The sequence below is a fragment of the Setaria viridis genome, chromosome 9 (assembly GCF_005286985.2).
Source record: "Setaria viridis chromosome 9, Setaria_viridis_v4.0, whole genome shotgun sequence".
NCBI classification, from domain to species: Eukaryota; Viridiplantae; Streptophyta; class Magnoliopsida; order Poales; family Poaceae; genus Setaria; species Setaria viridis.
This window is the reverse complement of record NC_048271.2, coordinates 48,192,964-48,246,197: the sequence shown is the minus strand read 5'-3', so window position 1 is coordinate 48,246,197 and position 53,234 is coordinate 48,192,964. Positions and strand designations below refer to the sequence as shown.

The following is a 53,234-nucleotide window of genomic DNA, read 5'->3' as shown; positions in this document are numbered from 1 at the left end:
CCTCATCCAATGCAAAGTGAGATTGAAACCCCTATTTGGCATTCATTTGCACCAAATTACATAAAGTGAAACAAGCTTGTAGATTTCTCACATGGAAATAAGATTAGTAGAAATGTAGAACTGTCAGCTTCCGAGTGAAATCTACCAGCAGTTTTAAATATATCCCGTGCTCATCTAGTTTCTACTCTCAAAATGCGTATCCGTGTCCATAAACTTACTAAATGTACCACCCCAGGTCCAAATAATCCTAATTAGTGCGAACTCACGTGCATGGTGGGGCCATGGGCTGTTAGCCAGCATGCCACACATGGGAGTTAGCACTAATTAGGATGATTTGAACCTCCAGGGATACATTCAGTTGCATTAGGAACACATGTCTACATTTTTAGAGTTTGGCAACCTGGATGAGAATGCTGAATGTGGGACAAATTTAGGAACCATTGGTAGATTCAGTCATTTTTTGGGGGGTTATTTTCTATGAGCCTTAGGTGTGCAGTTGAGACTACATCAACACAAAGATTTCCAAAAACAAGATGTTTAAATTGTGTGGATTTTCTTTCCCTGGAAAATGGATGACATTGTGAACACGATTCTGGAGCATTTGAGTGAAGTCAATTTAGGAAGTCATTAATCTTGACCATTCGTTCCGTGAACTTAAGCTCAGGCAACCAGAGAAAAGCAGAAGGTTGAGGAGTCATACTATTCAAGTAATGCACCAATGCTAGTGACATCCTTTAACTTTAACCCTATTGAAGTTGAACTTTGACATGCCCTGTCAGGTAGGTGTGTGGGCTTTTGCATAACTAATAACATGTTCAACTTAGCTGAAAATTACCTTCACATCGTCGGAAAGCAGGTTTCTGTTGATTGCACATGGGCAATTGCCATTTTGATCAGAGCAAAGAAACCATTCCATATCTAGTTACCAAGGTTTGTTTCTATATTAGTATCTCACGCATATTAATTCAGCGAATATTAGTTTTCAATTTAGGATGCCCAACTATAACACAAACTTAACACTTTTAGGGATTTGTGGTTCACTTAAGAATTTATCTCTAGTTCTTAACTGGTATGATGCCAGGGAAGGCTGCTACAAAATCACTAACATACATTTTGTTATAAAGGGATTTGCAAGTCCAGGAAAAAAATCCTAAGATGTTCTATTTTGTGTATATGTGCTGATATGGTTGAATCATTGACCAGAGAAATGTAGGGTTGAATTGAAGCTCTCGATGCACCATGTTGAGTGAGTGAAGATTTTCTTTAGGGATCTCCACTCTGTGGTTATATTCAAATCAAACTGAGTTTAGAACTCTCTAGGATTAGAAGTCTGCGGAATTAGAATATAAATACCCTATAAGGGTACAGCTTGGCCTGTTATTTTGTCTTTTGCATTTTCCCCTTTACTTTTGTAGTTAGAGGCATTTGTATTTACATGTTACTATGGGGGTGTTTGATACCAGCTAAAGATCAGCACATGTCACATCGGATATTTGGATACTAATTAGGAGTATTAAATATAGGCTAATTATAAAACTAATTGCACAAATGGAGTCTAATTCGCGAGACGAATCTATTAAGCCTAATTAGTCCATGATTTAACAATGTGGTGCTACAGTAACCATTTGCTAATGATGGATTAATTAGGCTTAATAGATTCATCTCGCGAATTAGCCCAGGGTTCTGCAATTAGTTTTATAATTAGCTCATGTTTAGTCCTTTTAATTAGCGTTTTCGATGTGACACTGCTAAAGTTTAGCACCTAGTATCCAAACAACACCTACAACCCCTATGTTGAAACCCTGCCGTTTGCTTATTCCAGTCTGAATTTGTTTCATGCTGATTTTTCCGGGTTTTCTTCGTTTGATCATGTAGGTAAACAATGTGGGGGACAAACATAAGGAAACCAACTATCCATCCTTGATCCTGGTTCATTGTACCATTCAATCAGAACCACGTGAAGAAGGTTGTGGTTACATTCGATTTGTGCGCTGCCTTTTCTTCCAGTTAACTTCATCTGCGATCGGTTCTAGACGTTCAGTGTTTTCATCGCTTTCATGTGCATGTCCTCAAGCAATGGCTGAACCATTTGAGCTGGTGACCCGGGTTAAATGCTTTGTGTGTGAGCTGTCCCGAGCCCTCGAGGACAACGGCAGGTGAGAAACCTGAAGGCAGCGTCCAACACTTGGCACCCCTAACGCTGCTCAGACAGCTGTTGGTGAGCAGAAACTTGCAAAATGGTTGCCACCCCGACAACTCAGCATGAAGCCATGAACGTCGAGATGCTGCGCGGCTACCCCTCCCACTGTCCCGGGCCTCCCGGCCATGCAGATCTCATCCGGGAAAGCGAAACGGAAGAAATCGACGTGCAAGCTCATTGAAAAAGCTTTTTTCTTCACCTGTTTTGTGCGAGAGAAGAAAGAAAAGTGCGCCCAAGGAAAGAAGAAAAATCTCGTGCGCGAATCCGAGGACCCAGCAGCGCGATCTCCGTGACAGCGAAGGTCGCGGCCCGGTGGGCGCCGAACCGAACACGTCGCGCGGCGCTCCCGGCCCGCGCCGGCGACACCTCCTCCGGTGCGCGATCGCGGCGCGGATCCTCCCTGAGCCCCCCGAGGACGCGCGACGCGATCGGGGGCGGGGATGCGATGCGTTATTGTGCTGGCGCGTGGTGTCGCCGTCGTGCCGGCTTTACGTGGCGAGCGGCCGCGCGTCGGGCACCGGCAGGCCCTCGGGTGTCGTGGTCCCAAAGCAATCCGAACCAAGCGAAGGGAAGCCAGGCAGGCCGCCCTGCTTGCCGGCTGTCAGCTGTGCGCGGACGCTGACAGATGGAACGGGTTGCGTCGTGAACATTGCTTGGCGCCTTGCACGACGACCCCGAAACCTGATAAAGAAAGAAACGAGACGACTCTATGATCGCTCGCGTGATTCGACGGATGCATCTGAAAGAAAGATGTATTGCCGTATCGATGCTCTGGAGAAAGGTGGCGATCATCACAATAGGAAAAAAGAAAGTTGAGGTTCTGCGACGAACCTGTCGCGTTTTTATTTTTATTTTTCTGCCTCACGATGATTTCTATCTTGACTCATCGTTATCAAATGTATTCCTCTGCTTTTCAGGCCATCAAAACGGGTGATTGACGAGCTGCTGAGTTTACGAAACCGATCCCCACAGATCTCAGCACAAAAAAGTTGCTGACGCAAGTGATGGACACAGAAAACAGAAACTTACTGCTATCATAGAGGCAGGATAATATGGCAGGCATCCTAGAAGATCTCAGTAGCGTCCATTACTCTACATGCGGTCCTGCCCCCGTGTCAGCTAGGCGGCGCCTCATTCAACCATGGCAAGTAAACAAAAGCATTATGAAACAAACAAAGGAAGCGTGAAGATCCACAAACCAACGTGTAAGCTCGCATCGCGGCCAATCACCCAGGAGGAAAATATCTCGCCTGGGAAACGGACCAGATGGCTGGCTGGCGTTGCGACTCGCAAAGCTGCCGCTGCCAGGCCCGTTGCGCAAGGCAACGAGAGCCATTGAACCCTGCGAGCTGCGCGCTGACGTGCCGCTGCGTCCGGCCAGAGCTAGATTCTAGAGCAACGATCGCGCCCCTAGGTAGGGCTAGCCTACGAAAACGTGGCTCGTGTCAGTAGGGACCCCCCCGACGTGGGGGGTCTAGCCGCAATCGGGAGCGAAAGGAAAGATCCAGCGCTCGCTCGCTCGCGCACCATCGGATCCCGCACAGTGCAGTGTACTTGCCCGCCGGTTCAGAGTGACTGCGAGATTCGGTTCAGTTCATCGACAAAAGATCGAGCGCTGTAAACCCCTGCTTTCTCGCACACGGGTTGCCGTATGCCCGTACCAGTATGGCACACCACACCTGCAAATCGACGGTGTCGTACAGCTGTGTCGCAAACTTGAAACTTGGCATGAGTAATGCGTATGTGGATCGCTCAACAGCGGCCGGCTTCAGCCTCAAGGCAACACAGGATACGGTCTTGATTTCGGATGTACAACTAGTGGAGTAGCACGTACAAGCCATTCGTGTATCGCCGTTCAATATCTCTGGTAATAAAAGCGCCTCTAGTTCCTGCAGTCAGTAGTATCTAGCTGTCCTGTCATTGTCGAAAAAATCTAGCTCCCCCGTTCATCAAGCGAATGCGTCGGCTCGACACGTGTCCCGTGGCGCGATTACGACCAACTGCCTTCTTTGTTGTTGGCTCTAATGTGCGTTTAAAGTCCGTGCTCGGATTTTAGCACACATGGCGTGATGGCACTGTCACCGGACAAGGACTTGTTCGTGGAGCTACGGTCGATATATGGAAAAGAAATTGCGAATCTACATATGATCCGCGTGCAGAGACGATGGTGTTTAGAATACGGGCATACGGCACGGGGTTAGCAGCACTCCACTTGGCAAACGCTTACGAGTAGGCTTTTTAGACAAGTATAAATAAAGTTTGGTTCGTTCACCACAGATCCGAACGTCCGTACATGAGTGCAATTAAGAATTCTCACAACGACAGGGTCTACTCGATATGGATTAGGAATAAATGAAACCTTTACAAAAATCTTATCCATCTTTTCTTTCTTTTTCTTCATATACTAAAAAAGAATTCAAAACGGGAAAATTTTCGTCATGTCACGAAGAATTCTACCTCCCGCATAGGAATGACAAAACATCTGGGAATAAACGATTGATTTCTATCAATAAACGTGCTAAAGCCCCAAACCATAGAGCGCTTGGCACGGGTGCTACAGAGAGATATTTTTTTATATCCCGCATTGAAAATCCTCCTTCCGTATTGGAATACATACATGATCAGATACTCTTGCCAAAGATCCTTTGTATTTCTTTTGTTTAGGTCAAATTCCTAACTAAAAAGATTCTATTCTTATGCGTTAATGCTCAATATCCAAGTGGACTTACAAATTTGATCGTGATCAATTGCTTTGTGGATTGTCTCTTGATTAGTTGGTGTTTATCCTCTCAATATCGCGAAGAAGATAGAAATGAAATTTCTAATTCAGATTAGAAAAAAAAGAATGAATATCAAGCGTTATAGTATGATTTTGAATACTCTAAAAAAGGAAGGAGGGAGGCAGAAATCGAGGCTTTTTTCTAACTTGATGGTAAGAAATCCCAGGATCTAGAAATTCATTTCGTACAATTGAAAAAAAAAGATTTTTCATCGGAAAGAGATCTACGAAGACTTTAGGGAAAATGTCAACATTTGCTGGCTTATTTGGCAAAGACAAATAGAGTACTTTATAAGAAATTAATCAGTCAGTTGGATATTCGGGAGAAGTAATTTAATCGTTCAAAATTTTCTTCTTATTTTATTTGTAGTCTTTATTTTATTAGTAGTCCTATAGTAGTATTAGATTTTGCATTTTGATGAGCCTCGTTTTGAGGAATTTATGGAATAATCCATTTCCATGAAAAAAAGAATAAGAACAAGGATATGAGTTTACCGCTTACAAGAAAATATCTCATGACATAATTTTTTATTTTTCTTGATCAGAAAAATACATGAAAAAGAAAGGAGGTAGAATTTTTTTATTATGGTTAAAGAAGAAAAATAAGAAAATAGGGGTTCCGTTGAATTTCAAGTATTCAGTTTCACCAATAAGATACCGAGACTTGTGAATTATTCAGCGGCCGTGGTTATTAGCAAGAACTTATTGAATCTATTGTTTGGGCTCACAACAAATTAAAAGTTGGTCAAAGTATCATAATTACCTTATCCCACACAAATTGTTTACCTATAGGTGGGGGTGCAAAGAAAGCCAGGAGTTTTGCCTAGAAGCAGCCACCCTTTAAAGAGTGCGTAATAGCTCATTGATCGAGCGCCCTTGTGTTGAAGATGAACGGCGCTAAGCAATCTGCCGAAGCTATGGGATGTCAAAATACATTGGTAGGGAAGCGTTCCGCCTTTCCCTTGCAAATACAGCTCTCTTAATCATTTCTTCGCAAGTACCTGCAGTCGCATTCAAGTAATTGTTGACGGCAGTTAGCACGTCAATTCGTGAACCGGAAGCGCACGGATCACTTGTAGCTTTTCCCTTAGAGTATTCCCTCAAGGTTTATCAATCCGTGGAACAAGTGGATTACTTGCTCTCACTTTATACCAATCTTGCTAACGAAACTGAGTATATGTATTGTGCAGAGAGACAAACTAAACTAATAACAGAGATTGAGACAATATAGCAAAGCTTAACACAAGATAGGAGATAGAGATAGATATAAGCATTCCCTCCCTAGGATCTAGGTTCACAAGAATATGCATCTACTAAACAGATGTGTGCTTCCCTCACTAGCTATTACAGCTATCACAGCGGTTACATGCTCGTTTGGCCTTTTCCCCACTGCATACTGCGCTCACACACACTATATTGAAGCTCCTCTGGAGGTCTCTTCGACGACGAAGCTCCTGATCAAATCTAAATCCATATTTCTTCTCTTGTGGCGGCGGCGGTTAGGTCTAAACTCATCGGGATCTCCCTCCTTGTTGAATGTCTTGGGTATTTATAGTTGGAGGTGTCGGTTAGGGTACCTTCGAGGCTAGGTATCTGTAAAATAACCCTAGGAACATCGTGGGTAACCTCCTGGTGAAAGGGCACAACAAGGCCAAAAACGGGCTAGGCCGATCGGCCTGGACCCATGTAGGCGGATCGGCCTACCCTGTTTTGGCCTCCAATGCCCGAGCGCTTCATACGAAAGTTGCAGATCTCGTCGAGCTATGCAATTTTCCCTGTAAATTCGCCCCAATCGGAGTTCGCATGAGGAAGATATGGTCCGTGCAATTTTCAGCTCCTCCTGCGGGCCTGCAATTCAATGTTCGTGTTTGGGCTTTCCAATATCCAAAGTCAGAGCTCAATTCCAACTTATAAAAAGACCCTTCATTTACATCGTATTTCCTGTGATTTTACAATATGATCAAAAACACAACACATATACGAATATGGGGTTATTTCAGGTGCCAAGAGGCGGGTTAGTATAAAAATATGCCTAAAAACACGAGTTACACGGTACTAAAAGTGTGTCAATAATGAGCATCAATGCCCCCTTGATATGTCTCAATTCAAATTTACTATTTCTATCTATTAATTCCACTCGGTTTCAGACTTGTACAATCCAAAATCACCGCAACCAAAAAATTATTCTGAAGGTCAAAAAAAATGACAGCGGTACGGCCACGGAGGAGCAGGTTTACAAGCTACAGGGATGCAAAAGCAAAATATCATGCTGTCGAAATTTAAAACAATGTTAATAAAAACAAATCCAACGTATACAGGCTACTACAGTACAGTACAGCGCAGACGGCAGATCCACCACGTACTGTACATGCCAAATAAACAGCCGCACGGGTCCGGGCATCAGCCAGCAGGACGACAACGAGAGGCAAACGCGAGAGCTGTAGCCCGTACACCACCCCTCGCCGCTCCGCCTCCACGTGTCCTCCCCTGCCGACCTCACGCTTATCCCCTCCACGGCCGGACGGATGCGTCAACCACGTAGACCGGGCCCCGCCCCGCATCGTACTAGCCCCCATACCCACACAACCAACGTGTCCTCCCGCGCCGAACACCAAACACCGCGGCCGCCCCGGCCGGCCGGCCCCGCTTCCTCGTGGCACGCGTCCGCGCGCCCCAGCTCCCGCCCGCCTGGTGGACGCGCCCCGGAGGCGACACGCGTCCACGGGGCACGTACCGGCCACGGGCGCGCGTCACGTGGGGCGTATCCGACGGCTTCGGCGCCCCCCCGCACAACTGTACCGGGGCCCGGCCCCCGCGGCCGCGTGGCGCGTGGCCTCCCCGCTTTTTATATCGCCGGGGCACCACTTGGAACCCCAACCCCTCTCGCTCTCAATCAACAAGCACTAGCGCAAGGAAAACGAGAGAAGGCAGGAGCAGCAGCAGCAGCATTTCCCCCTTCCGCTTGCTTGTTTGCTCAACGCGTGCTTGATTTGAGGAGATTATCGTGGGATTTGGATCGTTGTTTCATGGAGGAGATCTGCTGCGAGGTGGCGGCGGGGTCGTCGTCGTCGGACAGGAAGGGGGAGGGCGTGGGCGACGCCGGCAGCCGCGCGGCGCGGCGGCGGAGGATGGAGATACGGCGGCTCAGGGTGGTGGCGGAGGAGCAGGCCGCGAAGAGGCGGAGGCTGGAGGGTGACGACGGGGAGGAGGAGGAGGACGCGGTGAGGGACCCGGCGCCGAGGTACGGCGTGACGTCGGTGTGCGGGCGGCGGAGGGACATGGAGGACGCGGTCACCGCCCGCCCGGGGTTCATCCACGGCCACCACTTCTTCGGGGTGTTCGACGGCCACGGCTGCTCGCATGTGAGTGCCCTGCCCGCTGCCGCGCTCTTGCTTCGGACAGGCGGCGCTTGTTCGGATCTGGTTTCGGCTCGCCGAGTGCTCACCGATTGGCTGCATGTGCATGCAGGTGGCGACGTCGTGCGGGGTGCGGATGCACGAGATCGTGGCCGAGGAGGCGGCCGCCGCTGCGGCGGGCTCGTCGGCGTCGGACGAGGCGGCGCGGTGGAGGGACGTCATGGAGAAGAGCTACGCGCGGATGGACGCCGAGGCCGTCGGCTCAAGGGACACTACCGGCCCGGCGCCCACCTGCCGGTGCGAGATGCAGATGCCCAAGTGCGACCACGTGGGCTCCACGGCCGTCGTCGCCGTGGTAGGGCCGCGCCACCTCGTCGTCGCCAACTGCGGCGACTCCCGCGCCGTCCTCTGCAGCGGAGGCGCCGCCATCCCGCTCTCAGCCGACCACAAGGTACTTACTGCAGACAGAGGAAAAAAAAACGCTCTGTTTCTAGTTTCTTGTCAAGTCTAGCAAACAGAGCACAGATGAACAGACTATTGATGCACGCGTTGTTCTAAACAAATCCGTGTTATTCGCTTCAGCCCGACCGTCCCGACGAGCTCGAACGGATCCACGCGGCGGGAGGGCGCGTCATCTTCTGGGACGGCGCCCGCGTCTTCGGCATGCTGGCCATGTCGCGAGCCATTGGCGACAGCTACCTGAAGCCGTTCGTGATCTCCGACCCGGAGGTGAGGGTGGTGGAGAGGAAGGACGGCGAGGACGAGTTCCTGATCCTGGCCAGCGACGGCCTGTGGGACGTGGTGAGCAACGAGGTGGCGTGCAAGGTCGTGCGCGCCTGCCTCCGGAACGGCGCGGTGCGCCGCGGGGAGCGGTCGAGCCCGACCTCCAACCTGAGCCCCAGGCAGAGCAGCGGCAGCAGCAGCGGCGACGAGGAGGCCGGGCCCAGCGACGGCGCGGCGTCCGACAGCGACGGTGAGGGCGGCGAGGACAAGGCGTGCGCCGAGGCGGCCATCCTGCTGACCAAGCTGGCGCTGGCGCGGCAGACCGCGGACAACGTCAGCGTCGTCGTCGTCAATCTCAGGCGCCGCCGGAGGTCGTGACCGGGCGGATCCACCGTACTAGCCGTTCTTGGCTAAATTCTCGGCCGTCCCCAATTCACATTCGCCTCGACAAAGCAACCATCGAACGGAATGTCAAAGCAAATATCGAACATGGACTCTTTGATCCTTAGCAGAATTGCAGATTACGGTAGGATTACTTATTTCTTTAGAATTTTTTCTTTAGATCCTAAACCCAAGAAAAGAGAAGCTCATGCCTTTTTCCGATGTTTGAAGAAAGAAACTTTATCAAGCGTCTGAGAAGTCAACTGTAATATAATCCAGTGCTCCTTTCACTAAACCGAATCCTTCCCACCTTCTCTGACTAGATCGCGTTGTCCTCCTCCGGTTACGTGTTTCATGTTTTAATTTGACCCACCATGATTGTCCAGAAACGATTTGACGCGTTCGGCGATGCTGCGTCAGCTGCCCCAATCCCCGAATACAATACTCCGCAGACGGATGTTTTCTTCGTGCCGTTTCCGAAAAAGCTCAAGTTTTTTAATGATCCAGCTCCCAGTTGAACACCCAGAGCAAACACTGAACGTGCAATACACGCAAAACGCCCACACGCTGAGTAGCGAAATCTAATGCACTGTTGTTGTGTTCTTGGTGTCTCCTCCTGTTGGTCGCTGGAAAAGCCCGGCCTTTCCCTGTGCGGCTGTGCTGGTGGGTGAGAGCCGTGCCGTGCAGCTAGTCAACCAACAAACAACCCCGCTGCCGCCGCGGCTGCCTAATCATGGCGGACACGAGGCGCGCGTCCAACAAACAACCCCGCTACGACCTGATCACTGATCAGTGATCACGACGCGACGAGAGCGAGGGCAGGAAATTAGGAAAGGGGATCACGTTTTTTCCCCCCTATCTCTGGAGGGTTTTTTTCGCGCCGCTGACACCTGTTGGTTCCCGTCGCGGCATTTGCGTCTTTGCGATCGCGTCGGAGATTCTGCCTGCTTGTTTTGATCGCGACGGCAATAATCATCTCGGGCCACGTCAGGGGGCTTGGGTCGGGGCCTTTTTCGGTTCCGTCCCTCCTTTTCGGGGACGCTGATGCTTTCCGTCCGTGGGGGGAGGAGCGCTGGTGGAAGGTAGCCGTCACGCTCGCACACCTGGCTCGCCGGAGGTTCATCGGCAGACTCTAGTAGGAATGTTAATGGCCCTAGTTTTAGTTGACGCCCTTTTCCTAATGAGTCATGTAAGCTTTTGGCATTAGAAATTTCGTACTGTCCGCCGCTGCTTTACAACGAAGCTGTAGGAGCTTCACACGTCACTGAAGACGCACTGGAAGTTACGAGTTCAGCTTTTAGAAACAACGTACTGGAATCAGGGATGCGTTCGGCAGAATGGTTTTTCGTACTGTCTCTGCGCCACATTGCTTCTCCGGCTGGAGTTTCGGAGCACGTTCCCCGTGAAACACGAGCTCTTGCGTGCCGCCTCCGGGGAACAAGGCCACCTCACTATGGAAGCTTGGAAAATTGGAATGAACCCCAGGCCCCAGCTTGCCTTTTTGGGCTTTGGCCTGTAGCCCTTGCCCACCCAACGCACGCACTGACGCAGATGCCGCCGAACGAACGGTGAGCTTACGTGCCGGCACACCCCAGCCGTTGCCCGTTGCACCCCAGCTCATCAGATGCGCGCGCTTCCCGCTTACTCATCGCTTGAGCTGCTTGCTCGACCGCGACGCGTCGCAGCAGATGGACAGATGAAGATGCCGTGCCGGTATCGTATCGCGGTGGAAGTGGAACGCATGGTTGACATCGCGGCCGGTACATGTCGCCGGAGCGGCCACGGATGTGGCTGTCCCTTGCGCAGCGAGAGAATCGGAATCCAAGACCAAAGTTCCCCTGCTTTTGGAAAGGCGTCGAAGGCTTTGGACGAAGGAAGTTACGACGGGGCATGCCCGCCTTTTCTGCCGGGAACGGGAGAACCTCGTGATGGAAAATGGCGACCGGCCGGTTACCGGGAATCGACGTTGGTGGTCGTGGAGGTGTGCGTGAGGCAGTGAGCCAGTCGCGTAATCTCCCCTTGAGATCGCAGAATAATTGGGTGGTCCACGGGTTACAACTGGTCTCATCGCTGGTGTTCAGCGGCAGCATGCCGTGCTTGTTATATTGGGCTGGAAGTGTCGATCTGAGTGAGGCCCGAGAAACTGGGCCTAGCCTCACGATTTTCGGGAGTTATTGGGCCGGTATGGACAGGTACAATTTGCCGTCCATCGATAGAGATGAACTTGGGCCAGACGTCTAGCAAAGTGGGAGACTGCGCTGTTCTATTAACAGTTGTGGCAAGCGAAGGGGGAAAAGAAAAGGTGATCTCAATCATAATCCCATTTGTGATGCTTGAACACTTTCTTCCGACAGAATGACTCTGGATTATGGAGACATGGTGAGTACCAACCGTCGAATGATGCGGTCCTCCTTTCTCTTTTGTCCTGGAAAGAGCAGCCAGAGTGCCCTTCTGGAACGGCTGGATTTGTTTGACCTGACCATACTCTTCAAGCGGATAACATAACTGTTGCCAGATGCAGAAATGCAGTGTGGACCGTGTGGCAAACTGGCAATGCTTCCACGGGAAATGTACACACACGAGGGACGGAGGGAGGGCACAAGGCCACACGGAAGGAGCCTCCAGAGTCCGCAAACGGAAAGATTCAGTGGTTCTGCCATTCGTGTGGTTCTGCCATTCGTGTGCAGGGTACCACTGCACACGGAGAGCCGGCGGTGACAGTCGTTGCCGTCTGAAACCGCGCGTTGTCCCATCGCCACCGGACCCGGGGGTGGCTGATGCACGGCAGAGCACGTTCCTAATTAGGGCTTGTTTGGATCAAAGGTTTTTCAAAGGAATTTTGGAGTTTTTCATTCCTTTGGAAAGGAATTGTGTGGCTGTGTTTGGAACAAAGGAACGTAGAATTCTATTCCAAAGGAAAGGGAACCCATGCACGTTTCAAAGGAAAAAAAGCATCCACCGGAAGCCAAGGGAAATCTTTTTCAGTCTCTTCCTCTGCTGTGTGCTGTCTCAGTCTTTTCTTCTAATATGTTGCTGTGTGCTCTCACAGATCGTTAGTGAGCTAGGCACTTGATAAATGGCAGTTGTACTGATTATGATATAGGCATCCAGATTTTTTTTAATTACAAAAGGCTAGCAGACCTAAAAACTGAGTGTGACACTCGAATGTTTTTAGTAATTAGCTTGGAAACTTAGTACAAAGCAACTCAATTAAGTGGGCATTGTGGTTATTTTGTTTAATTGGGCATGTGAAGATCAAATTTCTTTTCCTGCGATCCAAGCAGCCCAAGTTTTCCATTCCTGAATCCTATAGTTTTCTACTTTTCGCTCCATTCAATTCCTGTGTTTTTTTCCATTCCTCTCTTTTTCATTCCTGTGTTCCAAACAGCCTCTTAACGTGTGAACATAGAGGACTCTTCGCTTCCTGCATCATCGCTTATCGACCTTCCAACGTCCGGGTTGGTGATCTTTCTGAAGGTTGTGCCCGGCTTTCAAGGATTGGGGTCCGGAGACCACAGGCCCGAAACAGCATCCGCTCGTTCAGCCGAAACCCAGGCAGGTGTTGTTTATTACGAACTTATAGCTGCCCAGGCCGTGCCAACAGCAATCAGCTATGGTGACAGGTGATCCGATTGCCAGTGGTTTGGCCCTCTAGATCCACACATTAATCCAACAGTCTGATGGCATTGGGACCCTCCATTATATAAGAAAAGCAGTGCTTCCGTAGTGAGCATCTGCTCCTTTGCAAAAACTACACTGCTCTAGGTAGAGGTAGAGTGAGAGAGTTCCAATGGTGAATGAATATGCTTCCTCATTCTAAACTCTCGCAAGGTGATGGTGGGAGACAATCGAAGGAGAAACTCATAGGATCAACTACACTGTCAAAAAGGAGTAGGCCATGTAACAGCTTGCGGTTTATTTTTCTTGCATGGTCCTCTTGTAATTTATGGGTGGACTGTGCAAACAATCAGTAAACAACTAAAGAATTAAGGGGGTGTTTGGATCCTTGGCTAAATTTTAGCCGGGGTTACATCAGATGTTTGGATGCTAATTAGTAGTATTAAACATAGACTAATGATAAAAATAATTGCATAAATGAGGGTTAATTCACGAGATGAATTTATTAAGCCTAATTAATCCATGATTAGCACAAGTTTACTGTAGCATCACATGTGCTAATCATGGATTAATTAGATTTAATGGATTCATCTCATGAATTAGTCTCACTTATGCAATTATTTTTGTCATTAGCTTATGTTTAGTACTCCTAATTAGCATCAATATCCTATATAACCTGCACTAAACTTTAGCTGAAGTGAAATCCCGTACGCCTCTCCAGCGCCTACTTCCTTTGCTGCAAAGAAAAAGAATTCCTGATAAGTGTTGCTTGGATAAAAAATGAGTACTGTACAGGAGACCGTTACAGGTCAAGTTGTCACCTGCCTAAACAGGAGTGTACAGTTTGACAGATCCATTGCATAGACACATTGCCCCCATCAGGCATCAAGCGACAGCTTCCCCCCGTCCACCGACAATTGAAGGACTTTTAACCGCTGACAAATCGCCGGGAGTAAAATGACCTACGATTAACGAGTGATGCAGGTCTTTGTTCGTTCAAAAAAACTAGTGACACTAGCGTATCGGAAGTAATAAACTAGTCCCCCCAAAGTCACAGTACAAGGACACCTTTACAACATTCCGCGTGAAAATGGAACGAAACAGTGGTTACCACCGGTTCTGTGAAATCAGCAAACCAGCGGACGGTCTCCCAATTCCCTTCGACTGCATCACAGATTTCGCAGTGCTAGCTCGTAGGGCCTGTTAAGCCATGTGATCCACTATAAATGCTGCAGGGTTAAGAGGACGCAAGCATCGGATCTATCGGCGAAGCTATCGATCGTCGCCAGTCAGTAGTCCTGCATCGGATCCGCATCAAGTCCGTACCGTCGGATCGACATCAAGCGTCTAACTTCGACCGTCTTTTTTGTTTTTTAAGCTCTTTTTGCGAAAGATTCTCACAAATACGTCCCTGACGGAACCAAGGTCCATGCGCAGCTGCTGATGCGGATGCCGACGTGGCGGGGGCTTGGCGTGGTGGGGGTTTGAACTCAGGTCTTTGGATAAGAAGCCCACGTCCTAACCAGTTGAACTAGAGCCTAGTTTGTTGCACACTCCTCGAAATAATTGTACTTGTTTCGTTCGAAACGTCAAGAGGCATGGGGTAAATTGCTCGGCGTCAAGGCCTACGGCGCCAAGCTTGGCGCCAAGATCCACAGCGTCAAGGCCAAGCCCCCGCCACGTCGGCATCCGCGTCATCAGCTGCGCATGGACCTTAGCACCAGGATGGCTGGCGCCGAGATGTGTCCATTTTTGGAATTGGTTCCGCCAAAGGCGTATTTATGAGAATCTTTCGAAAAAAGTTAAAAAAAAAAAAAGTCGGACTTGGCGATTGCATTGCATCTTGCGGTTCAGAAGTCGTTGTTTAACAGTGTGCTCTACTGATTAGTAACAGTATGCACTTACGCAGGCCGAGCACATCAAGATCTAGTCCAAATCAGCGTTTCAGACTTGCCATTCTATAGTCCTGGTTAAATCTAGGGACAGCTGGTGGCTGGTGGTGAGTTCCTGAATCTTATGATCAGACTACATAAAATTGCAACAAATGGATGAAAAAATTTGTTTTCTCTTGTTGCATTTGTTTGACGATGTGTTCCAAAAATCCACTGATATTGTCATTATCAGAACGCGGTGAACTCTTCTTCCCACAATTATGGCTTTGACTTCTCGTGTTTTACGCAAATTGAGGGACTGCTACATGAAGACCATCTTATAAATCAAGGCAAAAATAAAATAGAAGTCGGATGAATCTATTTTTTATTTCACTGGCTTTACCTTCACTGATAAAGTCATTTTAGGGTAAACCTTCTCACACGACCTCCCTAACTCTTACTACCGATAGTTATTGTTTGCCTCGCTCTACCCTAGCTCGAGCTGCTGCAATCAGCACCCCTCCTCTCCCGCTCGAGCACCACTTCCACCTTTAAGACAACAAACTTTGACACTATACAACATTTGGAGTGTATCTTTCATGTTCTTCTTTTTGTCTACCACTCAAAGGGATCCACAGATCATGCTTGTGTGATTATGTGGCCAATCATTCTGTTTTCCCACTCAAAGCTCAAGGATCCGGATACAATGGTAAGTAACATTAAACTATTAATAAAGATGTACAGCAGTGTTCACAGCAATGCGAGCCATGTGTTTAACAAATCGGCTCGGTTATCCGGCTCACGTGCGAGATCGCTTCCAATGCGGTACAAGTTGAAGAAGGCATCAACCCCCCGAGTCAAACGTGATTAAGGGGGTGTTTGATAACACTCCACTCTATAAAAAATAGCTCCACTCCACCGACTTCATAAAATTGCAGCTCCACTCCATTAACTTCAGAAAAATATGGAGTTGTTGTATGTGTTTAGTTGATTGCATTGCTCCAGCTCAGAAATATGAGGACTCATTGTGAATAGTTTATTTTACCCTTTTATGAATGGACCCACATCTTAGTCTCTTCTCTTTTCCCCTCCTATCTTCCTCTCCCTTCTCTTCTCTCCCCTTCTCTTCAACAACGACCACCATTCGACGCGGCCGCGTGCGGTGGCGGCACCAGCGCCTGCTCGACGTGCTGGTCGAGGGCTCGCAGCACCAGCGGTTGTTGAGACGACCGGTGGCGAGGCGCAAGAAGGGTCGTGGCGTGCTCAGGCTGCTCCTCTCCAAGATCCTCAGCGGCGCAACGACAACGGCGCCTGCTGCTGCGGCAACCAAGAAGAAGCGGCAGCAGCGGCCGGCCTCTATTGGTTGGTGCCGCGCCGATGTCGACGTGAAGCGGACCACACCGATTCGTTCCGCGACTGTCGGTGTCCCGGCTTCCCCCAGCGCCCAGGCCCTTAAACTGGTGTCCCCCAACCTCCCATGTTCTTCTTCTTTCTGCTTCCCCATTTTAATCCACAAACAGAGCCAGGCCGTCGGCTGATTCCTTCGCACCCCGGCCATCTCCCTCCAATCGCTCGCACCCGAAGGTCCTCCACCCTCACAGCTCCAGCCTCTGCCACTTCCCATCATGCTCCGCCCACCCACCGCTGGGAATCTTGATTTCTGTGACCGCCCGTGATCCTACTGCCGCTACCTGCACCTCACCGTCGCTGGCCCAACTTCGACCCTCTCCACCCAAGCAAAGAACACAGGTGAGCACCTTAGGACCAACCGGTGCCCGCGCGACCGTCTTCCCGCCTCGACCGCCGGCGTAGCCGCTAGAGCAGCTGCCGCCACCTATCCCGTCCACCACCGCACGCCACCAGCCCACTCCAGTCGTATTCCGGCAGGGTCAGGTAGGGTTATAGATGCGCCTCGTAGTTCTGGACGTGTAGGTGCTAGCCCCGTCGTCGGAATCCTCGCTACCGGCGAGTACCCGCCGGTCAAACGGCCGGCTGCCATGGCCTTGAACTGGCCAAGGTCGGAGTCTCAGGAAAATAGAAACGAACCGGTATATTGTGTAACGAGTGGTAAAGGTGGATAAATAACCCCCAACTTCACGAGGAAGTTTGAAATTGATGTTTTTGGAGCACCCCTGTGGTATTCTAGGAAAAACGTGGATCTGACCTCTAGCTCCACATTTTTTCTGGAGCTGGAGTTTACGAAGCTGAACGTGTTTGGCAAGCAATTTTGTGAAGTTGGTAAAGTGAAACTGTTTTTTCTGAAGTGGAGTGCTGCCAAACACCCCAAGGACGCATTAGAAAAGGAGGTCAGGGTTCCTACATCGGACGGTACCCCGCTGTTCATTGACCTAGGAAATCGTGTCAGCGTCAGCCATTTGGTCCGGCTGTTGGCTACCAATGACCAGTTCGTGCTTTTGATGTACCACTACTAACGATAACAATGTCAGCGCGCCAAGTCGCGAAGACGAGCAAGAGCGATGCGTGTACCAGGTAGTAGGCTCGTGCCTTGCCTTGACGAGGTGGCGTGGCGTGCCGCCGAGAAAGACGGCAGCGAGCGAAGGACGGGCCGGGCGGGACCCGATCGGTCATCGTGTCCGCGCGCCCACCTACTAAACCATGGGCCAAACCACGCGCCAGGAAGGAAGCGGTAAAGCCAGACCAGGTCGCCGTCGTCCCGTCCTCTTCGTCCTCGGAGTATTTCTTCCGATAATTCCCCAGCCATCTGCCAAACGCGCCTAACTTTGGAGGTCGCCGCCGTTAGTAACCCCCCCAAAAAAAAACACGAGTCCAGCGCAGAGCCCGCCGGAGGCAGCAGCATATGGCCCGCACGTCATCCTCCCGCTGGACGCCTGTGCACAAGCAGTTGGGCGCCCGTTGTTTAACCTTGTGGTAGGTGGCGTGGGAAGAGCTCGGCTGCTCGGGACAGCAAATCGTTGCTGAAAAATACAAAAAGAGAGGGAGACGAAAGTTCGATGATGAATTGGCGCGGAAGCCAGTACATTAAACTACGTCAACCGCATGAACCTGCCGGCTGCTGCTGAAGAGGGGAGGGAGGAGAACCGGTATAAGAGGCGGCGTCGTTGGCACTTGGCAGCCGCGTCTTTGAGTCGCAGCCGACGCTTTTTCCTCTCCTCTTCCTGGCGGCTTCTTCTTCCTCCTCGTTGCAGCTCCCGCTGAGCCCTCCTCGGCGCCGTTGACGAAACGCCTCTTCTCCCTCCTCCTCGTCTCGGACGGCGGCCGTCGCGTCAAGGATTCAAGGTGCGTACACCATGCCTTGCAGAGTGGCATGCCAATTCTCTGCTACTTCCTGTTCTGATTTCTGTTCTCTTTCGCATCCGCATCGGTGTCTCTGTTCGCCGGTTAGGAGATTCAACCATGTCTTGTCACGACTTTGATTTGGCGGTGAGTGTTAGCGGTGGTCGATTGGCCATTGTGTCAGTAGGGAGACGCCTAGAGATTTCTTGATGGTTCGCAGGGAGGCAGCCCACAGACAAGATCATCCAGGCCAGGCCAGGACAGATCTGCACTGAGCAATCGCCACACTGTTCATTCCTTCCGTTTCCTTCCTTTCATCTCCCCTTTGCTCTGTTCCTTTTCCTTTCTACTACTGGTGACCATGCCATGCCAACATCTCCTCTCCCCTCATCATGGATCCAGCCTGTACCCATTTCGCCCCCAAAAAAGATATTGCTAGGTGATGCCGTGATGCTAGATGTACAAAGCCAAAAAAAAAAAGGAAAAGAAAAAGCCAGCTGTTGTGCAGGCTGGAGATCTATAATTGTCATCCGGTTTTTTTTTTCCGGTGGGAAGCAGCCGCTAGCATTGCAAGCACAGGGACAAGGACAAATGCGTTTTCAGCGGCAAATCGCGCACGGATAGAGCTAGATGGATCACGCATTTAGGCTTATGGTGCGAGGCGGCCCCCCCACCATTTGGTCCATTTCCTTCCACTTCTGCAGCTGCTCACCCCCGATCAGCCGATCTGCTCCAGCCTCCAGCTGCATTTGCCCTCTTCCTCGTCACGTCACCTACCCGATAAAGCCATCCGTCAGAACGTCACAGGTCAGGCCCGTCCTTATCCGCGTGCCTTCGAATCAGAGGCAACCGCGTTGGTTTCTATATATACACCAACCACGCCTGCAGCTTCCGCGGGTTCCATGGCACTGCCACCTGGGTGGGCTCTGTGCCGGGGCACATCACACATGGCGTCCGCGTAGGCAGGGGGCAGGGGGGGAGAGAAGAGGGGGTTGTCTTGGTACTCCAGTTGCTATCCGCGAACAGTACGCTCCGTGACCGCAGCGTCTGGATCCGATCGGGGTCGGGGGATTAATGGATTATTGCCTCACTGTGTTTGCTGCGTTTTTTGACAGGGTGGGGAGCTGAGCTGGGAGGAGGACTGCCGCAGCCATGAAGGCGCTCATTCTCGTCGGAGGCTTCGGCACCCGCCTGCGGCCGCTGACGCTCAGCGTGCCGAAGCCGCTCGTCGATTTCGGCAACAAGCCCATGATCCTGCACCAGGTCAGCACGAACGCGCCGTCTCTCTGATTGTTTTCAGTTCTTTAAGTTATTAATTAGGAATTGGTGCCAAGAGAGAAGTCGATTTGTGGCAAATGGCTATGATTGACCAGCCTGAGTTGTTAAAAGCTGTAGATATTGGTTTATAGCCTCCGTATCATGCTTTGATTAGGTGGATCCATGTGAGTAGTAGGATTACATCGGATGTTCGGATGCTAATTAGGAGGACTAAACATGAGCTAATTATAAAACTAATTGTACAGATGGAGTCTAGTTCGCGAGACGAATCTATTAAGCTAATTAATCCATCATTAGCAAATGGTTACTGTAGCACCACATTGTCAAATCATGGACGAATAAGGTTTAATAGATTCGTCTCGCGAATTAGACTCCATCTGTGCAATTAGTTTTGTAATTAGACTATATTTAATACTCCTAATTAGTATAAGTATCCGGTGTGACATGTGCTAAAGTTTAGCACGGGGTATCCAAACATCCCCTAAATTCCTCGTGGAAATACTGAAACAGTCGTCCACCTGTACTAGTGTTGTTGGAGGCAAATAATTGCTGAAGAGAACAATGATGGCTTTGATATGATTTGAACTTCTGAAGTAACCAAAAGACAAGCAAAATCACTTTCAGGCCTGAATTGATGCAGTATCTGGCTGCTCTTGAACTGAATTTCCTGAATGCTGTGATACACAGATCGAAGCTCTGAAGGAAGTTGGAGTTACAGAGGTCGTCCTGGCCATCAATTACCAGCCTGAGGTAACCAGTCCTGTTTCGATCGGCATGGCGAGCACATTTCGTGCATCTGTCGGACGCCCGGATCTCACTGGTGGCGTTGCTTTTGGTGAAATCGCAGGTGATGCTCAACTTTCTCAAGGACTTCGAGAGCAAGCTTGGCATCAAGATCACCTGCTCTCAGGAGACGGAACCCCTGGGGACCGCCGGCCCGCTGGCCCTGGCCCGCGACAAGCTCGTCGACGGCTCCGGCGACCCTTTCTTCGTGCTCAACAGCGACGTGATCAGCGAGTACCCGTTCGCGGAGCTCATCCAGCTCCACAAGGCCCACGGCGGCGAGGCCACGATTATGGTGACCAAGGTGGACGAGCCGTCCAAGTACGGCGTGGTGGTCATGGAGGAGGGCACCGGCAAGGTGGAGCGCTTCGTGGAGAAGCCCAAGGTGTTCGTGGGCAACAAGATCAACGCCGGCATCTACCTTCTCAACCCCTCCGTCCTCGACCGCATCGAGCTGAAGCCGACGTCCATCGAGAAGGAGGTGTTCCCGCGCATCGCGGCGGACGCCGGGCTCTTCGCCATGGTGCTCCCGGGGTTCTGGATGGACATCGGGCAGCCGCGCGACTACATCACGGGCCTGCGCCTGTACCTGGACTCCCTGCGGAAGAAGGCGCCGGCGAGGCTGGCGTCGGGCGCGCACGTCCTGGGCAACGTGCTGGTGCACGAGACGGCGGTCATCGGGGAGGGTTGCCTGATCGGGCCTGACGTGGCCGTCGGCCCCGGGTGCGTGGTGGAGGCCGGGGTGCGGCTGTCCCGGTGCACGGTGATGCGCGGCGCCCGGGTGAAGCAGCACGCCTGCGTCTCGAGCAGCATCATCGGCTGGCACTCCACCGTCGGCAAGTGGGCGCGCGTGGAGAACATGACCATCCTCGGCGAGGACGTGCACGTCTGCGACGAGATCTACAGCAACGGCGGCGTCGTGCTCCCGCACAAGGAGATCAAGTCCAGCATCCTCAAGCCCGAGATCGTCATGTGACCGCGGTGTCACGCGTCATTGTCACGGTGCGAAGCGCGCCAGAGTTACAAGTGCGTCCGATGTGCTTCATGTGTCTGCATTGTTGTTTGATTTGTTGCTCGGTTGTCTGCAAGTGTAACAAGTTTTCCCGACTCCCGATCAGTGTTTGTCGGTCGAGCTATATATCTGTATGGTTAGCTGAGTCTAATTTTTTCTCTCCGTGCTTGTAGATAGGTATCAGATTAATGGAAAGAATAAAAGTTTTCTTCGCGTCATTAGCTGAGCATCTCATCCTTCTGCTGTACACCCCTCTTTGCAGACATCATTCAGTTTCTCAGCTTTTGTTAGAAATTTTGCTGTTTACAATCGAGATACTCCCCCATTGACACATGAACCATTCTCCATGCGAAAAATTCTAGAAAACTGTTGCAGAATCAGTTCAATTTATCAAAGGAAAAAAAACATAGGGAGCTACTCTTGACTCTAGAGGCAAGACGTCAATTGTCACGCTAGTACTCTTGACCTACGTTGCTCGTCCAGTAGCTGCTTACTTCTGCTTTTCTACGTGAGTTACTGATGTGAGTTGCTGCTACTCTGTCCGCGTCTCTATCTCTGGTTCTTGCAGTGTTAGTATCTCCCCGGGTTCGTCATTGTCCTTCTTCCAAACAATCCCGTCTTAGTTTCGTTTTCCTCTGTGAATACAGGCTTCTCTAGGTGGTTAAGCAGTCATATCATGCTGTCCGTGGACCCCACATTTTTTTCTAATTGTTTTGGCGACACTGATGCTGCAGCTTCTAATCCTGGTTTCCTGATGTGGACAAAGAAGCAGACTGATGATGTTGCAGTCTACTGCTAGACTATGCTGATTGCAAGCTGTATCATAGAAACTCGCAAATCTTGTGCGGTTCGTAAAAAAAAAAAAGGTACCAGCGACAAATCTTGAGACGGAACCAGAGAAGTGGGAGGAGGCTTTTCCTTAAGCACAAACCTTAACCTAGAAAATTTCAACATGATATGGTTTAGGGTCGCCTGTACTTTGATTTCGGCAAGGACTTCTGCATCTCTCTAGAAGAATAACCTTCCGTTTAGCAGATGTCGACAAGACTTCCTTGACCAGTGGTTTGGCCTAACAAGCAAGAACTTCCTACAATCACCTCCACTTGCGTACAGCTTACCAGACACGTGGTCTCCACCTGATAATACTTCTATCGAAGTCTGAAACTGCAGACACTAAACCTTTAATAATGGGTTTGAGCCCGACCACTTCTCGAATGGATGAAAAGGACTTCGCACCTATATAAACCTTTGGGTTGACCGGGCTCTTTTCATCCCGGCCCTCACGTGAAAAGCCCACTAATTTGTATACGACCCTGCTGCTGGACGGATCCCTCTCGGCCCAAATTCTCCAGTGTGTGGCATCGCTGTGTCGTCAGAATACGAGGCCAAGATTCCCGCGGGCCCCGCGTGCGTTCGGCGGAGCTGGGCGGCGACGGGGACAGCCAACGGTGTCGGGCACCCAACGCCGTCCGCACTTGGCTGCCCTGTCGTCTCTCCTCCGGCCTTCCCTTCCCCTCCAACTGTTTCCTCAACCTATTGCCCCGCCAAGGGGCCAACCACTCAGGTAAGTTCCTCTTCTTTCCTCTCGATTCTTCTCCGTTCGTGCGCCGTCTCGAATTCAGGGTGTGTTTCGTTGGGGGCTATGGCGGTGGAACGGCACAGGGCAATCCAACTTGTACGGAACGGATTGGTTCGAGCAGGGTGCTTGGGGGGAATGGGATAGTTTGAGATTTTTGGTTGATTAATTGTAGGGGTTGACCTTAGGTGGTTTGGTTCAAGAGCCGATTAGCGCAGCCAAGCGCACGATTAGAGACGGAGAGCTCAGATCGATGTCCCAGTCAGGCGGTTCCCTGATAGATCTCTCTCCCGTGGGTCCCCTAGCGCGCGAGTCACGTTTGCATTTGGGAGGCGTCGAATTAGTTGCTCTTGGGTCTCTTGACTTTTAATCCATAGCTAGTGAACCGATTCTCTGAATGCGACAGGGATCGGCCTTGGGGTGGGGGGCGTGTATGGGCAAAGATGCTTTGCAAGATGCCGCATTGTGTTCTTCTTACTATCAATTATTATTTTTTATGCTATTCTTAGGTGATATAATCTGAGTACTAATATCGGTGTTTCTTGGACGTTGCAGCAGCAGCTAGGTGCTGGGTGGTTCTGGTGTCCATGGCGGGGAAGCAGCAGCGTGTTGCAATATTCACCACCGCGAGCCTGCCATGGATGACTGGTACTGCCGTCAACCCCCTGTTCCGTGCAGCATACCTCGCCAAGGCTGGAGACTGGGAGGTCACGCTGGTGGTACCATGGCTGTCCAAGGGGGATCAGATTCTTGTTTATCCTAACAAGATGAAGTTCAGTTCGCCCGCGGAGCAGGAAGTCTATGTGCGGCGGTGGCTTGAGGAGCGGATCGGGGTGTTACCGAGGTTCGACATAAAGTTCTATCCTGGGAAGGTAAAAGTTGAACAAATCTTGAAGATACAGTTTGAATTCTCATGTTACTATGAAAGTTATGTCTCACTGTCGGTATGGATGTGTTACTTGCTAGCATGGTTTACTGCTTGCTGCAAACCAAAACTCCCAGTTTTTATTCCTTTCTTTTCTTTTTGGAGATTCCAATTACCTCCTTTCTAACACACAAAAAGGAAAAAAAAAATCTATGCCCAGGCCCAGAGAGACTATGATGTAGTTTGTTTTTGAATAGTTTATTCATCCTGTACATTAAATGCTTGAATGGCTAGAAAATTTGTGGGGGTGGAGCGCAGAGTAGAATGCGAACTAGGGCACTGACTTGAGCTTATGAAGAGAGGAGGGAACTAAAATCACTAAGGCCTCGTTCGTTTCACCAGGATTGGATTCCAGCTAGGATTACTTCCAGGTCCGGTTTGAGTGATTCCACCCTTGTCACTCAATCCGGTCAGGATTCATTCCAGGGGTGAGGAGGTATGGTTTCAATCCGGGCCATCTAATGTAGAAGGATTCCAATCCAGGCTGGTTTTCGTTCCAGGCCAGACTAAAACGAACAACACTTTCAATGCAAGTCTGGTTTCAAACCGGGTCACTTCAAACCATCCGGAATGGACCTCATTCCGGGCCAATCCGGTGAAAACGAACGAGGCCTAATGTGAGAGTTGTTTATCTAGGAAGAGCATCAATTGAGCTGTACAGGTAATGTTCTTTATCTTGAGATAATCGATAAACTAACTTGTGATGTCCATATGCAGTTTTCAACTGAGAAAAGGAGCATTCTACCTGTTGGGGACATCAGTCAGACCATATCTGATGACAAAGCAGATATTGCAGTTCTAGAAGAGCCAGAACATCTTACATGGTACCATCATGGACGGAGGTGGAAAACCAAGTTCCAAAAAGTCATCGGTGTTGTTCATACGAACTATTTGGAATATGTGAAAAGAGAGAAAAATGGATATATCAGTGCATTTATCTTAAAACACATAAATTCGTGGGTTACAGACATCTATTGCCATAAGGTTAGTACTTTCATTTTTCTTTGTGTTTTTTTTCAGGCTCTGTGTTGATTAATATCTAGCTGGTTTTGATAGATTGGATGGACAATATTGATGTTGTCTACTGTAGCCCAATGGTAAAATATATAACCAGCATGGATACACAATTCTAAACCAAAGGCAACATTTCATATGCAACCTTCACCCTTATCACCTTCCTTAAACCTGAGCTTCTGCAACAGTCTCGAATTTTGAAAAAGAGAAACTATGATCAGTTGGCAACTCTAGTTTGACTTCTGGGGCTGTCTGCTGTTGTTTTGCAACACCCCAGGAAATATGTCAACACCACTATAAAGGCAATGTGTAGATGGCATGCCAGGTGTATATGCAGATTGCTCTATAATATGGTACACAGTGGGCTAGATATAATCAATTACGTAAAGCACAACTGCTAGGTTCTAGCAAAAGACAAACATTGTGCAATCTTAAACAAGCACACTTATAACCTACTAGTTTGTTTGTTCCACTTTGTAGTCTTCATGATCATAGGCAACACATTCTTAACTTGAATAGTATTTATTCAAACTCATGGATTCCCCTAACTGTTGTAGTTTGTTGTCAATTACCGGTCTGCCGCATACCATAACTCGATTAAATCAACAAATATGGTATGCATCAATGGAGTCGCCATTTCTCATAGCGATCAGATAAAGATCTCCTATCATTCTAGAAGGTGCGCTGCTCGTAGTTTTTTGTCTTGTTTGAGGGCAGTAGGCACCCTGCTCGTATTTTGTTCTTCTTTTTTGAGGCCAGTATCTGCCTTGCTTACTACACAACAGACAATAATGGCATCATTTGTTGTTATGATGTATTTATATATTTTCTGGAAGAGTAATCATCCATATCTGTAGTGGTTAGTCCATTGATAATTTTATATAATCATGCACTCCACATTATTAAAAGCATATTTTTTCTTTGCTATCTGCAGTTTTTCTGACTCTTTCTTCTTAATTACCCTCCTTATGTAGGTTATAAGATTGTCTGCAGCAACTCAGGATGTCCCTAGGTCTGTGATTTGTAATGTTCACGGAGTCAACCCCAAATTTATTGAAATTGGCAAATTGAAACATCAGCAGGTATGCCAAAGAGAGCAGGCATTCTTCAAGGGTGCATATTATATCGGAAAGATGGTATGGAGTAAAGGTTACATGGAGCTTCTTCAGCTGCTTCATAAGCACCAAATAGAATTGTCTGGCCTTAAAATGGAGTTGTATGGCAGTGGGGAAGATTCTGATGAAGTAAAAGCAACAGCTGGGCGACTGAGCCTAGATGTTAGAGTCTACCCAGGCCGTGATCATGGAGATTCAATATTTCACGAGTGAGTATTTAATATTTTAATAGATAGGCAGCATCCTTTTCTTTCACCCCACTTAGTGACTGCTATATGGTTTTATGTTGAGATAAAATTTATGATAAGTTCCTTATGCCATCAGTTTTTAGTCTTGACCTAACAGAATTGTACTACCTGTTGTTTGTTTCAGCTACAAGGTTTTCATAAATCCAAGCACAACAGATGTGGTATGCACAACAACTGCAGAAGCTTTGGCAATGGGGAAGATTGTGATCTGTGCAAACCATCCTTCAAATGAATTTTTCAAAAGGTTTCCTAATTGTCACATGTACAATACTGAGAAAGAGTTTGTCAGGCTAACAATGAAAGCATTGGCAGAAGAGCCAATCCCACTGTCAGATGATTTGAGGCACGAGCTTTCCTGGGAGGCAGCGACAGAAAGATTTGTTAGGGTTGCTGATATTGCACCATCCATGTCTGTCAAGCAACAAAACCCCACTTCACAGCATTTCATGCGCATCTCCCCAGAGGAACTGCAGAAGAACATGGAAGAGGCGTCAGCATTTTTCCATAACACGATCTCTGGAATTGAAACTGCCCGATGTGTGTTCGGTGCAATACCAAATACCCTGCAGCCGGATGAACAGCAATGCAAGGAACTTGGGTGGAATTTGCAGGGATAACATTAGCTTCTCTTGCGATGCTATGACTAACCAGTCCAGTTGTCGGCTGCGGAACTAACTCAGCAACACGAAAACTGTCACTCGAAAAGGAACTAAGATTGATCAGGCAGCTCTTATTGCGATTTTCTGGTGTGGCAGTACTCGATTTTTCTTGGCAAATCGGAGGCGTTCTGAAGTTCGTAATGCATATCGTGCAATTGTAAATCTAAAGCAGGTGAATGCAAATCCGTGTTATATGTTGGCTTCCTGATTGGCACATGCGTCAACATTGCTCTTATCCCACTTTAAAACTATGTGCCAGTTGATTAAACTTACCATGTTTCTTGTCGGCGCGTGGCATATGACTGTGAGATGGCCTTCAGCAGCGAGCAATAACGTTAGGCGTCGTGTTCCGTCGTGTTCCTTCAGCTTACAGTTGACCCCATTCGACGATCGACACATCATGATAGCATCCTGTCGACATCATCGAGCTCGACCAACTACACCAAAAGTTCCAATAGCACGCACGCAGCGGAGATGACACGCGAGAGCAAAATACTACTAACAAAATTTGATGTGCTATGTATAACTTCAGTAAATCAACTGAAAGAAAAAAGAACATTGTCATCTATAAGGTCCCTCATGGATGGCCTCATTGGCCATTGCTACTTGTGTTTAGAGTGTAGTTTTTTTTTCTCCTTTTGACTATCACTTATACTTCTCTTTAGGAGATTGAAACTGGAATATTCTTTCGTTATTAAAAAAAGATCCTCATAAATCTATATTCTAATATTTTAAATTTTCGGTTTAATACGAGTGTTTTTATTTCAAACAAATTATTTTTATTAGCAACAAGGGACGGTGACACTCGGAAGACGTTTACTCCGTATGTAGGTAGAGTGGAGAGTTTTTCTCTGGTCTTTCTAATCCCAAAATCTCACCGGCTCATGAGAGAATCAGGCCGATTTTCCCCCTTAGCAACCATGCAATGATGCAACACATGCTAGAACCACAAATTTTGAAAGACGTAACCGAAGAGCATGTTTTCTCCGTTCACATCATAGAAAAACATTACTATGTTGCTTTTGTGGCCGAAATAAACGGATGTATCATATTCCAACAAGGAGAATCTTGCGAAAGACGTCGGAATCTTATAATAGAAGAAGCGGATAGGGATGAGCATAGGGGGCCGGCCCCGCCGCGGGTGAACACGACCTGGCCCTGTTTCCTTCTCTCGTCTCTCGCCTTCTCTCTCTTCGCAGCAACGACACGGACACACGGTTGCTTCTCCCCGCGGCGGCATCTCTCCTGCGCGGCGGCGCCGTCCCCGCGAGAGCCGCGGCGGCGCGGTAGGCGGCTGACTTGACACGGGAGCGATGGGGGACGGCGCGAGCGGCCGTGGCGGCGGAGGCGGGGGCGGGCGGCGGGTGGGGGAGTACGAGCTGCTGCGGCCGATCGGGTCGGGGGCGTACTCGCAGGTGTGGCTGGGGCGGCACCGGGCGCGGGGCGCGGAGGTGGCGGTGAAGGAGATCGCCATGGAGCGGCTCAGCAGCAAGCTCCGCGAGAGCCTCCTCTCCGAGGTCGACATCCTCCGCCGCATCCGGCACCCCAACGTCATCGCGCTCCACGACTCCATCAAGGTACCCAACCCGCGGCTAGCCGCCTCATTTGACGCCGCTCGTGATCTCGCGTGCTATTGTTGTGGATCTGCGAGGTTTTGGTGCTGATGGGGGTCTAACAATAATCATAGGATGCATGAAATTGGGAGGTTCCTTAGCTGAATTCTGGTTTACTTTGAGCATTTTAGGTAGGCAGAGACTTCAAGCAAAGGATAACCTGTCTAACTTGATGTCCCGTTGGATGAAAATAGTTCGCAAAATATAGTATTGGATGTTCACTCATCAGTTGCTGCATTTGCTGGTAATGGGAGGTTAACCCTGATGGACATATGGTTTCATGAAATCCTACATGAACTTCAACTGGGTTAGCATGTTAGATTGATGTTTTTTGGAAGTTAGGATTTTTGGGACATTGGAACAGTACAAACTGTATTGCTTTGCTGTCTTATTTTTGTGAGTGAATTATACCATTTTAATGGCGAACTCAAGGCTCGAATTTGTCTCTGGTATTAATGTTGTTGTCTGCTTGTTGTTCAGCAAATAAAATTAGTTCTCCATGCCCAGGGACAGTAGAACAGTCTTTTTCTAATTGGTAGTCACCATACCTAACTGTTGTGTATGATTAGGATCATGGGAGGATATATCTCATATTGGAGTATTGTCGAGGTGGTGACTTACATGGATACCTTCAACGTCATAAAAGAGTTTCTGAAACAGTCGCGAAGCATTTCATCCGTCAGCTGGGCAAGTGATTCGTCAGGCCCCTTCCCCTCTCCCTCTCCTGAGCCTTTTTTCATAATTCCTCCTTTTTTTTCTTCAGCATCTGGTCTGCAAATGCTTCGTGACAATAACGTGGTTCATCGAGACCTAAAACCTCAGGTTATTTTACTTGATTTTTAGTTTAATTTCCCACAGTTGCTGAATATTTCATGGTCAAGAGTTCAAGAATAATATGGTGGTTAAATTTATCTAATTTATTGGACTCTGAATTTTGTGGTTTTGCAAACAGAACATTCTTCTTGTTGAAAATAATGAAAATTCTCTGTTGAAGATTGCCGACTTTGGATTTGCAAAGTGAGTTATTCATGTTCCATTTCTTTTATTTTTTAGATGAAATGTTAGTAGATAATTTTACAAATGTCCTGAATTTTCGAGTTTATTTACAACTGAGTTTATGCCCTCTTTTGTGACTTTCTCCTGGATTTGGATGCAATGGATATATCATCAATACTACTGACATATCGAACAAATGACCTTCCACCTTTTCCAATCCTCCCTTTCTTCATAATGGGTTCAACTGATATCAGTTTGTTTTCTATTGTTCTTTGAATTGTTTCTGGGAATGATTAGTTTATTTTAAGCCATGAAAGTGGACGATTATATTAGAAGGAAAGCAACCCACCTGTGGTTCCGGAGTTTTTACAGAGAAAAACAAAATCGATGCCTCGCCACATAAAAGCGATAAGTGGATGTTTTTAAAATAACATCTGCCACAGGCAGTATTTGAAACTGGCACATGTGGCATTTGGGAGAATGTTTACAACATTTTCGAGCTATCATGTTACCAATTTTTAGCAGCCTATATCGGTGAATCTGGATTGTATACTACAAACTCTTGTTAGTATCTCCTTTAGGATCTTTTAGGGCTACTGCCAAGTAGTGATTTTTCTGAAGTCCTCCAACATAAAACCATAAGGAAACCAACCCAGAGCACTTCTGCAACATATTTATACAGTTGGTCACATTTTATGTTTGATTGTTGCTTTTGCTGCAAGTATAATCAGAACATCATTTCTTGATGTTGCAAAATTATTTTATCCGGATGAAAAGCTTTGTGCACTAACACACCTTATTAATAAATTAGTAAAAGAACCATCTTAATTCCTAGTAGCCTACAACATTCAGGTCTGCTTTGTTGTTCAGCTATTCAACTCTCGCATGTATCTTCATTCAAATTTTATTTTTGTTCCAAGTACAAGACTATAGTTCCAAGGCAAGTACTGTGGATAACAATAGATAAATAAGGATTGTATGTTCATGCATGGCTTTCACTCCTTGCATCTTATTCCATAGAAACATCCACATAGCTTTCTCTCATGCCACATTATTTTTGTTGGACCTAGTTGGCTTTAAAGGATGGATGACTGGATATCTGGACCTTTCAGCAGTTTGATAATATCATTCATATGATAGTTTGCTTTCCCCCCTTCCCTTGAGCAGGTTTCTGCAACCATTTGCCCTTGCTGAAACACTCTGTGGTTCACCACTTTACATGGCTCCAGAAGTCATGCAAGCACAGAAGTATGATGCAAAGGTCTGAGCTTTTTTCTGTTTCATGTGAGGTTTATCATCTATTATTACTTGTGCTCGATGCAGTGTTTAATGGTCCTTTTCTGACAACAGGCAGATCTATGGAGTGTTGGTGTCATTCTATATCAACTTGTTACTGGAATTCCACCTTTTAATGGGGATAATCAGATCCAGGTTTTTCTCCTGTTTTTCAGATAACTTCAGTATGTCTGATCTAGATTTGATTGCAAGTGCTTATGGAAAAAAATCTTATTTGCTACACAGCTGCTTAAAAATATACTCAGGTCACGTGAAATACAATTCCCATCTGATTGTGAGTTGAGCCATGGTTGCATTGACTTGTGCAGAAAATTGCTGCGGCTCAATTCAGGTACCAATCACTAATTTGTAGTTACATATAGACTTTTATTATGTATATTGATGGTGAAAAGAAGTTTGCTTCACGTCATTATTTCTTGTATGTCACTATTTGTAATGGGGAATTTACAGAAGTATTATTTATTAACGGACGTACTAGCGCCCGGACGTCCGATAATTTTTTTTATCGGACGCTTCGTCGCAACATTGAACAATAACTATCGAAACATCAAAAATCAACACTTGCAACACGAGGATTGCAATACCTTTACGTGCATGAAACATCTCGAACCGCTTCGTGCAACATTCAAAACAGACACATTGCAACAACATAAAAAGCATCTCTTACAGCATTGCAACAACGAAAGAATAAGAGACCGAAACAAAGAAAACAACTATATGCAACATCATGAACAAGTTGGTGCAACACCCGATTGCTGGCAAGTCGGACTGTTGCAAAACAGATGAAACATCAAAAGCCACTGTTGCAACATCCCAAAATAACTAATGCAACACCAGGAGGTACCTATTGCAACATGGAGCCGTCAGTAGGCGCGAGCTTCTGCTGCTCCGGTTTGCTACGACGTCGAGCATCACGCGGAGGAGACGGAGCCCGCTCAGATCCATGATGACCAGCCTGCCCGTCGTCGGCTGAAGGAGAGGAGACGCTACCGGATATGGGGAGGCCGCCGGCCGGGGTAGGGGAGGGTCAGGGGCTTGCTTGGATCTCACTGGGATCGGGAAGAGGGCTATCGGATCCGCGGGCGTTGGGCGCTCCCGGTGGGTGAGGACGCCGGAGTGGGGGAGGGGCGCCGCCGGGGTGGGGGACGAGGCCGCTGGGGTGGGGGAGTGCACCCACCTAGGCATCCACCTCAGCCTCCATCTGCAGCACGGGATTGATGCGGGGATGAGAAGGAAGGCTGCAGCGGCGGTGAGGAGCGCAGAGGATAAAGAGCAGAAGGAGCAGAGGATAAGATATGCCTGTCGGTGGAAACGAATGTGTGGACGAGAATGAGGTGGGCCTGGCGGAGCGTCCGGACGCCGGACGCCCGTAGCCTAGCGTTTCCGATTTATTAAATGTGCTTGCTTTTCTGACACGATAAATATTTCTTTAAAAAATGAATGATACTAACAAGAGTTGTTCTAATGGTGCTGTCACTTGTCCTTTTCTTCTTACTTCTTTTTCAGATTTGATGTTCAACTCAGTATATACCTTGTTTTTCAAAAAAAAAAAAAACTCAGTATGTACCTTGACATTAAGAAAGTTTTGCATAGACAAAAGGGTTCTCTGAAAACTCACTATTATTAAGGGATATTTGTTTTTCTGCAAAAGTACTTATAGGAAATAAGAAACATAGCACTAGTGCCTACACTAATTATGTACAGCCATAGCATAGGCTCCTATAGTATTAAAAGAGAGATTGAATATTACTTTATGTTATTGCTGTTCCTATGCAGTTATGGGTTATTAACAATGTTATGTCTGTGTAATTGATCCAGTGGAGCGGCTTACAGTTGAAGAGTTTGTGCACCACCCATTTCTTTCTGAACATGCTCCGGAGAGAACCTTGAGGTTTTTTTTTTGTCTGCACTACATTGGCTCCTACTACATCCTGCGTTGTGTTTAATATTCTTCATTGCATTTACAGCCGGTCTCCATCTGACATAAGAGATTTGCCTTCAAGCCAAAGTTCTCAAGAAGATTGTATGCCTTTCCCTTTGGATGATGAGTCAAGTGGACAGGATGAGAGTCCAGTACCTGAAAGTAAGAGTCCGATGAAATCTTATGGGTTCCCTGTGGGTAAAAGATTGGATAAAACTTCAGGCCAGAGTCCATCGAAGCATGTTGGTCTTTTCTCCAGATATGTCTTGGGTAATAATCATGCACCTAGTAGCCAACACCACGACCATGCTGGTAAGAAGACAAAGGAAGGCAATGTTGATCAAGTACAAGGTCGTAAAGGTGGCTATCCAGAAGGTATGAAAGTCTTTAGTGACTATCATGCACATTCTTATTATAATTATGAATATTTTGTACTGAATTTATTATTTCTTTACTTTGTAAATGTAGATTCCCCTATGATTGATTCATTAGAGTTTGTAGATCAGGAATATGTCTTTGTGTCTGGACCAGAGGGATCATCTTCTTCAACAAATGCCTCTCGACAGCAAAACTTGCCAACAAAATATGATAATTCGTCTGTTTCGCCACCTAAGTTAACTTTATTGAGTTCACCAATGCCAATAAATGGTTTGCCGATTAATAGACAACAGTCTGCTGGGACTGGTAGCTTGGATAGCCACTGTTCTCCAGCATCTGGCACCTCACAAGGATCCGCAGATATGAGTGATGCCATGGATCAGCCCCCATCTGATCATCCGGCAAGGATTAGACTATTGGAGCAGTATGCATCAGCCATATCGTTTTTGGTCAAAGATGAGGTAAAATTTATCTCCTTGATGACGTTCAGTTTCTTTTCCTATGTGATTTCCTCATGTTTTATTTTACTTGGGCTCAACCTTGGTTATTATTAGTTGAAATAATTTCATCCATACCACCACCTAATGTGCACTTTTCATCAATACCATCAGCCTGTGTCAATTGAGTAACCTAGTGGTATAGATGAAAATTGCATCTTAAGTGGTAATATAGATGCAAATTCCCCTAATTCATTATTCAAATGATGCCCTAAATGAGTAACAATAAGAAGAGCTCCAGGCTGCAGTTAGCCATTAAAAATGTTTGTCAATGGAAACTAAGCAACTACTGACTTGCTTCTGTTTATCTGATCAACCACCTAATTGAAGATCAAAGCTGGCAGACACTTGGAGGCGTTCTCTATTCAGCTAATTGTTCTTGCAACCTGGAAGCAAGCAATTCATTTATGCAATACATTTGTAGCTTCAACTGCAAGAGATTCTCCTTCCCAGGATATCCCTATGAAGGGGCTAAGTGCTGATGCTCCCCATTTGCTCGGAAACTCTCAACTGGCTGATGATGCCTGCATGCAGATAGAGAGACAGTTTCTTAGTGATGTTGAATATGCTGAAGGACTAGCCAGCACTGTAGGACAGATAGCTGGTATGTTAACATGCCAGCAATTTTGGATCATTATGATCTCTTGGTAAATCCTTTTGGATGCTGATAGTGTTTTTATGCATGTAGATGGTACAGAGATGCCTGATGCGATCGAAATAATATTTCAGTCTGCCTTGCATATAGGAAGGCGTGGTGGTGTAAGTACAGCTCAACATATTCCATTCCAGAACTAATGTGGCATGTTGTTTACCTCTTGACCACCCATTGTCTTTGGCATACTTCTCATCCCAATGCGCAGGTTGATGAGATGTTCGGGAAAGCAGCAGATGCCATGACCGGGTATACGAGGGCTGTATCCATGCTGCGGTTTCTCCTGATCGAGGCACCATCACTTGCCCTCAATCCCCCTTTGACTCTGACAAGATCCGATCGGCATCGGCTGCGAACATACATTGAAGCTCTCAACACCAGGCTTGGCCAGATGCGGAGCCAGAGGCACTAACCACTGCCGTGCACCCTCGAGATCTTGTTCAGGTCAAGCGACAGTGGACTTGTACAATATTCTTTCATTTGTAAATATATTTGTTTGCCCAAACTAGGGCATGTAAGATGTCAGGAAATGTGGAATTAGGCAGAGCAGCAAAAATCCAGTGTAACTCGCCCAGGCTACTACTGTGACGTGAAGGTCGTGCTGTGCCTGTGCATGGTAGGTTCATTCTGTGCCAATTTAGCAAGAAGCTGAAGACAATAGTCATTTGTGGAAATGTAAACAGATTGACTGCTACGTTGGTGGTTTTTTTATTTACCCATTGGGCTTTTACACGACATTGATGGTGTCATGTTTGTTACTCCCTCTATTCCAAATTATAGATCGTTTTGACTTTTTAGGTTCATAAGATATTATTATGCATTTAGATATACACTATATCTAGATGTATAAAAATATCTATGCACCTAGAATACGTCTAGATGCATAATAATATCTATACACTAAAAAATCAAAAGACCTACGATGCATGGAGTATCTATTTACGCTTGTGGTACCGTTCCTTATAGCTGGTTTCGCATCCTCGTGCAACTTGATATGGGGATCAAACTTGCTCATGTGAATATTTGATGCATAATCTTCTCTTTAGCATTTGGTACGGGGAAACTCTGGCATTATTAATTTGGTATATAACCATGCGGTAACGGAGTATTGCTTTTTTAGAATAATAACGGGTATAATTTTTTTTACCTCCACACCCTACGCTCATTTTATGAGGTGTATTTTGATTTGAAAAGGTAAATTTGTAAGATTGAACAACAATTAGTATGCACAGTGAATGTTGTACCGATAAACCTGTGTTCCAAAGTTTTCTAATATGAAACTGATTTTGAGCAACGGACAATAAACTTTAATAAAATAAAATGTTACTTTTGGTGACTGTTATTTTTAGTTGCCGCGGTCACTCGCTGGATGTGCTATATTTGGGCCAAACATGCCTTGCGCTGTCCAACCCAGTAGAGCCCACCCGCCCCGGGTAGATTTGGGCCAACCCATCGACCCACGCACGTGCGCCGGCTAGATTTGGGCCGATCCAGGGCCCACGAGTTCGGTTGGCTCCTCTCCCGCAACCAATCAATCTTCGCCTTCTTCCTCTTCCGGTTCGCCCATCTCGCCGACTCGCCCCCGCCCTCGGCATCCCACAGAACCGAGGGAAAGGAGCTCGGGAGCTCCGGCCGCCTCCGATCCGGAGCTCCCAAATCGATCGATCAACTGCCACGGCAATGGAAGCCCACCACGCATCGCGGGGCCGGCGCACGGTACGCTTTCCTCCCCTCTTCCTCTTATTTCGACCGTTTTTGAGACGGGATGGCGCGCAGATCCGCGCCCCCGCTAGTACCAGCTTCTGAGGTCCCAGGTCCCAATTATGTCGCGTGTGTGCGCGTTTGTGGCAGCTGGAGGAGATCCGGCAGAAGAGAGCCGCCGAGAGGATGCAACATGCCCCGCCGACTGCGGCGGTGTCTCTCGTCGAGCCCTACGGTTGGTACATCCTGCTCTCTATCGCTCACTTTATGACTATTCATTGTGATCTTCTCTTAATTTGCTTTATTTAGATGCTAACTTTGTCCTATATTTTTCACTCCCCGTATGGCTGTATCGATGGTGGTGGTCTTTAGGGAACCAAAGAGCCGGAGCTGAGGTCAGTTTAGCATACACCGTTCACCAGCACTCGGTCGTTGATAAATTGTATCATAGTTGCAAATATGAGCCCTCTGTCTTTTCTAGACGGTAACTAAGCTTTTTGTATGGATGCTAGCTTCTTGCTCGAGTTCAAGAACTTGAAAATGGGAATGCAGAATTGGAGAGGGAAAACAAAATGCTTTTGTCCAAGGTACTTCGTATGAATTTTGGCTTCACTGTGTAGTTACTCCAGGATTAGCATGTTCTGATATTGAGTTTCTCTGCTAGATTGCTGAGAAGGAAGTTGAGAAGGATGCCCTTGTAAACCGTTTGAATGATCTCGTGAGTCGCAGAGTATATTGTTATTGGTGCTGAGCTCCTAGTTTTTCTTGTCTCTAACCTTTGCGACTTGATTTGTCATCTTCAGGAGCGGAATGTAGTGCCCTCTTTGAGAAAAACTTTGAATGACATTACTTTAGAGAAAGATGCTGCAGTAGTTGCTAAGGTATTAAGCACTTTTTTGTTATTGCATTTGTGCGGCCATGTATTCTGATGTTTGAATTATGCATGCGGAATTCTCATTATGTCTTTGGCCTGGTATGCTAAGTAGGAGGATGCTCTAGCTCAACTCAGAAGCATGAAGAAACGGCTGAAGGAAGCAGAAGAGGAGCAGTATAGGGTATTTATTAAAAGCTGTTTCTTTTTAGCAGTATCATCATTTTGCTAATCTTGAAAAGTTAAAATGCACAGGCAGAAGAAGACTCAGCCTCCTTGAGAGCACAGCTAAATACCTTGCAGCAGCAAGTTATGGCCAACTCTTACAGTGGATTTCCAGTAGGAACATCGAGTGAGGAATCTCGTGCCATGGAAAAGGAGATACAAGATTTACAGGCACAGCTAAAGGTTGGTTTATTAAAATATTTGCTTGGGTTTTATACTGTTTCACTCTTTCCCTAATCTTTACATCTAAAATGCAACACAGCAAGAGTCACTGCTAAGGCAACAGGAGCAACAAAAATTAGCTGAAGAGTCCCAGCTGAGGCAACAAGAGCTAGAAAAACTGGCTGAAGAGCAATCCCGCATTGCTTCTCTTGAGGCTGAAAAGCAACAGTTGGAAGACCAAATTGCTGTTTTGACAAAGAAAGCTACAGGTATGGAGGATACATATCTTTATGATATGAGGAAGCAGAACAGTCCATGTAACCATAAGTAAACATGTAACTCTACTTATCGGCATAGGTGCTCTTCCATATTTATCAATCTGCAGTCTCTTTGCTTACTCCACACTGTCCATACTCTAGTGGTATTTAAGCTACGTGCTAGGTAGTTCTTATCTTGTGAGATCCAAAACTAATCATGCTTGCTGAGGATCCTCGGGATCCAAAAATATTTGCATGAGCCTTGAATTAAATATTTTCCTTCCATGCAGAGGACGCTTCTGAGTTTGCTGCGCGCAAGGCATTTTCAATGGTAATGTATCTAACTACTTGCACCTGTAGCGTTGTCTGTTCATGGTATTTTTTTCTAGCTGCGCTAAGCTATTCTGCAAACTGTACCTAGTAACTGACTCAATTTTCATTATGACAGCAAGATAGGGAAAAACTTGAAAACCAGTTGCATGACATGGCTTTGATGGTTGAGAGGCTAGAGGGAAGTCGTCAAAAACTGCTAATGGAGGTGCTTGATGCCGTTTTACTTTCTTTTTTAATTATGCAAGTCCTATAAATGGTGATTATTTTTTACTGTGTTGGATAGATTGATTCTCAATCAACAGAAATAGAAAATCTGTTTGAGGAGAACTCAGCCTTGTCTACTTCTTATCAAGAAGCCATAGCTGTTACAGTACAGTGGGAAAACCAGGTGTGCTCTGGGTCTCTTGGTCATTTCCTGCATAGATATGTTATGCAACCCTTTGCCGAAGAAACCTGCCTCTTAACTGAAAATTTCAGGTTAGAGATTGTTTGAAGCAAAATGAAGAGCTTCGTTCTCACTTGGATAAACTAAGACTTGAGCAAGCTAGCCTGTTGAAAGTAAGCAATATCAATACCCAATCAGACTGGCAAAATGACAACAGCATCTCTAACCCACCAGAATTGGTCACTGAGAATCTTTCTCTAAAGGTTAATAGCTGGAGCTACTTTTTGGGTTCAGATTACAAGTTATGGTCAATTCTAACTAAAATTGTCATTGGTGTACTGTAACATGCATGCTTTCCTTCCTGTAGGATCAGCTTATAAAAGAACAGAGTAGATCTGAGGGGTTGTCGGCAGAGATAATGAAACTTTCAGCTGAGCTTCGAAAAGCAGTCCAAGCACAGAATAACCTCACACGCCTGTAAGTATACTGGCAACTGCGCTTGCTTATCTGCCTCTAAGCCCACTTTGTTTATGCTAGGTGAAATTGAATCATTGCCTTCTCGTGCAGATACAGACCTGTATTAAGAGACATAGAGAGCAATCTAATGAAAATGAAACAAGAAACATATGCAACGATCCAGTGATACATATTGTGAAACCCAATCTGGTTGTACTACTGAGGCACGGGCACAAGCTTCACTGATGACTCGCTGATAGGCATTCTGGATGTGTTGATCTCGTGCCCTTATCAAGAAGCTGGCGAAAGGCAGTTCTTTTGGTAGCTGCTGTTCGTTCATTCATTTGTAGAGTTAAGTCGGGATTGTTGTACCTGCACCATACTGTTGTATAATCGGTTCCCACACTGATTTATCTTGTAAATTGGGAGCAACTATACAATAGAAAGAATCAGATCAGACAGATTATCATGTTCGCACGTGTATGTCTTATTATGGTAGCCTTTTATGGTTATCTTTCATTTTTGAGTGTCAGATGAGTCCGCATAGTGCGGGAGTGTAATCAGCGCACCCTTCCATGATAGGGAGTGTAACCAGACAAGGGAGTGGAAGATTGGTGGTGCCGGGCGGCGGTGATGAACTGATGATGTACGGCATGGAACCTGTGGAAGGAACGTAAAGAGTTTCTCTAGTTTTATTTGTAATCGAACTTATGTAAAACTGCATTTGCTTCTCCATGATGGGCAGTGCTCCTGCCAATTGTTCCAAAAAAAAAAAAACGTGTGCTGCGTCAACTAGTCTAACGAGATTCGGCGTAGCAGCGTAGATGCAAACTGGTTCTTGTTTACCCGAACGTGAAGTTATTTGCCGTCAGGCCCTGAACCCGAGTACATAAAAACGTCGCTACATTGTGGCAGTGCCCTGCAATACTATCACGTGTGCGGTGTGCCTGAGTTGGGTTAGGGCAGTGCATATCGAGGCAAAGCCAGACGCTATTGAATTGAAAGCATGTTCGCTAAGCAAAAAAGAAAAACAGAAGCGCCCATGTCACACCATAACAGAAGTGCCCTGCAATATCATCACGCGTGCGGTGTGCCTGAGTTGGGTTAGGGCAATGCATATCGAGGCAAAGCCAGACGCTATTGAATTGAAAGCATGTTCGCTAAGCAAAAAAGAAAAACAGAAGCGCCCATGTCACACCATAACAAAAATGTGCACATGTGAATTCCATGATGCAAGTCAAAGACACGAAACGCCTAATTGGCAATTAATCTGGCCAACAGATCAAAATTCACGATGTCCAGAATACTAATCTGACCGGAAAACCAAACAGTCAGCTGCAGAATCGTCTTTTCATAAGTTGTCAGCAAGCATCAGCATCTCCTTGAGTGTTGCTCAACTCTTCAGCCTAATTGATGTTTAGGCACCTCTATTGAAACTAAAACAGCATTCCATATCCAAGAAACTGATAACACAGCCTCGGCTCAGTCCTTACCTCCATACAAGTGATACAACTGCTTTTAAATAGTGAAACTTGCAAACAGAAACTCCTTGGTGTTCAGAATTGTTCCTGGCTGGAGAAGGAAATCGCCTCAGGTCAATTTGGCAACTTCATCCTTCCATAATCAATATATCTACAGCTACATGATTGTTCCACACGCGGTAACAGGAAAGAGGAAAAAAATTCAGGCACTTGCCATGAAGAGTAACTTCCAGGCGAACAGTTAGGTATGATATTATTTGGTTTCTCTGGTAGAAGTAGCCCAATGCTGCCCTCAAGCTTGGCGCCAGCACACTGTTGTCTTGATGCATCCATAGGAGAGCCTGCACAATATTAGTGTCATGAGCTAAAATGAAGTCATAAATAATGTTTCCATAAGTTCATGTAGGGGTACTGTAATCCAGAAGACATTCATGAGTCTGGGATCATCAGTCTAACAAGGCTAGTGAACATTTAGCAGAGTGACTAGGCAATGCAAGCATTGGTCCTTATTTTTAATTCCTAGATGATTTACATCTTCAATAGAGCAACTGATCAATTCTCAGGTTCCAGATGACATACTGCTAGACTTTATTTGTGTGGAACTTCAGTAAAATTAAGAAAACTATTAAGGATAACCAAGTTGTTTGTACCTGGGTGGATCCCAGTGAATTTAAATAACCCAAAACGGCTAGATATATTCGTTATTCCTTAAAGATTAATCACTTTTAGCTATCACATTGCACTAGAGCAAATAAATCAGACATCTATGATATTACAAAGTGCAATACAGACAAACAACACAATAAATACATGTAGCACCATCAACAAATGCACCAGCAATGTGAGTCAAAACTTGTGTGGTTAAGAGCAGGACAAAACATTGAAATCAGAGTTACTGACCTCAATGCTGCTGGAAGCAGAATGGCTTCACCATCTCACATTTTGTTTGACCCCATAAATTTGTTTTTTCTCTCAGCAGGTTTGAGAATTTGGAATGAGCACATCAAAGTTTCATCAACGCTCATCATCGCACCAGCGTTATCAAATTCACCACAATAATTGGGGGCCGAGAATATGGTGACGAGCTGTCTGTCAGCAAAGAATTCATACCCATCCTCAACAACCTGACATTACATGAAATATAAACACCTTAAATTATCATGACAAATAGAAGATAAGAAAAAGTTGCACTAAAATTCTAGGGCAGTACCTGGTGAGCGCGACAAATAAGATCAAGATCATGCTTTTCCAAGAATTCTGAAACCTTGTCAGCACCGAAGGTATATGAGACCCCTCTGTCATTCATGCCCCACCCTTGAACATCTTTTCCTGGATCTGACCAAAGCAAATCACACAGTAGACCTTGATCCGGTACATCGGTTGGACGTTGCAAGTTCTTTATCTCATCCAAGTGTGTTAGATCAGGTGAGAGTCCACCATGCATACATAATATTTTATCATCGATTAGAGCAGCCACGGGAAGAGTGTTGAAACATTCAGTGAAGACTTTCCATAGCCGCACATTAAATCGGCGCTTGCATTCATCATAAAATCCATATATTCTGTTTATTGAAGCACATTCATGATTGCCCCTCAGAAGAAAAAAGTTCTCAGGGTACTTGATTTTGTATGCAAGAAGAAGGCATATAGTTTCCAAACTTTGTTTGCCTCGATCAACATAATCACCTAAGAATAGATAGTTGGCTTCAGGAGGAAAGCCTCCATATTCAAAAAGCCTTAAAAGATCACTGTATTGACCATGGATGTCACCTGATACAAAATGAAGGGAGATTACAGTTAGATGCTAATATTCATCTATTCAGTGAAGACTAAGGACTAAATTGCACAATCATAGTCTAAATCTCGCATCAGTAAAAACAGAAACATAGAACAGATTTTATGAGGCAAGTAACAACGACCTACACAGATCGTGTGCCTATAACTACACAAACAGGAGACACAACAAAGCTTCTTGTCGCTCCAATGCTCAACACTGATACCCATTTTAAAATAGAAGCTAGTTACAAGTGGATCATCCTTAGCTAGCAGGATATATGATGCAAAGGAGGTAAACAGATCAGAACATGCCATTTGAAAGGGCGTACCCAGCTCTGAAAGCTCCCATACACTGTGGGGTCTGGGGAAGATAATTTGTAGGTAGCCTTGTGGGCACAAGTGGAGTGACAAAACGAGAGACCCTGCTACTGTGCAAGCCCCAACCCTCTCTTATGCGACACAGCAAGACCATAGAAACAAAACAGTGGGGTAATAAGAGGGTGAGCCATGAGCCACCCCAAGAAACTCGCAGAAAGGACATAGGGAAGAGGCACAGGCATACCAGTGCAAGATTAAGGTTTATAACTCAAGATTGGAAACATAGACAAGGCTCAGAACCAGTTGCATTACAATTTCTAACAAGTAACCAGAAATAGTCAACCTTGGATAGGCTATTCAAGAATCAAAAATCATGGTCAAAATGGAATGGTAGTGAAATGGTTGGTCTGTTATAATTGAAGATGAAGCAGTATCCACAAAAGAATTCAACTGCAGCTTGGTCAATTCAAAATGTTTAATTTGATGTGGGAGCATTCCTCTATCACCAGTCAATTGATGCGCTGCTCATCATGTACTGATGTACTTAAGCAGCAGCACATAGAAGATGTTCAAAGCAGCGGTAAGAACTATATTGACGATAAATCCCAAGCAATATTGCACGCAAAATTGGCAAACAGGATTTTGCCTATTGCAAGGAAACCTCCCTCTACCCTGCCGGTCCCCATGTCCACAGCTGATTTTTTGCGCTCACGTACGCACATATGTTTGCTCCAATTACCTCCTTTCCAAATACCTGACCAGCATGGTAATCGCATACATTCATATTCAAATAAAAACCCTTGGGAATAGATCAATATCAAACGCTCTAACATCCCCCAACCAGCAAAAACAGGATCATCATCCACAACCTAGATTAATGCCACACACCCACGAGCCACGACTACCGCAACCGTAACGCGGATACACGATCGCCAGAATCCCACAAGCCGCAAGCTCTCCCGACTGGCGGCGCGACCAAACCAGATCTACCGCCACGGCCGCGGCCGTAGGCGAGAGAGGGAGGGAGGGGGCGAGAGGGGGCAGCAGGGGGAGAAAGGGGTACGCACCGCAGATCTTGATGGGCGCCTCGAGCTCGAGGAGGTTGGGCTGGCTGAGGAAGATGTCGCGGGAGGCGGTGCAGAGCTGGCGGATCTCCGCCTCGGAGAGCTGCACCTGCTTCCCGGGGCGCGCGGTCCGCACCTCGAGCAGGCGGCGGATGATGTCGTCGAGGAGCGCGTTGTCCATGCCCCCGCCGCCCTGCCCTCCCGCCGCCGGCGCCGCCGCCATCCCCTCTCCCGGTCTGGGCTGGGCTGGAGAGAGATAGATCGGTGGAGCTAGGGTTTCCGGCGGCGCGTCGGGAAGGGGGCGGGGAGGGAGGGAGGGAGGGAAGAGAGAGAGATTGCGCGACCGGCCCGCGGATAGCTAGATAAACTCGCCTGGGTTTGTTTCGGTTTTCGTTCTCGGTAAAACCTTTTTTTTCCCGTTCCCTGTTGACGTGTGGCGAGGTGCCGACTTGCCGAGGTGGTGGTGTGTCGCGGACGCGTTCGTTTCGCGGTGACCTGCCCTGGTGGGTCTGCAACTCCGGTGTGGCGGATACGTCTCGAGCTCTTTTTGTGCGAATTTCCCTTGCTCTGCTGCTGACCCATCTTAATCTTGGGCCCTCCTCATATTGTTCGCTTGTTATGGTTCTTCCCGTACTTGCCCGGTTGCTCCAACGGTGCATACAATGCTTGATAGCTTTTTATTAAAAGAAATGCTTGATGGCTCAGTCGTGTGACCGTACATTGCAGTCCTTGGCTGAATACTTTTTGACGGTTTGGATCCCCTCAACCACATGATAAGGCTTATTCTGTGCTCATATTTTGTTCATCTTGCCTTTCCTGAATTTCAATTTATATAATACTTTTAAGAAGATTTAAAACTATTGTTTTATATTAGAGAGCTAGGGAAGGTAAATGCTTCCATACTAAAAAAAGATAAATATTTCCATAGGGTTAAATTACTTGCATATCCTCGAAATATTAAGCTGGAGTGTTGTTCTGATAACAAAGAAATCACAAACACTTTGGAGCATGTTGTTCATCCTAGTAGCGTTTTATTTTCGTTATAACTCCCACCCATCTTCCTCCTCCTTTGCATTTTTTGACTGGCACTATCCAACCTCTACAACTACCTTTATATAAAAAAAAACCTCTACAACTACAACAATCACCTTTGGTGAACCTCGATGCCTATTGTCTCTCTTATGGTCATTCAATTATTGTTGCTCCATCACATATGTCATTCCATCCATCCTAAGGGCATCAGCAGTGGTTGCACCAATTCATGCTGAAAAGCTAGTCCAGGTATGCTCAGATTTCTTTTTGGCATGAGCTGGTTCATCATTCCCCAGTGGTATGGACTCACAAACAGAGATGGGAGGTGACAAAAGATGGTTTGGTCTCCAGGAGCAAAGGATGTTGATTGGCCAGATTCTTTTTTTATTTGCTATGAGTCGGTGCAAACACTACAAGAAATGTATTGATCTATGACTAAAATTTTATGACACATTTGTTCTCGTCCTAGATCTATGACGTTTCTGGCTGAAAATGTTATAAAGTTTCACATCCGAGCAAATTTAGTGACAAAATTATGGAACGTCATAAAAGTTGCTACTGTAGTTAAAAAGAAATCGTCACTCGCTATTGCATGGTGATTTTGTGATGATATAAGATCCGCGAAAACATCATAAACCAACCAGGGTCCATATGTAAGTTTAAGCATGAAAATAGAGAGGCAAAACAAAAGGGATAATGGCCTCTCTCAAGGCCAGGGTTCAAATTTTGCCATTTTTGATAGAGGGTGAAAATAAATTTTACTCAAACAATTTTGGAAATTTTGAATTAAATAATGTATATAAACCTAGGGTAAGCCGTAGTGAACAAATAGCAACTGTAGTGCGGTAGTTTAACGTAGTAGTATATTTAGCAGGACGGTCTAGTGTTTTTTCACTTTTAGAACTAGCGGGACTAGTCGACTAGAGGTAGGTTGCTCACATTTTGTGACCAATGATCACATATCGTTTTTTACATAAGTTCTTCCTCTTATAATGATTATAGATATTTTAAAAATTTTAAATTCATGCTTTTTTTTGACAAAAAACGAATCTCATGAATTTGTGTAGTCATTCACACAGGGTGCTAGGAAGTATGATGTTGTGGTGAATATATGGATGCCACCAATCTTATTTGAAGCTCTGCGTCTGCTGTGTTTAAAAAGAAAAAGATAAACGAGCTACTTGAATACTTATTGGAGTATCAGACGGTCCACTACCTTGCATGTAGGGCCTGCAAGCTGGCCTTGCAGGCCGATTCGGCACGCTAGTCTCTCTAGGCCCAGCAGGCTGTTGTTGGGTTATACTGCTGGCCTGCAAATGCTTATGGGCCCAAGCGGACGGGCCCAGCTGCAGCAACGAACTAACAGGCGAGCCCGTGCTGCAGCATGTGTAGTCTCCCATACGCGGGGTAGCAGGTGCTGGGGGCCCAGTGGGCAGTCGGAGTGCAGTCCTCCGCATTCCGCCCCCATTATTTTAACCTTATTTTACTTTCCTCTGTTCTGGCGCAACTGGACGACGACGGAGCATCTTCTACCTTGCCTCTTTGCTTGATCAGGTATTCATCGGAATCTGGTAACCTGAACTGAATTGAGTGAGATCCATGGTAGATCACAGTCGCAAGTATGCTCAGGTGTTCGTTCATGATGTGCTGCTGCTGGTAAATGAGATCCCAAGAGATTAAACATTCAGGAAAATGACAGTACTGGCAATACTCAATTGTGCATATCTGATTATCTTCCAGTCCATGGAAAATTGGCAATAACAGGAGGTACTCATTGTTCATCTCCTCCATACCAATAACAGGTAGCACTAGTAATAGGAGAGGCGTGATTGCCCCTACAAGTAGGCAAGCTGATGATCATGAGGCATGTGCCACAAGCAAGCAACCTCATCTGACCAGTAACCACTTTCCTTGCAACTGAAACTGCTGCTACATACGACTACTCGGCAGAAGGGGTCGATCACAGGCCCCTCCTCAAGATGCCAAGACCAAAAATTACAAGGGTCAAAAAAAAAGGAAGGAAAGAGGGGAGATCAAAAATCAAAACAAAAGAAATCGTGCAGCTGCTGTTGGCGCTGCCTGCTGTGTTGATGGTCTGGAGGAGAGCGGCAAGCCGGCTACAGCACGACCAAACAGACACGTAAAGAGCATCGAAAGTTTCGCTTAGTCATAAAAATCGGGACCGGCAGAGAACTGAAACTACTGAGCTGCTGCTGCACCACAGGTTGAACGAAAACAAAAGAGCTACGTTCTGAACTAAGACGAGCATCATGTGATTAATTAATTTACTCTAGTTACAACAAAGCTACTCTAGTAAAAAGATTAATTAATTTACTCTAGTTACAACAAAGCTACTCTAGTAAAAAGAAAACAACAGAGCTACTGTGAACTCTCACGGGTCAAGAAGCCCATGCAAATGAGGTTACATTATCATCTGCTGCCGCCGCTTTAGAAAATTGAAGCCGCCGACTAACAGGCAAGAATGCTGTGAGCTGCAGGCTGCAGCTAGTGGGCTTAAGACCACATTAGAATCGATTCCACACAGAACAAAATATAACATACTGCTGCACTTTGCCTGTGAGTGAATTTTTACTAATAGGATAATCTGGTGTTTTATCCTGTGAGTGAATTTTCACTAATAGGATGATCTGGTGTTTTATCCTCTTCATGCATTTTGCACCACTTCATATTTTTTTGCATAACTTTTCACTCCCGATACTCATTTCGTTGACCTTAGATTCCATTAAAAGCTTATGATAAGCTCTACAATAGGCAAGAATGCTGTGAGCAGCAGCACAAAATGCTAAGATACAGGACCTCACAGAATACTCACGACGCCATACTCATATCCTAACCTAGGATGGAGCAGCATAAACATACGTTGTTGCTGCCAGTTCGGAAGCCGAGAGTACCAATTAGATAAACTAAGCAAAATGCAGTAAAGCACAAGCACATGAATCGGCCATCAGGCACACATTCACACGGAGCAGAGCATCCTACCGCAGGCAGCAGAGCAGAGTATATCCAAGCATAAGCAAAAGAGCAGAGTGGAGGAGACAGGAAGAGGTACATGCGAGCAGACCGGGCGGACAGGAAGGTGGAGTGGAGGACGGAGCAGAAGGGGAACCGATGAGCGCCTGGATGTAGACGAAGGCGTTGGATCGGTGGAAGTGGAAGGGGTGGGAGCCGCTAGACCTTGGCGGCGCAGCCCTGCCGCCGCCCTCTTCGCTTTCTGTTTCCCCTTCCCTCTCTCTGAATCGGCGCGCGGCACAGATGGGGACTCGCGGGGAGATGTAGGCGCGCCGATTTCGCCCGCGCGCGCAGCTGCCGCCGATTCTCCCGCGCGCACAACTCCGCGCCATATGCCCCTTTTCCCCGCGCGGAGAACCCAAATCCCATCGATTGGCATCCGCTGGGCGAAAAAAATGACGCCATACCACGCCTAGGCCATACCACGTGGGGAGGTCGTGGCGACCGCGACGCCACGATTGAAATTCCGCAAGGCGGCGCCTTAAAAAACATGCTAGACAATCCGCTCAAGAGAACTTGTAGGTAGGATCTGCCTGTGTTTGTTTTCAGTAACATAGGAGCTTCCTGTGGTAAGTGTTTATGGCTTGTTTTCTTTCCCAAAGTAGAAAATAGATAATATAAAAAAAATTGCATAACAAGTGATAGTGTAACTTTATATTTTCTAATATTAAGGGCTCCTTTGGCAGGGCTGCGGCTGAAACGGCTACGGTTGTGGCTTCTTCGGTAAAACAGCTTTTTTTTAGCTTCAGCTTGTCTGGATAAAAAAACGTTTGGCAAAATGGCTTTTCATAGTAACATGAATAAAAATGATAAAATGTTTATAATGCCCTTATCTTCTCTTCCTATTTCTTTTCTTTTATCTTTCTCTTTCCGAATGCATTCTCTTTCTTCCTTATCTGTTGCACCTCTCCTCCAGGCCTTCACCCCCCGCGCCCCAACGCTCGTCTCAGGGCCCGCCGCCGGCCGCCTCCACCCCGCGCTCGAACGCTCGCCGCCAGCCGCCTCCACCGTGCGCCATCCCCGCCTCCCATAGGCCCAGCCTCCCGCCACCGACCCACGCCGTCGCCGCCCTCCTGCCTCATCGCCCGCGTTGTTGCGGCCCTCCGGGCTCCGGCCCCTGCGTCTACGGCATCGCCGCCCTCCGGCCTCCCCGCACCAGGGCAACGACGTCCTCTACGCCTTGTGCCAAGGGGCATGGTGGGGATTTTGGCCCCACAAAGGGGATGAAGCCACAGGGAGCAAGTTTCTTGGGCTTCTCCTCCCTCAATTGGCTCCTTTCAGTGGGAATTACGAGGCTTCTCCGGTGAAGCCATTTCGTGTTCCCTCGTTTGGTACGGCTTCGCGGGAAGTTGGGGAAGTTGGTGAAGAAGCCGCTCAAGAAGCACTACCAAAAAGGGCCTAAGATTAACATAAAAGTTCAAAAATGTTTGGAGGTGTACAAAGTTCAATGTTTGACTTAAGCTATATGAAATTACGTGAGAGATGTATCAATTTATGAACAATATATAGTATTACTTTATCAAAACCATCTAAATTTTTTATGGCAAGCTTATGAATCCAAGATATGTTTCCATGCCAGTTTATAGATTTTTCTGACCAAATTCAAATATTATTACAATGATTCTATGATAATTTGGAGATAGAAAGTTGAATTGTCCCTACAAACAATTGAATTCCATCTTATATATGATATGTGGTATTATAGAACATAAAAGTTTAAATATAATTTTTATGCAATTTTTTGAATCTTATTTGACGTGCATGTAGTTTAATTTTTAATTCCTTTTAATAAGCATGTTGAAAATCATTTAAACTATAGAAAACAGTAACTCAGTTCCAAAACTTTCGAAGCTTCTGTATATTTTTATATGTATTCTATTTCACGAAGAAATTGTATTGGGTAATATAAGATTTTTTATTTTACACGTTACTTCATAAGTTTTTCTTAAAATCAAAAAGAAAAGGAAAAACATTAAAATAGTAATGGCATGTGACAAGTCCTGCTTCGGCCCATCTAACTACTTGAGCCCACACAGCCCAAATCGTAACCGGAAGGCTCGGATGCTACACGCGTCGAATAAGTAATCCACCTTCAGCCCTCTTCACCTCCTCTCCTCGCCCAGTCGCCCCTCCTCAAATCCACCCGTTGTTGCTCCTCAAATCCAATCGCTCCCCACGGATCCGCGCCGCTCCCAACAACACCGCACCCAAATCCTGCAATGCTTGAGCGCTCTGCACGACACAGGTCCCGCGGGGTGCTAGCGGTGCGGCCGTCGGGAGATCTATCGCCGCAGAGGTGGTGGGAAGGAGGAGCGGCAGCAGTGCTGGGGCTACTGCTCGCGGCCATGCGTGACATGTGTCTGCGTGACCAGCGGCGGACGCCTAGACAATCTGCACCGGGGCGCCCCCGCCGCCACGCGCTCCGCACTCCTCGCCGCCACATTCTTCGTGGGAATGGCGGTCGCCGAGTTGAGCTTCGATTCGTGGCATAGCCGCCTCGTCAGGTCCGGCCGCGAAGTCCGGATGCAGGGCTGCTTACCTGCGCTGGTACCCATCAGGCTCATCACCCCATGCCAGGCGGCGGCTCCTGGGGATGCAGCAGGCGGCTCCATCGAAAACAGGTGAACAAGAATGTTTTTCCATTCGATTTTGCTCCTGATTCCTTATATTGATTGTGGGTTGTTTGATTCGTTGTGGTTGAATGTGGATTGGGCTCTTTGTTTGCGCATAGGAAAGGGAGGGCTTTTAGTGCGTGGAGTTATGGCTAAGGGAAATGGATGTGGACGTATCGCGGCTGGCAGAGGCATTAGTGCAGTACAAGGGAGCATGGACACGCACTAGTCAGTCGCAATGTCCGCTCTGTCCCTTCTCATCCCCTCAGCTCATCTACTGCATGTTAAACCACCACCTATCCACTTTGACTGGGCAGGAGGAAAGCACCAAGGTATATCTGAAAATTACCATTTAATCATTGAGTTCTGACACATTCTTGGCAAAGTCTGAATTGCACATTTGACTGAATGTTCTATGAACAAGCATGTGGGAAATAAGATGTTAGATCAGTTTGTTATGTATGGCTGCCTTGTTTATTATTACCTGGATTTAAAAATCTGTCAGTAATCCATGCTACAATAAAATTTGTTTATGAATTTAAACCCTTCAATCTGGTAGTAGAATAATAGCCATTTTTATTTCAACACATCAAACACAAGTGTGCAGTTGGACCTTTAGTTATTCTATTTTCTGTAAAACAAGAATCAGTAGTAGCGTGCATGTAATGAAAAGTTCTCTCTCTTCTCTGTTTCCTTTGTGAGGTAAAAGATTGTACTGCAAAAAAGAATAATATTGACCAAATGTTATTTAACCTTGTTGGGCATGAACTTCTAGTAGAGATGATAGTGTATTGAAATGTTAACCTGATAGCTTGACCAAATGATATCATAAATAGAGCATACATGTATCAATCTAGGATTTACATGTCTGTCTACTCTGATCTGAATATTGCTTCACGTGCTCCCTGCTCTGTGCTTTGATCTAAATATTTTAACACATCTGGATACCAAACCAGCTTCAGCATCTTGCTTCTATTATTCAGGTGCTCGACCCAAAGTTACATGACCACCTAGGTACTGAACAGAACTTGTAGAGCTGTGAGACATTCAACCTGTGTCACCATTTGGGAGGTAAATGTTACATCTTGACATGTGGTTTTAAATTAAAACATTCAATTGATTTACCCATATGAAGTACAATATTTAAACTAGGACCATTCAACTTTGTTGTAGGCCTCATATTGTCAAGGAATGGAACTTTTTCCTTGTCATAGTCTTTTGCTCTGTTATTTACTACTCTTCTGTATTGGTCACTGATGCCATCCAACATGGTGAATGGCTTGTCTGCAAGATGCTCGAGCTGTGCCTACTACCATTCAGTAGTTTATTTATATGCTCCTCTGTTAGACTATTAGTCAGATTATTGAGTGGCTAGCCTACTTTTGATTTGCCTAGCTATACAATGATTTCTTTTTTTATAAGCTTATAAGGAGTCGTATCAACAGAAATCTGTCATTTCCTAATTTCATGATAAGGCAGGTTGATGAATTCACTGCAAGGCTGCTAGAAATTCTTGAGAAGATGGCAGTAAATAAGAAAGGTAAGCAAAGCTGTTGCTTCGTGGTCTTCTGAACGTAGGGCTGCACCTACAACCATAAACATTGTTAGTTTACTTTTAGTTTATTTAAAGAGTCAAGTGTCACTTTTGCAGAGTTAATGTCTCGTGTCTCATGCACCAGTTTATTTCTTTTGCAGCGTATAAAATGATGAGGCATGATTATCAGAAGTCTAGTTCATGGTGAAGAATTTGATTGTTGATGCCTGCTACTGCTGCTATTGTTCTTGTGCAAATCCCTTCGAAAGATGCATTTGGTGCAACTTTGTGCTTCCTCATTTGTTTGTATGTAAATTTTACTTGTTCTAGACCAAACAGTTGCGTTGCTAATTGGGCTACTGTTGCCATGTAAAATAGGTTGGCCCAAAAATGGATAGTATGTGTATATACGAAATTGGCTTCAAAATTGTATGGAGTCAGCAATAAGAATGCAACAACTCTTTAGGTTAATCTGATTGGATCTAAAATTAATTAATATTTGTTACATGGGCCTGACAAACAAAAATTTGGCCCGATATGGCCTGCAACAATTTTTTTTCATAAAAAAACATTGCATGGAAACCTCGTTTGGGCTAAAAATGGCCCAATAAAAGTTGAGCTAAAAGGTTTTTACATGATCGGGTTTTAATTTGTGACGAATCGGAATCATCATAATACAGCTGCCATGTTGGAGTTACGTTAAATTTCTTTCATGGATTGGGCTTCAATTTGTTGACGAATTGGAATCGTCGTTAAATTTCTTACATGGATTGGGCTTCAATTTGTTGACGAATCGGAATCGTCATAATACAGCTGCTATGTTGGAGCCACGTTAAATTTTTGTCCAACATGGCACAATCTCGAAAATAGTTTTATAACGATCACATGAATTTTCATTCGTTATAATCTTAGTGACGCAACAAAATAAGGAACATGACTAGTTCCTGCATAATAAGGATAAATTACGGTTTATGAGGAAAAAAACGTGTTTGTGATACTTTTTGGTAGTGAAAATTTCTTGTAAGGGACGTCACCAAAATAAGGAACGTAGATGTAGAACGTCACTAGTTCTCGCATCATAAATCATGGTTTATAACGCAAAAAACGCGTTTGTGATACTTTTTGGTAGTGAAAAATTCTTGTAAGGAACGTCACCAAAATAAGGTTACGGAAGATTTTTTGTAGTGAAAATATTGAATCGACTCGTCTTTCTCTCCTCCATGACTCGATGTACTCCAGCAGTTGAATCGATTAATGCCAATGCCACAGAGGACTATAAGTCACTTTCCCTTCCTCACTAGAGAAGCTCTAACTTTCACCGTTTATGTTCACTGATATAATGCCTTCAATACAACATCTACAACTAGTCCAGCGTCCCAAATTATATAGCTAAGGTATTGCTCTTCTTTCCACATATCAAAACCCACATCTTGGTCGTCTCCACTTGCGTGGCATGTCCCCTAACGTCGAAGCCTTAACGCCACCAGAGGCTAGGAAGCGATACCCTTGGACTATTGTTATACAGAAGATTGCTAGCTATCTAGAGAGGGGGGAAAAAGAAACAAACATGGTTTAGCTTGCTCACACAAAAAAGGACAATTTTGCATATATCAAAATGGATAGAAATTGGAACATATGGACCACATCCACATGACAAATAAGGGAGACACTGTGACATGTCACCCAAAAAAAGATTTGAGGTGGTACTTCCCGGTCTCTTGAACAGACAAGAGCAGATGCACGCTGGAGACGACAGGAAATCAAGTCACTCCAACATGCCGGTCAAATGATGAGACACACTCCTTTATGTTATTTGGCCGGATGTATTTGTTGAGAGAACGACCTAGAGGC

General features: G+C 46.3%; 6 protein-coding genes and 1 long non-coding RNA gene across 13 annotated transcripts; 6 read left to right on the top strand and 1 right to left on the bottom strand.

Annotated features, from left to right (window-relative positions):
- Positions 1-7,842: 7,842 nt before the first annotated feature.
- LOC117835952 (probable protein phosphatase 2C 30) lies at positions 7,843-9,734 on the top strand. The gene is made up of 3 exons (XM_034715288.2): positions 7,843-8,341; positions 8,448-8,786; positions 8,918-9,734. Exons 1-3 carry the CDS (start codon positions 8,006-8,008, stop codon positions 9,434-9,436), a joined length of 1,194 nt encoding a protein of 397 aa, XP_034571179.1. The 5' UTR covers positions 7,843-8,005; the 3' UTR covers positions 9,437-9,734.
- A 7,950-nt stretch (positions 9,735-17,684) lies between these two features.
- LOC117839416 (probable mannose-1-phosphate guanylyltransferase 1) lies at positions 17,685-21,474 on the top strand. 3 transcript variants are annotated; one of them, XM_034719742.2, is made up of 4 exons: positions 17,685-18,186; positions 19,299-19,446; positions 20,149-20,211; positions 20,309-21,474. In XM_034719742.2, the coding sequence occupies exons 2-4, from the start codon at positions 19,336-19,338 to the stop codon at positions 21,218-21,220; spliced, it is 1,086 nt and encodes a 361-aa protein (XP_034575633.1). In that variant the 5' UTR covers positions 17,685-18,186; positions 19,299-19,335; the 3' UTR covers positions 21,221-21,474. The 3 variants fall into 3 exon arrangements, with proteins under 3 accessions (XP_034575633.1, XP_034575636.1, XP_034575634.1); XM_034719745.2 differs by lacking the exon at positions 17,685-18,186 and adding an exon at positions 18,236-18,990; XM_034719743.2 differs by lacking the exon at positions 17,685-18,186 and adding an exon at positions 19,060-19,208.
- Positions 21,475-22,658: 1,184 nt separating this feature from the next.
- LOC117837228 (digalactosyldiacylglycerol synthase 2, chloroplastic) lies at positions 22,659-27,065 on the top strand. Of its 2 annotated transcripts, none has more exons than XM_034716814.2 (5): positions 22,659-22,820; positions 23,388-23,704; positions 24,475-24,741; positions 25,746-26,095; positions 26,259-27,065. In XM_034716814.2, exons 2-5 carry the CDS (start codon positions 23,420-23,422, stop codon positions 26,749-26,751), a joined length of 1,395 nt encoding a protein of 464 aa, XP_034572705.1. In that variant the 5' UTR covers positions 22,659-22,820; positions 23,388-23,419; the 3' UTR covers positions 26,752-27,065. The 2 variants fall into 2 exon arrangements, with proteins under 2 accessions (XP_034572705.1, XP_034572706.1); XM_034716815.2 differs by having other exon boundaries at positions 22,686-22,820; positions 23,391-23,704.
- Positions 27,066-27,913: 848 nt separating this feature from the next.
- Positions 27,914-34,883, top strand: LOC117837226 (serine/threonine-protein kinase ATG1c). 2 transcript variants are annotated; one of them, XM_034716813.2, is made up of 13 exons: positions 27,914-28,370; positions 28,976-29,093; positions 29,170-29,228; positions 29,359-29,423; positions 30,570-30,663; positions 30,753-30,833; positions 30,924-31,029; positions 32,517-32,589; positions 32,666-32,994; positions 33,121-33,458; positions 33,825-34,098; positions 34,183-34,253; positions 34,355-34,883. In XM_034716813.2, exons 1-13 carry the CDS (start codon positions 28,107-28,109, stop codon positions 34,556-34,558), a joined length of 2,076 nt encoding a protein of 691 aa, XP_034572704.1. In that variant the 5' UTR covers positions 27,914-28,106; the 3' UTR covers positions 34,559-34,883. The 2 variants fall into 2 exon arrangements, with proteins under 2 accessions (XP_034572704.1, XP_034572703.1); XM_034716812.2 differs by having other exon boundaries at positions 33,088-33,458.
- An 807-nt stretch (positions 34,884-35,690) lies between these two features.
- On the top strand, positions 35,691-39,055 carry LOC117837229 (uncharacterized). Its single transcript, XM_034716817.2, has 15 exons — positions 35,691-35,862; positions 35,998-36,082; positions 36,220-36,242; positions 36,360-36,434; positions 36,512-36,565; positions 36,651-36,728; positions 36,834-36,902; positions 36,974-37,126; positions 37,206-37,374; positions 37,653-37,693; positions 37,811-37,900; positions 37,979-38,083; positions 38,173-38,343; positions 38,448-38,557; positions 38,648-39,055. Exons 1-15 carry the CDS (start codon positions 35,827-35,829, stop codon positions 38,721-38,723), a joined length of 1,335 nt encoding a protein of 444 aa, XP_034572708.1. The 5' UTR covers positions 35,691-35,826; the 3' UTR covers positions 38,724-39,055.
- Positions 39,056-39,736: 681 nt separating this feature from the next.
- Positions 39,737-43,513, bottom strand: LOC117837230 (serine/threonine-protein phosphatase PP1). Of its 2 annotated transcripts, XR_011897242.1 has the most exons (5): positions 43,179-43,513; positions 41,228-41,787; positions 40,918-41,141; positions 40,228-40,358; positions 39,737-40,104 (listed from the first exon to the last, which is right to left on the bottom strand). XR_011897242.1 is itself a non-coding variant. In XM_034716818.2 (4 exons), exons 1-3 carry the CDS (start codon positions 43,396-43,398, stop codon positions 40,953-40,955), a joined length of 969 nt encoding a protein of 322 aa, XP_034572709.2. In that variant the 5' UTR covers positions 43,399-43,513; the 3' UTR covers positions 39,737-40,358; positions 40,918-40,952. The 2 variants fall into 2 exon arrangements, 1 of the variants encoding a protein (XP_034572709.2); XM_034716818.2 differs by having other exon boundaries at positions 39,737-40,358.
- Positions 43,514-49,340: 5,827 nt separating this feature from the next.
- On the top strand, positions 49,341-51,854 carry LOC117836020 (uncharacterized). Of its 2 annotated transcripts, XR_004636001.2 has the most exons (5): positions 49,341-49,858; positions 49,969-50,181; positions 50,833-50,920; positions 51,023-51,389; positions 51,545-51,854. It is a non-coding gene; the product is annotated as an uncharacterized lncRNA (long non-coding RNA). The 2 variants fall into 2 exon arrangements; XR_004636000.2 differs by having other exon boundaries at positions 50,833-51,389.
- The last annotated feature ends 1,380 nt before the right edge of the window (positions 51,855-53,234 follow it).

Bases quoted from the DNA above. Each gene is read 5' to 3' on its own strand.
- LOC117837226 (XM_034716812.2), top strand. From the start codon at position 28,107: ATGGGGGACGGCGCGAGCGGCCGTGGCGGCGGAGGCGGGGGCGGGCGG. The intron at 33,459-33,824 runs GTAAAATTTATC...ACCTAATTGAAG, and splicing joins CGTTTTTGGTCAAAGATGAG to ATCAAAGCTGGCAGACACTT. The intron at 34,099-34,182 runs GTATGTTAACAT...TTATGCATGTAG, and splicing joins CACTGTAGGACAGATAGCTG to ATGGTACAGAGATGCCTGAT.
- LOC117839416 (XM_034719742.2), top strand. From the start codon at position 19,336: ATGAAGGCGCTCATTCTCGTCGGAGGCTTCGGCACCCGCCTGCGGCCG. The intron at 19,447-20,148 runs GTCAGCACGAAC...TGTGATACACAG, and splicing joins AGCCCATGATCCTGCACCAG to ATCGAAGCTCTGAAGGAAGT. The intron at 20,212-20,308 runs GTAACCAGTCCT...GTGAAATCGCAG, and splicing joins CCATCAATTACCAGCCTGAG to GTGATGCTCAACTTTCTCAA.
- LOC117835952 (XM_034715288.2), top strand. From the start codon at position 8,006: ATGGAGGAGATCTGCTGCGAGGTGGCGGCGGGGTCGTCGTCGTCGGAC. The intron at 8,342-8,447 runs GTGAGTGCCCTG...ATGTGCATGCAG, and splicing joins ACGGCCACGGCTGCTCGCAT to GTGGCGACGTCGTGCGGGGT. The intron at 8,787-8,917 runs GTACTTACTGCA...TATTCGCTTCAG, and splicing joins CGCTCTCAGCCGACCACAAG to CCCGACCGTCCCGACGAGCT.
- LOC117837229 (XM_034716817.2), top strand. From the start codon at position 35,827: ATGGAAGCCCACCACGCATCGCGGGGCCGGCGCACG. The intron at 37,375-37,652 runs GTATGGAGGATA...CCTTCCATGCAG, and splicing joins TTTGACAAAGAAAGCTACAG to AGGACGCTTCTGAGTTTGCT. The intron at 38,558-38,647 runs GTAAGTATACTG...CTTCTCGTGCAG, and splicing joins CAGAATAACCTCACACGCCT to ATACAGACCTGTATTAAGAG.
- LOC117837230 (XM_034716818.2), bottom strand. From the start codon at position 43,398: ATGGCGGCGGCGCCGGCGGCGGGAGGGCAGGGCGGCGGGGGCATGGAC. The intron at 41,788-43,178 runs GTGCGTACCCCT...ATTTTGTATCAG, and splicing joins GGCGCCCATCAAGATCTGCG to GTGACATCCATGGTCAATAC. The intron at 41,142-41,227 runs GTACTGCCCTAG...ATGTAATGTCAG, and splicing joins TTATTTGTCGCGCTCACCAG to GTTGTTGAGGATGGGTATGA.
- LOC117837228 (XM_034716814.2), top strand. From the start codon at position 23,420: ATGGCGGGGAAGCAGCAGCGTGTTGCAATATTCACCACCGCGAGCCTG. The intron at 24,742-25,745 runs GTTAGTACTTTC...CTCCTTATGTAG, and splicing joins CAGACATCTATTGCCATAAG to GTTATAAGATTGTCTGCAGC. The intron at 26,096-26,258 runs GTGAGTATTTAA...TGTTTGTTTCAG, and splicing joins GGAGATTCAATATTTCACGA to CTACAAGGTTTTCATAAATC.